At 38.9% G+C, this 60,948-nt stretch overlaps 2 protein-coding genes and 1 long non-coding RNA gene across 3 annotated transcripts; 2 read left to right on the top strand and 1 right to left on the bottom strand.

Annotated features, from left to right (window-relative positions):
- Nucleotides 1–401: 401 nt before the first annotated feature.
- Nucleotides 402–25,529, bottom strand: LOC311085030 (uncharacterized protein). The gene is made up of 4 exons (XM_084117414.1): nucleotides 25,277–25,529; nucleotides 24,298–24,960; nucleotides 9,874–10,027; nucleotides 402–2,674 (listed from the first exon to the last, which is right to left on the bottom strand). Exons 2-4 carry the CDS (start codon nucleotides 24,853–24,855, stop codon nucleotides 2,346–2,348), a joined length of 1,041 nt encoding a protein of 346 aa, XP_083973540.1. The 5' UTR covers nucleotides 24,856–24,960; nucleotides 25,277–25,529; the 3' UTR covers nucleotides 402–2,345.
- Nucleotides 25,530–28,719: 3,190 nt separating this feature from the next.
- On the top strand, nucleotides 28,720–30,199 carry LOC311085879 (uncharacterized protein; the record flags this gene model as incomplete). The annotated part of the gene is made up of 3 exons (XM_084118499.1): nucleotides 28,720–29,021; nucleotides 29,323–29,605; nucleotides 29,993–30,199. The coding sequence occupies exons 1-3, from the start codon at nucleotides 28,936–28,938 to the stop codon at nucleotides 30,197–30,199; spliced, it is 576 nt and encodes a 191-aa protein (XP_083974625.1). The 5' UTR covers nucleotides 28,720–28,935.
- Nucleotides 30,200–33,448: 3,249 nt separating this feature from the next.
- LOC311085530 lies at nucleotides 33,449–37,742 on the top strand. Its single transcript, XR_014606861.1, has 3 exons — nucleotides 33,449–34,417; nucleotides 35,421–35,498; nucleotides 36,157–37,742. It is a non-coding gene; the product is annotated as an uncharacterized lncRNA (long non-coding RNA).
- The last annotated feature ends 23,206 nt before the right edge of the window (nucleotides 37,743–60,948 follow it).

Raw genomic sequence — 60,948 nt, 5'->3', positions numbered from 1 at the left:
AAATTATGCCTTTTTAAATGGAGTGATTGCTATATGGACATTATTTTTTTACCAGATGAGTCTGGTTCCTCATTATTTTTTTTATTTTTTTTATTTTTTTTATTTTTTTTTTAATACCTCACAACCAATGGAGTTTTTTTTTTTTTTTTTGATTTATTGCTAGATATATTCCCTGTTCATTAGGACTCACCTCGTTCTGTCTTCTTTTATAGTATAAATGAAAGGAAACATCGCTGATGATATGCAGATATTATAAGAAACAGGAGCAGCAGCTTTTTACTTTTACAAATGTTTACAATTTTCCCCACACAATGTCTGAGCTCTGTTAAAACAAAAAGTTATGAATCAAACAATATCTGTCGGCTCTTCTGAGAAAGTGAGAAAAGTGAGAACGAACTGTATGTAGTTGAAATAAGGTTTAATGTAAAAAATAAGGTTTAAAAAGGGTACATTATTAAATCTTTAAGAAGATACAGCAAAAAACACAAAAAAATATATTCATACAAAAGAAAAGAAGAGAACTCTGGCTTTCTTCACATATGATTCTTAAAGGGATAGTTAAAAAATGCATAGGTTTATTCACAGCGAAAAAATAAAGTTTATAATGGTTTATAATGACATTACGTGACATGACAGAATGTCTGAACTATCCATTTAAACACTCAGTTGAGATTCAAGGCATTAAGCACAGGTAAAGGAAACAACAATATGAAATAAATCACATTCAGAAAAGGTGTATGAATCTGCATTCACTAGACCAGAACCGCCTTCTTAAGTAGAACTGTCTGTTCATTCTCATAAAATACTCTTTGGCTTTTCACTGTCGTAGTTCATACAACAAGTCATAGTGATAATAATCAGTTGAAGATAAGAAGCACACTGTGATGTATAGTCACAGTTACGTTTTATTGTAAATATTAATAATATAACTTGCATATTATTAGATAACAAAAATTTTACATTTGTGATCTTTAATCAAAAGTCCAAAAGGCACTAACTTGATGTCTGTTTTAGAAGGATGCTTGGGTGGGTTGGAGGACAAATTCAGAGTATGAGTTACTATATTTGGCCTTCACTTCACTTCAAACTAACCGTTTATTTGTATAGCACTTTTTTTTAAAAGCTCAAAACATACTCTATTTGAATTCATCAATTATCTGGTCTCTTGATCTAGTTTACGAGTTCTATGTTTGAATTGGGAAATAGCTTCAAACTATTGAATCTACCACAGAAAACATAGAGACTAGAAAAAAAAAAAATATATATATATATATATATATATATTAAGACATAGAACAGTCTGTTTCAGTGAAACAGAAACTTGAGCAAATTTCACAAAAAGAGTTATTTTACCCTTAAAAGATACATGAATATCTTGGATGACGTTGGGGTGAGCAAATCATCAGGAAATTTTAATTCTGAATTGAACTAATCCTTTAATACAAAAATGATATACTCTGATACAGGCTATGTCGATTAGCTTTGCATTATATATATATATATATATATATATATATATATATATATATATATATATATATATATATATATATATATATACGAAAATATGTGATGGCTTGAAGAACACAGATAAACATAGATCATTACAATCGTGTTTATTGTCTTCATGTTTCATTAGTCAAAACGTCTCTATCATGTAGCTGTAGCCATATCTGATGTCCATATAAAGGATTTGCTATAAGGGCGCCCTCTGGCCTCCAGGATGAATGAACCAGAAATAAAATGAGTGTTTAGCAATTCGTATTGTTAAAGGATTAGTTCACCCCAAAATGAAAATTTCCTAATAATTTACTCACCCCAATGCCATCAAAGATATCCATGTCTTTCTTTCCTCAGTGGAAAAGAAAATTATGTTTTTTGAGGAAAACATTTCTGGATTTTTCTTCTAACAATGGACTTCATTGGTTACCATCGTTTTTAAGTCTTTGAAGTGTTTAAACGGGCTGTATGCGATCACAGCTGAAGAAGAGGTTGTTATCTAGCGAAACGATAGGTCATTTAAAAAAAAATAATAATAATAATTTATAGACTTTTTACCTTCAATAGTTCGGATTGAGCTGATCAACAAACGGACAGGGAACTCGTCATCACGTTGAAAGGTCACGCCGGCGCCGGCAATACTATTTGAACTACTATTCATATTAATCAGAATGTTATTCATATACTATTCATATTCATATTCACTGAATAATATTACTATATATATAATAGCATATTGTAAAAGCAAACAATACTATTTGAACTATCCTCTTATGTACGGTCGCATTGTAAACAGTGGGACGGTACTTCTGCCGGCGCCGGCGCGACCTTTCAACTTAGAATTTTCATTTCGATTGCAACAGAACTCCTTGACTCAGGCTGTCCCATTGTAGCAGAACTCCCTGACTCAGGCTGTCCATGCTGGTCACTGTTGGGTTTGTTTGACAGCTGTCTTTGTGTTGGTGGTGTGGTTTTGGCAGTAGCTCTTTCATTTCAGTATCAGAACTCTCTGACCCTTGCTCTCCCTGTACGGCTGTAGCAGAACCCCTTGGTTCTTCCTGTCCCTCACCCGCCTGAGAACTCCCTGACTCACGCTGTCCCGTTGTAGCAGAACCCCCCGACCCTTGCTGTCCCGTTGTAGCAGAACCCCCCGACCCTTGCTGTCCAGTTGTACCTATTAGACATGCACAGGAAAATCATAAATATTAAAATTGCATTAAATAAAGCATGATCATTTAAAGCCATTTCCAGTTAATTGTATTTAAGTTTTAAAATTTATGTTTAACACTCATAACACATTTGGGTCTTTTTTGACTCGGAAGAGATACATATCTTTTCTAAAAAGAAATGCAAGTTTAAGGTAATTTATTAAGATATAACCATTAAAAAAGTTACATGGTTTTGTTTGTAATCTATAAAGTTATATTAATGTAAAAAAATAAAATAAATAACTGTTGTAAAATATAGCCTTTTCCCCATATCTCACACACTTTTGGGGCTGAATTTTGCTGATAAACATGAATGTGTACGTCTATTGACGAACCATTGCAGCATGAAAAAATTGCCACTTTTTTCATCTGAAGTGAAAGATTATGCAAGTATTTTGTTTGATTTTGTTTATGTTGTTTTGTTAAAAATAAATATGAAGTTCCCTTTCGAAGGGAACTCAACAATACGTCATCACGACGCTATGGGGAACGCCTCAGGCGTGACAGGTGTCTGAAATCAAATATCAACTCACAGCAATCATGTTGACCGGCGACAGCCCGTGCATCATCAGCTTGAATGATGAGCGCGCGACCTGGATGTATAAAAGGGAGCCTTGCACATATGACAACATCTTTTCGTCTTCAGGGACTGTTTGTCTGTTTGGAGAATATCGTTGAAACGCGCAGAGAAGAAGGAGAATTTTCGCAAGTGTGCAGACCCATGGCCAAGATATTTGACATTGGGTGAAACACACACGATCTGTGCGTTTTTTGCTTGGGAGAAGAGCACGCACGGGAGGCTCTCGAGAGAGCCTCTTGTGCAAACTGTGAGCGTTTTTTTTTCATTTGAAGACGCTCCGCTCTCGTCGGACCCTTTTCTCGAGGGAGGAGGGTTCAGCATCTGAGCCCCGTGGTGCACGCGATCTGTGAAACAATACTGTTTGGGTTCGAGGCATTTACAGTCAGCTCCTGAGGGTGCTGGCAGTGTTCATTGAGAAATATCTCGGCGCGCGCGCATCCTTGCGCTGGCGGATGTTTCAACCTCGCACCTGTTGACTTTCTTCTCGAGGGATGAAAGCCAAATATTTTAAACGGCTCGTATCTCGCGTTTGCCGAGGCAGTGTGTAGATTACGAGAACGTATAGATAAATATCAAAACAGTATTGTCTGGTGATTATGGCTGCATTTAATTCTATGGAATTAAAATGATGGAATATTATCTGACTTTGAGAAGTTAGATATTTTTATTCAGCCTACCATCCAGACCGTGTTTCACTTATCCAGTATTTTAAAAGAAAAGACTGCATTTAATTCTGAGAAAAAAAAAAAAAAAAAAAAAAAAAAAAAAAAAAAAACGTATGTGGTGTTCAGGTAATAGGCTTCACCAGGCCTTCCTGAATATGAGCTCCCATATACTGTAGTTTATCAGGTCAGAGGCCTCACTAGGCCTTCCTGAGTATGAGCTCCCATATACAGTGGTTATCGGGTTATAGGCCTCACCAGGCCTTCCTGATTATGAGCTCCCACATACTGTGGTTGAATATGAGCTCCCACATACTGTGGGCCTCCACATGTCAGGTTACAGGCCTCACCGGCCTTCCTGAATGTGAGCTCCCACACACGGTGGTCGCCAGGTTACAGGCCTTGCCAGGCCTTCTTGGTTATGAGCTCCCACATACTGTGGTTGAATATAGGCTCCCACATACTGTGGTCATCAGGTTACAGGCCTTACTAGGCCTTCCTGAATATGAGCTCCCACACACGGTGGTCGCCAGGTTACAGGCCTTGCCAGGCCTTCTTGGTTATGAGCTCCCACATACTGTGGTTGAATATAGGCTCCCACATACGGTGGTTGAGTATGAGCTCCCACATACTGTGGTCGTCAGGTTATAGGCCTCACCAGGCCTCCTGGTTATGAGCCTCCACATGTCAGGTTACAGGCCTCACCGACCTTCCTGAATGTGAGCTCCCACATACTGTGGTCATCAGGTTACAGGCCTCATCCGGCCTTCCTGGTTATGAGCTCCCACATAATGTGGTCGCCAGGTTACAGGCCTCACCGGCCTTCCTGGTGATGGGCTTCTACATGTCAGGTTACAGGCCTCACCCGGCCTTCCTGAGTATGAGCTCCCACACACCGTGGTCGCAGGTCTTCCTAGTTATGAGCTTCCTCATGTCAGGTTACAGGCCTCATCTGGCCTTCCTGAATGTGAGTTCCCACGTACTGTGGTCACCAGGTGTCAGGCCTCTCCGCCTTCCTGAGTGTTAAGCTCCCACATTCAGTGGTCACCAGGCTTCAGGCCTCCTAGGCCTTCCTGGTTATGAGTTCTCACATGTCAGGTTACAGGCCTCACCAGGCCTTCCTGAATGTGAACTCCCACTCACTGTGGTCGCTAGGGTATAGGCCTCACTGGTTGTGAGCTTCCACATGACAGGATGCAGGCCTCATCAGGCCTTCCTGAATGTGAGCTCCCACGCATTGTGACTATCAGGTTACAGGCCTCGTCTGGCCTTCCTGATCATGGGTTCCCACATGCTATGGTTGCCAGGTTACAGGCCTCACCGGCCTACCTGGATACGAGCTCCCACATTCTGTGGTCGTCAGGTCACAGGCCTCAGCGGCCTTCCTGAGGATGAGCTCCCACTTACTGTGGTCGTCAGGTTATAGGCCTCACTAGGCCTTCCTGAATATAGAGTGATGAAGTACATGCACCTTTACTTCATCTATTTTTCTTTTTGGTACGTACGCTCCGTACCTTCTTAAACCCATACTTATGGTAAGTCACACGACTGAACGTCTTGTGTACTTTCTCAAATCCATATTTTATGATAAGGGTCATGCGCTGTACGCTTCGGTCCCTTCCTATGTGGCTCAGACACCGGTCTTTCACCTCGGGTCCCACTTTAGATGCGTCCTGTTGTCGAAGTATGCTATGACAGACGCCTTTCTCAAGCTACTTCCACATTCTGATGGGCTCCCACACACTGTGGTCACCAGGTTACAGGCCTCACCGGCCTTCCCGAGTATGAGCTCCCACATGCTGTGGTTGCCAGGTTAGAGGCCTCACCAGGCCTTCCTGGATTCAGAATGGCTAAGTACACGCACTTTCGTTTGTGTACTTTCTAAAAAACCATATTTATTGTAAGGGTTATGCGCTGTATGCTTCATTCCCTTTTTTACGTGGCTCAGACTCCGGTTCTTCACCTCGAGTCCCACTCTAGATGCGTCTTGTTGTCGCAATGTTTTACGACAGACGCCTCCCTCTCGAGCAATCTCCCACATTTTGTGGTTTTTTAGGCTACAGGCTTCATTAGGCCTTTCTGAAAGTAGCCCCCACATGGTGTGGTTGTCAGGTTACATGCCTTACCAGGCCTTCCTGAAAGTAAGCTCCCACAGGTTGTGGTCACCAAGTTTCAGGCCTCACTGGCCTTCCTGAGTATGAGCTCCCACCTACTGTGGTCGCCAGGTTACAGGCCTCATAGGCCTTCCTGAGTATGAGCTCCCACATGCTGTGGTCGCCAGGTTAGAGGCCTCACCAGGCCTTCCTGGATTCGGAATGGCTAAGTACACGCACTTTTTGTTTCGTGTACTTTCTAAAATCCATATTTATGGTAAGGGTTATGCGCTGTATGCTTCATTCCCTTTTTTACGTGGCTCAGACTCCGGTTCTTCACCTTGGGTCCCACTCTAGATGCGTCTTCTGTCGCAATGTTTTACGACAGGCGCTTCCCTTTCAGGCTATCTCCCACATTCTGTGGTTACAGGCCTCATTAGGCCTTTCTGAAGGTAGCCCCACATTGTGTGGCTGTCAGGTTACAGGCCTCTCCGGCCTTCCTGAATACGAGGTCCCACTTACTGTGGTCGCCAGGTCTCAGGCCTCACAGGCCTTCCTGAGTATGAGCTCCCACACGCTGTGGTCGCCAGGTTAGAGGCCTCACCAGGCCTTCCTGGATTCAGAATGGCTAAATACACGCACTTTCATTTTGTGTACTTTCTAAAATCCATATTTATGGTAAGGGTTATGCGCTGTCCGCTTCATTCCCTTTTTTATGTGGCTCAGACTCCGGTTCTTCACCTTGGGTCCCACTCTAGATGCGTCTTCTGTCGCAATGTTTTTCGACAGGGGCTTCCCTTTCAAGCTATCTCCTACATTCTGTGGTTACAGGCCTCATTAGGCCTTTCTGAAGGTAGCCCCACATTGTGTGGCTGTCAGGTTACAGGCCTCTCCGGCCTTCCTGAATACGAGCTCCCACTTACTGTGGTCGCCAGGTTTCAGGCCTCACAGGCCTTCCTGAGTATGAGCTCCCACATACTGTGGTCGCCAGGTTAGAGGCCTTACCAGGCCTTCCTGGATTTGAACTGGCTAAGTACACGCACTTTCGTTTCGTGTACCTTCTAAAATCCATAATTATGGTAAGGGTTATGCGCTGTCCGCTTCATTCCCTTTTTTACGTGGCTCAGACTCCGATTCTTCACCTTGGGTCCCACTCTAGATGCGTCTTCTGTCGCAATGTTTTACGACAGGCGCTTCCCTTTCAAGCTATCTCCCACATTCTGTGGTTACAGGCCTCATTAGGCCTTTCTGAAGGTAGCCCCACAATGTGTGGCTGTCAGGTTACAGGCCTCTCCGGCCTTCCTGAATACGAGCTCCCACTTACTGTGGTCGTCAGGTTTCAGGCCTCACAGGCCTTCCTGAGTATGAGCTCCCACATACTGTGGTCGCCAGGTTACAGGCCTCACCGGCCTTCCTGATATGAGCCCTCATGTACTGGAGCTCCCCACATGAGGGGGTCATCAGGTCTTAGGTCTCAGTAGACCTTCCTGGTTTTGAACCCTCTCTTACTTCCCCAGTGTTCGGATCGAGCACTGGGTAGACCCGTGGATTGAGTGGACGACTTCCGTTGTTTCTTGAGGTTAAGTCACACTCTCCGGGAGATCCCGTCTCTGTGATCCGGAACTGAATGGTTTCTGCCAGCTTTACAGGCCTTCAGTTTCTGGATGCCTTACCCAAGGCAACTTCCAGAGGTTCTGTCTTGGACAGACAGGCAATGGCCAGACTGTGTGTCTTAGTATAGATCACCAGGCCAGCCTGGTGGCATTTCAGGAGGCATGCTCCCCTGAATAGTGACTGGCTGGGAGTCCCTTGGGTCCCCTAGCCACACTCCCTTGAAGGGACCCCTTCTATTGAAAGTTGTGGTCCTAAGTCTTTGAGCTGGCCCAGATATACCCCCATTAACTATGTTCTGGCGGTTTCTTGGTTCATTAGCTTGGGCTATGACCGGTAGGGAGTGCTGTCACTGACAGCCCGATGTGACCTAAGGGTGAGTGGTTCCAGTGTTTTCTGAATTACTGGTTCTGACAGTTGTCACTGCCTTTGGGCATGCACTCCCCTCAGCATGGTGGAGTTGGTATTTCGTTCCCCATAGCGTCGTGATGACGTATTGTTGAGTTCCCTTCGAAAGGGAACGTCTCAGGTTACGAATGTAACCTATGTTCCCTGAGAACAGGGAACGAGACAATACGTCTCCCTGCCATGCCTCGGGGCCTGCCTGCAACAGTCCCTTCAGACGATAGGATGTTGTCATATGTGCAAGGCTCCCTTTTATACATCCAGGTCGCGCGCACATCATTCAAGCTGATGATGCACAGGCTGTCGCCGGTCAACATGATTGCTGTGAGTTGATATTTGATTTCAGACACCTGTCACGCCTGAGGCGTTCCCCATAGCGTCGTGATGACGTATTGTCTCGTTCCCTGTTCTCAGGGAACATAGGTTACATTCGTAACCTGAGACGATTTCATAAATGTGGACTGTTTAAAACAATCATGAGTTATAAATTTGATCAAGGAATTTAATAAAATTCCATTCATTCCAATAGGGTTAATAAGATTCTCAGATTTCTTATAAATTTCATAAAATGATATATTCAAATAAAATGTCTCAACACTCAATATCATAGTTCGTTATTTTTTATATTCCTAAAAAGGGGTAAATGCAATAATAACATGGTAACATTCAAAACTTTTTCTTCACAATAACTCATTAATGAGGAGTTGCTTATCAGATACAATATGGTTTTAGTTGTTTTACTGTTTTATAAATGAATGATTCTTCAGGTCCAAATGGACCCTAAATGTAGTACACATATTTTGAAAACATTATGACTAGTAAGCAAGTATATGGATAATTTATTTGTAAACCACATCAGTAAAACAAAACAAAAATTGTGCAATCTTTTTTTGACCCCTTCAGACCCTACGTCCAATAAAATGGGCATCACATGGTTTTTGGTTTAAACCCATAAAATGTTGTGTTTATCATGTGTACTGCCTGGTAACTGATTGGTCCCTGATGAACCAATCACAATGAAGACATGACCCATAACTTAATCTGATTGAGCTTCAGGCATCACATAAGATCAGACCGGGGAAGAACTTCTTTTTTACCTTTTATATGCTAATTTATGTTCATGCACTGTAAAACATTTTCAGGTGGTTAAACTTAGAAATGAAAGTTCACCTGCTGCCTTAAAATGTGAGTAAACTCAAATTGACAAAAAACTTGGTTTCAACTCACAAATAGTCAAGCCAGTGATTACGTGATTTAATTAAACTTTAAGCTTATAAACGTGAGATCCAAATCACGACTATTGGAGTTAAAAAGAAGACTTAAGTTCAAATAACTTAATGGGCTGTTCAATAGTAAAAAAAAAAAACAAACAAAAAAAAAACGTTAATTTGATGATCTTGTAGTATACAAGTTTTTTTAAAGTTTAATTGTTTTTTTTTTACCAAAAGTTTAACAAAAATACTTTTGTCCCCATAGCATAGGGTTTAACAGGACCACACACACATATGCCTTGATGCTACAATCATACATTTGTCAAATCAACCAGAGCAAGTACACATAAACACCCACATACATATAGACTACACACTAGTCTTTTTAGACTTAATCCAATAATTCAACAACCTATTTTTCCTACATTCTTATACAGCATGTGGGTTACTTTTTTTCTTCACTGGGAAGAAACAGGTCTGAAGAGATACAATATTTGTTCATTTCTGTTAAACATAATATCTGTGCCTTGCTGGAAGTAACAGGCTAAGATCGAAGTAGCACAGTGTTTGATTCTCTCCACTGTTCTTGAAATTGTCTCCTACCTTGTCCCTCGTTCTGTTTCTCTGCTTTTCGTCCACAGCAGTGTAACAGTTGACATGGGCAGCAGTCACATTTACCAGTTTTGCAGCTGTCATATATATCCACTACGATAATCCACAAAGCACTTAAGATGCCGATCATGACATAACCTGCATACTGAAAGAAAAAATTAAATAAAAATCATACATTAAAGGGATAGTTCACCCAAAGAAAAAAAATATATATACGAAGTAAAGTAAAGTTACGAAGTAAAATTCTACGAACATACGCAGTCTACTTTTTAAAGTGCTGTCTACGTGACTAAAGCGCAACTTGTGACGTCAGAAGTAGAAGTGCGTCATGGATGGTGTACAGTAAATATCAGCAGTACGTAGCATTGCTCGCAGAATTTGCACTTTAGGCTGTGATGGATTTTAATTAATCAACTTTAATTAATCAACTAACATTTGTTTTTCTTGCAGGAATAACATTCATATGCTTTTAATGTTTCCAAACTCTTTGGGGAAAACTTGTGACTTTGAGTGTATGTGTGTATAAATACAGAAAGGGGAAATGAAACTAGACAGTCTGTTAGAATCTTGTGATTAACAAATGAAGTCATCATTAAAACAAAGTTTGCTTTATCTAGTAACAGAGGGGTTTGCATATGAAGAACCAATCAAATAGTGGGGAAATTATGTAATGCAGCCTATACTGCATAAAAACGGTTGTATATGTGTTTTACAGTGGGATTCTAAATGGAATTTGTCTGAGATCCTCCGGCCTTGCTTCTTGGGAGAGATTCCCTGAGAACTGCTCGGGAAGATCTCCTGGCCGTGATTAAAGCATTTAAAGGACATTTGCAGGTCTATTTGTTGATTTATTCCTGCGCAGGAAGCTAGTTTAGTAAGTAAGTTAGTTTAGGGGAACAAGCGTGTGAGAGGAATTACGAGCCGAGCCGAGCATGTTATGAGCACCTCCCCGACCTCCCGATCATTTTTAAACATGTTTAAAAAATTCGGGGAGTCGGCCCGATTTTCACCAGCTGTCCCCTATTGCCAAATCATACACAACCACGTCGATGGGGCTATACCTCAGTGGCAGCAGCCATACAGCGTGCCATACACGTCACACACACACACACACACACACACACACGCACACACCTCTCTCTCTCTCTCTCTCTCTCTCTCTCTCTCTCTCTCTCTCTCTCTCTCTCTCTCTCTCTCTCTCTCTCTCTCAAGTTTTTATGTTGAAAGGAATGGCTCTGCTTTTCAACAAATCATTTGCACACACATTTCTGTCATTTTTCTATCTGAAGCTTTGCCTGCATGCAACATTGATGGTCTCTGTGTTTAGCGCGAAAGCTCACGTGATGGCTGCCGGCTCGGGATAAAATTTGTGCAGGACAGTCGTGCCGTGTACCAGCTGCTTTGACGCGATTAGCAGTTAAACTGACTCGCAACGTGTGCAATATCTCACCGTGTACGCCCGCCTTTACACAAACGCATCGATTCGCTTCAGATGGCATTTATTAACCTCCCGGAGCCGTGTGGAGCACTTTTATGATGGATGGATGCACTTTTATGGATTCAAAACAGAAACAACCATTCACTGCCGTTATAAAGCTTGGAAGAGCCAGGACATTTTATATATATATATATATATATATATATATATATATATATATATATATATATATATATATATATATATATATATATATATATATATATATATATATATATATATAACTCCGATTGTATTCGTCTGAAAGAAGAATGTCATATACACCTTGGAAGACTTGATGGTGAGTAAATCATGGGCTAATTTTCATTTTTGGGTGAACTATCCCTTTAAGCAACAATTAAATATTTATATAATACTGTTAGATGTATATATGAAGAGTTCAGATGCAAAAGCCTCTAAGTGCCATTTGAAATTTTCTTCTAGAATGATCATTTTTATCAAGCTTGTATATTTAAATTCAGTAATTTCACTTAATTGACAATGAAGATTACCTATTAATTGTCATTTAAGTGAAATTACTGAACTTAAATATACGAGCTTGAAAAAATTACCATTATAGAAGAAAATTTAAGATGGCATTAAGAGGCTTTTGCATCTGAACTCTTCATATGCCTATATATATATATATATATATATATATATATATATATATGGGTGGTTGACATATTTGGCTAAAAAAAAGTTTTTAAAAAAAAATCTCAAAGTCATGGAACTCATTGGGTTATATTCTACCAACTCTTATATTTCCAAATATATATGTGGTCTTGTAGATTTTGTCCTAAAATTTACATTTATTCACTAGTTTACTGTCTTAGTGACTAAAAATGTCATATGGTGTGACATGAATGTTATTGTGTATTAAATTAAAAAGGGGTATAATGTGATAATGTAAGTCAATTTATCCGGATTCTTTATCATTACTATATAAAAGTATAGCATGTCTTATGTGCAAATATGTTACATTTTGCATTATTTTACTTTATCATCACACATAGACAGACGTTTAGTTGTAATCTTTCAATATATGGCACTATTTCCCCATCTGTCACATTGATGATTTTATGATTAATAACCAAAAAGCCTTAATATCTTTCAAAATTCTGAATGTCACACCAAATGACATGGTGTCACGCCATATGATGTCACACCACACAACAATCTGTATGCAAAAATCTGTATTAGCTGCATTTAAAAACAACCCAACTTAGTTTGACAAGTGAATCATTGTTTCAGTTACAGCTAAAATCACAAAATTGTTTAAAACAGTGAGTTCTACTCAAAGTAGCAAAGAATCATATGTTTATAACACATTCATTGTCAAGTTGTGACTATTTTTTGTGCAATTCCCCACTTGAAAAGGACAGTCCCTCCACATGAAGATCTTAACTGGATTTCACTCAATAAACAGCCATGGAATCAGTTGTTTGTCTTTTATTTACCCATTCTTTGGTTGGCAGTAAACAGGTGAAAAACCTCAAAAGAGAGATGACAAATACAAGTTATTTGAGTTGAAAGCCAAATTAAATAAACAAAATTATTCACATTCACCTCAGATAAACACATTTCTGCTATTATAAAATGCAAGGTTTCCACTTTTATTCTAATCAGTAGTTTTAAGCAGTATTTTCATAGTAAAGAATTATTCTAAGGTATCATTGTAGCCACACAACTAGATATGCTTTACCAAAACAAATCAGTTGGTATTTTAATTTTCAAATGCATATTTTCTTATCTTTAAACCAAGTATCTTTAGCCAAATAACTTTTTTACCTTCAATTGGTTTAATATTCAGGTTAATTAATAGATCTCATATTTTTAGCCAAAGATTTTTTGACTATACATTATTAACTGAATTAAGAACTTGGTTTATTAAGATTTCTACAAAGTTTAAATTACTTTTAACCATTTCAAACACATTCTTTGTCAATGAATTTGGCTTTTCTTACTTTTCCTTTATACCCCACTTGTTTGATAAAACCAAACAACATTTGAAGTTACAAATATCACTGTAAAAGTCCTATCAAAGTCAACAAGAGTTAAGAGTCTGTGTTTTCCAGAGTATCATTTGCACTGCAACTTAAGTCAGTCTAGCCAAACATGGCCAATATGGCGCTTACCGGCTGTCCTTCACTGTCTTGTGGAGGGCTTGGTTTTGCACAGTCACCTTGATGACAAAGTATGAAGTTTCCTTGGTCTAGTGGTGCTATAAATGCTCCTTTCACTGTGGTCTAAAGACAACAACAGAGCCAAGTACTGGCACGCTCAGATTGCCTCAGATTTGTTCCACCTGGTTCTCCACTGATTGAAGGAGGAGGAGTTTCACCACTGAGGAGCTCCCAGGCAGTTTGTCAGCACACCTCCCACTCGATCTTCCCACGGGAACCGATGGAAAGATCGTAAATCAGCACCTGCTTACTGCCGGTCAGCTCCGAGTTTGATCCTCAGCTGGTAGCAAGACAACCAAGCGTCGAACATCTCTGTGCAGGACCGTGGTTTGGGTAGCGTCTTTCAGGACTTTGGCCGATGGCCGGTTTAGTGCGAGTTTTGTGACAGGAAGGCAGGAGCTTTGGACCACTTTGACGTTCACGTCTCGAACAATGCCCTTAGCATCTGGATTGACGCTCACCACCCGTCCTAGCTTAAATTGGCCCCTCACTGCATTTTGGTCGCACAACCAGACAATATCTTCGACAGCAACGTTGCGATGCAAAGTGTGCCATTTACTTCTCAGAAATAAATTTGGGCCGGCAAGCTGGCTCCAAGACCTCCAGAACTTGTTGACCTGGTTCTGCATCTCTCTGAGTCTCTTGTAAGGGTAGTTCGCAAAGTCAAATGTTCTGATCTCACCGCTTGGAGAGGCTCGGCCCAGGAGAAGTGTGTTGGGTGACACATACTGCACGCTTTCTTCATGGCTCTGCACCCTGGCATCTATTGGGCATTCGTTGGCAAGGTTTGCAGCAAGTTGTAGTGTTGTCTGAAACTCGCTGTAGCTGAGGCCAGTGTTGTTGCCCAGGCTCTGCAGTGCCTTCTTGAGAATGCGGACAGCAGCTTCAGCAGCCCCATTGCGGTGAGGTGAGTCAGCAGGGTGAATTGTCCACTCCCATTTGGTACCTTTTTGAGCCGACATCTCTTCTATTGAAGTTCTATTCTGAGCATCCAGGAACTGATACAGCTCTCTTAGGACAGGTTTGGCGCCGATGAAGTTTGTCCCCGGGTCGGACCAGATCTTTCTTGGGTGCCCTCTAATTGCAGTAAAGCGTTGGTAAGCCATCAAGAAGCTCTCTGTCGACATTGTGTTGACCAGGTCTGCATGAATTGCCCTGCTGGCCATACAGCTGAAGACAACACCCCACACTTTCATTGAGACCCGTTTCTTGATGTCATCTTTGACAAGGTACGGTCCGAAGAGGTCGACTGTAGTGAACTCGAACGGGGCTGCAGGTGTGGCTCTTTCAGGAGGTAGGTCAGCCATTACCTGTTTGCACCTTCTTGCTCTTGACTTTTTGCAGAAAAGGCAGTTCTCCACTACTTTTTGGGCAATTTTCCTCCCTTGGATGACCCAGGCTTTCCTCCTCATTTTCAGCAGGGTTGCAGCCACACCTTCATGACCCTCATCGTGCACCTCCCGTGCCAATAAAGTAGAGACCCATGCATTGAAAGGCAGAAGGGGAACTGCAGCGCCATCCTCCCTGAAGCCATGAATTCTCCCACCGCAGACTAGTAACCCAGATTCTGGCTCTCTGTACACAACCAAGCGGTCCATAGTGGTAACTGGGAACGTCACCCCCTCTTGAGCAGCAAGATAGATGTCTCTTATTGCCTCTTGACGTTCTGTAGCAGTGATAACTCCTTTTGTGGGAATCGCCTCCCACTTTGGGGTCTCGATGGACTTTATTGCAGATGTAAACTTTTTGGCGGCTCTCCAGATAAAAGCAACAGTCTTGATTAGACACTTTAGGCTACTAAAGCGCCTCTCATCCACCAAGTTTAGGACAGCTGCACCAGCAGGGAGTCGTCCCACAAGACTTGGAAGACTTCTTTTCGCTTGGGCTCTGGTGAGTGCTGCCACGAATGACTTCTTTTGCATATTGTTAATGCTTTCTCGAGCTGTCACAGACACATCTTTTGACGACATAATTGGCCACTCGCTCTCTGGAAGATGTAGAAATTCTGGCCCTTGCTGCCACTCTGAATGGGCATCAAGTTCCTTTGGCCCAGCTCCTCGAGTGATAATGTCGGCTATGTTGAGTGGTCCAGGGATCCACCACCAGTCCTGTAGCCGTGTGCTCTCTTGGATCTCTCCAATTCTATTAGCGAAGAAAGTCTGAAATCCATAGCTTTCACGCTGGATAGCTCCAAGAACAGTCTGACTGTCTAACAAATGGTACCACCTTTTTATCTGGATCTGGGTATGCTGTTCAAAGTACTTTTTCAGGCGGCTTGCAAAGACTGCACCGCAAAGTTCTGCTTTGACCGCATCCCCCTTCTGGTCTAGAGGTGTCAGCTTTGCTTTTGACTCCACTAGTCGAATTGTTAATTGTTTGTTGCAGTTCCACCGCAGGTAGAGGACAGCACCATAGGAGCTTTCACTGCCATCTGAAAAAGTGACAGCGACTGGTTCAGTTGTTGCCTTTGGTGGAGTAAGGGCTCTTGGGAACCTTACTTTGCTTAGCTGGACGTACTCCTCAAAAATTCCAATTGCATCTTTGCGGAGCTCATCCGACAGCGGAAGGTCCCATGTGTCCTTGACCATGCTGCATTTTGGTTTTACCTCTTGAAATGCCCTTCGGACCAAGATAGCCCCTTTTTGCTTTGATGGCGTTGTCAGGCCAACTGGGTCGTACAAACCAGCAACTTGACTCAGCAGTTCACGTCTTGTCAGCGGGTCTGGCGTCTGTGCTCGTACTTCTTCTAGCAGCAAGTCTTGCCCAAGTCTCATCTTTTTCTTCCGCCTGGAGAAGTTGACCCTCACCATGACATGCAACATGTCTTCATCCACAATGTAGCCGAGACCGAGCGCCTTGTTGTCTTCCTCCTTAAGCTGGTTCGGCAGGACAACAATATTTGGTGATGCCTTTTCTCTTTCTCCTTTACCTTGGCCTGAGAAGACCCAAGGCTTCAGTTCAAACCCTCCTGCTTTTAGAATCAGCTCCACATTCTTTGTGATGACTTCGAGTCTTTCACGGCAGTTGTGGGATGTCAAGATGTCATCGACGTAGCTGTGCTCATGTAATACTTGGCATTCATCTGTGAGGTGGCTGAATTGAGGCAGGTTAGCCATCTCCCTCATGGCAAGTTGTGCTATGCAACCTGCTGGCTTGTCCCCGATATTCACTCTGGTTATGGCGTATTCTTCTAGCTCATCGCCCTCTGAATCACGCCACAAGAACCGGTGTAGATGGACTTCCCTCTCCTCGAGCCACACAGAATTGTACATTTTCCTGACGTCTCCTAGAGCGGCGAAGGAGCCTTGGCGGAACTTGAGGAGGACAGCTCGGATTGGGTTGAGAACGTCAGGGCCTTTCATCAGAAGGTCATTGAGACTTTGGCCTTTGTACTTCTGACTGCTGTTCCAGACAAGTCTTACCGGAGTTGTAACAGAGTGGGGGTTGGGTGCGATAAGATGACTAATATACCAGACAGGTCCATTCCAGTTGGTTAGATCCTCTTTGGTCAGCTTTTTTGCAGCCCGGCGGTCAACCATTTCGTGGACTTGAGCAGCATAGGCTTTTTTCCACTGCGGTACTTTGGCGAGCTGTCTCTCTGTTCTGAGGAAGGTTGCCTCCACTGCTTTTCTGTTATTCGGCAATGTAGATGGGTCCATGAGCCATGGATATCTTGCATGCCAGTGTGGACTATCACTGTGGTCATCAACATCAACATAAGTCAGGCCACCCTTTACGACTTCCAGCTCCCTTTCTTCAGCCAGAGTCATTTCTTTGCCACCAGGTTGACAACTGCCGCAGCGACATCCTCCACATTTTGGGGTGCAGGGGGCGCCAATGCTATCCCATCTCCACCACTCAATAAAATCCCGAGTGGTTATAGCAGAATAAGAAGACTTGATGGTAGGTTTGGAGCAGATATGTTCTTCATACATCAATGCTGCTGTTCTCATAGACCTGGCGAAGTGTGCTCTGGACTGGTGTGCTGTAACTGTAGCCTCTTCAAACAGACCAGGGTGTGTCCCTGCAATTGTCTTTCCCAATGGCCCATCCCATAGTACAAGGTCCCCAACGGTGCGTATTTTCTGTGGGACCAGTCGCCCTTCCTTATGGCTTATCAAAAGCTGTATCTGTCTTGGTCTCACAAGTTCATTTTTGGGGACATCTGGAAAGAACTTTTGGAGTCTTTTGGCTGTCACATGTTTGTGGATATCAGCAATGCTGTCCAAACCATAGCAGAGGAGTTGGTGGGATCTGAAGTTGCCTTGCTCTGTGCGGACCCGGATCTTTAGGAGGTACCGTTTTGTGGTAACTCGAACTTTCATTCCTCCCACACCGTGGACAACAAGGGTTATGGCTTCACTTCTAAGGTTCAAACGATCAGCTGCATCATGAGTTATGTAGTTTGTATCCGATGCCAGATCGATCAAAGTCCCAACTTTTTGTCCTGCATTGGCTGTGACCTCTAAGAGCATCATGATGACTGGCCACTCCACTATTCCATTCTCTGCTAGAAGGCTGGGTTGGTTGGACACAAGAGAAGTTCTGGCTATAGTGTTGCAAAAGGCATTGCGACACTTCTCTGCAAGTTCAGGTGAGAGGCTTTTAATGAACTCTTCTTGGGCTTGGGTGTAACGCTCTCTTGTGTCACCTCCCACTTTGCTGTTGTTGGACCTCTGGACGACATTCCCTTTGGACGCATCAGCTCTCGGGCAAAGGTAATAGTGGTGTTCTGCAGCACGCTGTTCTATACAGTCTGGCCTCCTGCACAGAAACTCTGATTTACAGTAGTCACCTTCATTGTGAATCTCCAGGCATTTTTTGCAGGCTCCCAGCTTCCTGACAGCATCTCTTTTCTCTGACAGCTTAAGCGTGCGAAACTTTTGGCAGAAGTATAGCCTTTTCTTATGCTTGCCGTCTCCGCAGACTACACATCCTTGAGCCTGGTTGCTTAGTTGGGTGGAGGTTCTGGTTCGAGCTTGCCGAGGTTCAGATTTTGGTTTTGGTTCCTCCTCTCTCAGTTGGTCCAGCTTCTCATAGATGGCTTCTTGACCTTGAAGAAACTTGAGGAGGTAGTCAAATCGCTTCTCTTCTTCAGCTTCATCACCTTTGCCAGCTACATGAAGAAGCCATTCCTTCTTCAGGCCATCAGGAAGTTTACTCTCTATCGTTTTTGTTACAAGAGGGTTCTTTATAGCACCGGTCTTGCCAAGCTCGTTCAGATCGACCAGGGCTTTTTCTACAGATTGGATGAGCTCAACAATCCTCCTGGGCTGGTTACCTTTAACTGCTTGGAGTCTTTGAAGCTCTTCTACTATCTCAAGGGCTATAGTTGTCTTATTTCCAAAGCGGTTCTCCAAGACCCGGAAAACCTCCTCAGCAGTTGTGTAAGTTGTAAGGCGGAGGTCTCGTATTGTCCTCTCATCCACACTGTCGAGAAGTTGGAACTTTTTAACCTCTTTGGATCCAGTAGGTTCTCCCTGCATCTGAAGCGCTTCCCAATCTTTTTTCCACCGGTGAAACTCTCGGCGGATGCCAGAAAACTTTGGGAGGGCAGCTGGCTTTAATTTAATTGCTGGTGTGGTCACACAACTGATTGAAGCAGTACTCAATCAGCTTTTTTCTTCTCTGACGTGTGCCCCTGTAAAGTCGGCTTGTCTTATTGTGAGTTTTGGCAGGATAGTTTCAAGGCCTTTGATACGACTCTGGAACTGTTGTTGCTCTGCTGGGGGGGCCCAGCACTTCCAATGTTTATGCACCTCCTTCGCAGCCTTCACAAGTTTCTCTAGTTGTCCGATCATGAAGAGATATGCATCTGGGTTTTTACTTGGGTCCACAGCTCCCACGTTTTCTGCTTGCGACTCTGCTGTTGTAATTGCTTGTGTCAGTTCATATTCCCCGAAATTGGCCCACAATGTCTTTTGTATGAGGTCCTTTAGCTCTTGCAGTTTCCTCTCACACTCATTGGCTGTTTTGACCAAGTCAGACTTTTGCTGCTCGCTCAACTCCTCTGCATCAGAGTTTTCTTCAATACATTGCCCCTCTACATCATCATTGGCTTCAATGACTTTGCCAGCTTCTGCAGTGAGCTTCTTAAAAATGTCTCTGAGCTCCTCTTCTGACATCATTGTATGCATTCGTAGCACATTATTGGCCAGACGGGAAAACTGACGCTTCGCTGAGGTCCTTGCGGTCTTTAGCTGCTCCAACAGTAATGAATCAGCCATTTCAATCACAGTAGCAGGGCGGGAACAGTCTTTATTTGTCTCTATGGACACGTGTGGTCACTTTTCTGGTCCTTCTCCAGTCTTCAGTGACGGTTTTTCACTGTCAAGTTGTGACTATTTTTTGTGCAATTCCCCACTTGAAAAGGACAGTCCCTCCACATGAAGATCTTAACTGGATTTCACTCAATAAACAGCCATGGAATCAGTTGTTTGTCTTTTATTTACCCATTCTTTGGTTGGCAGTAAACAGGTGAAAAACCTCAAAAGAGAGATGACAAATACAAGTTATTTGAGTTGAAAGCCAAATTAAATAAACAAAATTATTCACATTCACCTCAGATAAACACATTTCTGCTATTATAAAATGCAAGGTTTCCACTTTTATTCTAATCAGTAGTTTTAAGCAGTATTTTCATAGTAAAGAATTATTCTAAGGTATCATTGTAGCCACACAACTAGATATGCTTTACCAAAACAAATCAGTTGGTATTTTAATTTTCAAATGCATATTTTCTTATCTTTAAACCAAGTATCTTTAGCCAAATAACTTTTTTACCTTCAATTGGTTTAATATTCAGGTTAATTAATAGATCTCATATTTTTAGCCAAAGATTTTTTGACTATACATTATTAACTGAATTAAGAACTTGGTTTATTAAGATTTCTACAAAGTTTAAATTACTTTTAACCATTTCAAACACATTCTTTGTCAATGAATTTGGCTTTTCTTACTTTTCCTTTATACCCCACTTGTTTGATAAAACCAAACAACATTTGAAGTTACAAATATCACTGTAAAAGTCCTATCAAAGTCAACAAGAGTTAAGAGTCTGTGTTTTCCAGAGTATCATTTGCACTGCAACTTAAGTCAGTCTAGCCAAACATGGCCAATATGGCGCTTACCGGCTGTCCTTCACTGTCTTGTGGAGGGCTTGGTTTTGCACAGTCACCTTGATGACAAAGTATGAAGTTTCCTTGGTCTAGTGGTGCTATAAATGCTCCTTTCACTGTGGTCTAAAGACAACAACAGAGCCAAGTACTGGCACGCTCAGATTGCCTCAGATTTGTTCCACCTGGTTCTCCACTGATTGAAGGAGGAGGAGTTTCACCACTGAGGAGCTCCCAGGCAGTTTGTCAGCACATTCATTAATCCACTTACTGTATTCATTTGATGTTGCAATTTTTATTTTAATCTGCTGAATATTAACTACATGAATTCTAATAATCTTTATAGTAAATCATTGAACATTTTTTTTATTTAATGCATAAATTCATTTCAAAATGAGGATGAGTAAAACAATGACCGAACAGCAAGCTAATGTATCATTTCCTTGTTCTTTCTTTATTCGCATTATCTCGCCATCTACTGAAATCTACCTCAAACTGAAAAAATAAATAAAGGGAAACATGCTGTAGTTTAACATGGATTCAGCTTGAAAATGGGATAGTAGGGATTCACCAAACTGAGTTGGTGTATAGATATTAAATGTGTACATAATATAGTATCAAAATGTGTTAAAAGGACGAAATATTCAATAAACTTAACTATTAGTTATAAAATATGTATCTAAGAGCATTATTTACGTATTTAAATGCAATTCATATCATATAGTGTGACAAAATAATCATATGTGACAAGAAAACCCTGTCACACCTTATGATTTTGTGTCACACCATATGAGGTTTCATGTACTTAGCATGACATTAAGCAATGTGCTTTTATGCTAACATGCAGGGGCGGCCTTAAGCATCTGGGGGCCCGTTTCAATAACTAATATGGGGCCCTGCCCACATAAAATGTAAACATGAGCAGAAAAAGCAAGGATTCTTGTTGGTTTGCATCATATTATTTTATTACGCGCACTTTCAGCTTCATGAACAGGCACCACTGGCATATGTAGCCTACGTTTCATTTCCTATTCAAATTATTTCCCTGCTCAAAAAAAAACACAACGTTTTAACCTTACGGAAAAAAGGCAAAGTATAAACACATAAACTACCGGTATTTATTTACTTCAGATCACCGTTCGCGGGGGCGGTAAATGTCGCCATGGTAACCGTGGCGCGACTCAAGTTCGACCAATCAGAGACGTCAGTGTTTTGCTTAGAATTATGGGTAGTGTAGTATTTCTCCAGAAGATCGCAAATAACAAGGTTGATTTTTATACTTTGTGGCTTTTATAGGAGCAGAAACTTTCGTTTCACAACCTCGTAGCTCGTGGTCAATCTAACTTGGATGGTTTAGGGGTCTCCAACCTTTTTTAGCTACTTTTTAAAAATGAAAGTGACAAATAAACTTACCATCAATATGCACTTTTTGTTTACATAAACATTAAAATAGTATGCTTAACTACCGATAAACGCTTGCTGTAGCTCTTCTAGAAGATTTATTTACGGAGAATAAAAAAACACCTGTAGTTTGGGTGCACCCCCATCCTTCATATTGACTCGTTGCGCCTGGAAAAAATGAGCGCGTCGCTTCAATTATTTGAAATAACGAACTTGAGCGCGCAAAAGACGCGATATGTGAACGGCCCTTGGCGAGCTACCTCCAATCAGGCCACGAGCTACTCTCGCGAGTGACGTGTTGGAGACCACTTTAGACATTATGTCTGAAAATAAATATCCTAGGGAAAAAATGAATGGGATTTTCCTGTTCTGTTGGGGGCCCCCTTGGAGGGCGGGGCCCGTTTCAATTGAAACGGGTGAAACATAGGTAAGGCCGCCTCTGCTAACATGCTAACTACAATATGACAATATAGTTTTGAAGGTAATTTTGACTGAAAAGTAATTTCATTTGGGCATTTTTGTGTAAAATGAGTCACACCAAAAGACAGCGCAAAAGGGAACTGAAGCAGGAGTGCCGGATATACTTGTTTTTTTTTTTTAAACATGAAGAGAGAAAACTCACATTGTAACTTTCAGTGTCCTTCTGAGGTGCTGTTCTTCCTCCTGAAAGGAGGAGGACCCCCACACCCCAAAGGTCTCCAAACAATTGCCCGTTTAAAAAAAGGAATATGGCGTCACACCTAATGATATCCATTTTAGGGACAAAATGTTTTAGTTAAGGGCTGCTTCAAAATATTATGCCTGAACTTTTAGTCAAGCAGACTCACAAGTAGACATCTGGGATATCAATATATATATATATATATATAACATTGTTAAAGGCTCGGTCTTCTGTCACGGGTGGTTGCATGAAGGCAGAAGACGATGAAGAATACATTTCCAGTACGAAGTTTAATGAGGATAATACAAATAATAATCAGATAGGCAAGGCAACACACACTAAATGTAACTTAGACTGAACATTGAAGGACTGTGAGGGAAGAACCTAAGTAGTGACACAATTAAAGGTAATTAATGACGTGCACCCGAAAGGAATGAACTAATAACAGTAACCATAGAAACAAAGGAGTGGCGGGAAAATCAAACAAAGGAACACATGGGCTGGGTCAGATGTAGGCAGCTGACTTGCTGTCTCGCTGCCCTATCAGGTGATAACTTTGCAGGATTTCGGACAGACTTCTGAGGCAGCGTAATGGTTTAATTATCGATAACAAAAATCTGCCTTCAAAATTCGATCAGATGAATGTATCTCAGGAGACAGGAACATTCATGTTAGTGAAACTAACATTGCATTCAGACATGCCTTGATGCCTTCCGACCTTGGAATGTGTCCTCTGAAGGCAGCATTTATCAGTTTTCAGAAGAAGCCATGATGTGAATGAAAACAAACTAAAAGTCCAGGGATACTAAGACAAACTGAACATAACTGTGACAATAGGTTTGTTGTGGGTTTAAATGGGTGTAAATAGTATCAGCAACAGAGCTAGCGTCTGCCTTTATGCGATAGTTTATCCAAAAATTACAATTCTGTCATTGTATAGGCTGCTCAACCTTCCTGTCATTCTAAAACTGTATGACTTTTTTTCTTTATTAATTCTAATTAGCCTTTTTTAGATATGGATTTTTTTGTCCATACAGTGGAAGCCAATATACTACAGTGGTTCCCAACATTATTCAAAATAATTTTTTGTTCCACAGAAGAACGAAAGTCATGGAGGTTTGAAACAACATGATGGATGAGTCAATGATAATGATTTTTTGGTAACACTTTACAATAAGATTCATTAGTTAACATTAGTTAATGTATTAACTAACATGAACTAGTGACCTATACATTTGTTACAGTATTTATTCATCTTTGTTCATGTTAGTTCACGGTGCATCAACTAATGTTAAAATTAATATTAATAATTAATGCTGTAGAAGTATTGTTCATTCTTAGTGTATGTTAACTAAGGTAGTTAACTGATTTAATGAACCTTATTGTAAAGTGTTACAGAATTTTCATTTTGGGTGAACTATCCCGTTATATTATTTATGAGCACAGGAATACATAAGGGAACTTAACTATCCTTTTCCTTTCTGACATTTTTGGTAAGTAGATAAAAAAAAAAAACGAATTATACATTTTGGCATAACAATATCAAGAACAGCTCATATAAAACATGATATTTACCTGAGATCCATGAACATATTTTTGAGTCAAATCTCGTAGCTCTGTCTCATCCTGGAACCCTTCTGTAGGTTTACACCAATGCCTGTTGAGCTCCTCATCAAAAACATAATCTCCCTTCCATCCTGTCCTGCCACAAGCAACATAATCTCCATCAAGTAACAAGATGAAGATCCACATTACAGGTGGAATCAGACAAGATGCAAAAGCTTTGGGGAAGCTCTGCGGAGCATCAGAGTCCTGCGGAGCATCAGAGTTCTGATGAGCATTGGTCGTGTTCTGCTGAGTATCATCATTTGCTACTGCACACCAACTACTGCCTCCACGTTTAAAAGGCCTTAAAACAAGATTCATTAAAGCAAAAATAAAAAGAGCAGGTCCAATGAACATGGACACTGTTAGATTTATATTCTGCTCATCTTTACATGGGCATTTAAAAACTAGTTGTTCCATCATCTCCTCAAATCCAATTAACGGTAAGCTCAATGGGACAGAGCTGAATACTGGAGATTGTTTCAGAAATGTATATGTTTTCCCTAATAGTTCTTTTGCCAAGCTCATCTTCTGAGGGAAGTTTGATGATGCTTTAAGCTGCTTCTGTCTCTTGTAGTCTGTGAAAATGTCTGTAGTCCAGTTCACAAGATCTTTAACTGGTGGACAGATGCCCTTTAACAAAGAAGAATATAATGATATTTGCATCAGAAATGAAATCACATAGTTCAAATATATGTTTGAAAAAGTACCTATTTGCACCTTAAAAAATTCTTTAAAAAAAAAAAAACCTGTACAAAACAGTTTCTGTAAAAAAGAAACAAACTTTTATCTGACCTAAAGTTGCAAGAAAAAGTTTGTATTCTGCATTTTTCAGACTGCACTGTGAATGAAAACTCAATGGCTTCAATAACAATGTGAAAAGTACAACTGTTTGTGTTATTAGTTTAGTTAGATGGTGTTTGTCTATTTATTATAGTTAATGACTTACTCTTGTTTCGGCTCGTCTGTTGTGATGTGGTGTTAGAGCATCTTGGCTGTGCAGCAACTTTAAACAGGAAAGAAAGCGGCTTTCTGTGTTTTCAGTAAAAAAGCCACAAGAAATGTGATTAAAAAAAAAAAAAAAAAAAAAAAAAAACACAAGTGTGCTTTCTCTCTTCCAGTCCGAAATAAAATTCAAACACACACGTCAGTAAAATGTGCACTTTCTCAGCACTTTCAGCATTTTATTGGCTATTGGTACTCTGATAGAATAACGACAGTGAAGAGGAAAATAGAATCACGGCCCAGAAACTTGCATTTGATGTCTGTCTTGGCTACGTTTCATCATCAACCTGCATTGCTGATCAGGGTTTTGAGTATTGATACTTTTCAGTGAGGACAACATGCAATTATCTGCAGATATACAGCCATAAATGTAAGAAAACACAACAAAATATTCAAGTCTTAAAGGAATATTCCGGGTTCAGAAAAGTTAAACTCATTCGACAGTATTTATGCATTTGTGGGACCCAGGAAAATATTTTTGTCCACTGCAAAGGACATTATATTTTAGTGACAAAAGTCTATTTTAGTATGTCTGGATGTTCTGTAAAGAGCACATTCAGGGCTTTTCAGAGATACCAAATTTTTGGAAGTTTTACCATGAAAACAACTTCTCATTGGTCTTTCATGATGACTGACATTCATTTAGTGATCAAATATGGAAATATGATAATATATTGTAATTATCATTTAAATCGGACTACTTTTCAAATTGTATTTCATGAACCAACATCTCAGGAAAACGTTATGTGGTTTCAAATCAAAATATGACTTTCTGTTACAGAAAAGGTCATTGATTTCATACATGTTCACTGTAGTGGACACCAGGACTTAAATTATGTTTATCGGGCATTTTGGGAGACACAAAAAGTGAATAAGGTAGGGATTTTACTTCAATATTCCTATGAAATATTAGATATTATTATTAAAATTTTGCCAAGTATTACTCCCATTATTACACTTCTTTTTTTTCATAACATGTTGTCCCAAGAACACATGAATATGCAAATGAGATACAGTATATAGATAAATTGTATTGAATTGGAATATTAATGTATGGCCATTTTACCCACATATTGCATAAAGTAAAATGGTGTATCATTATATATTTTGATTAAAAAATCCTGAAACTCAAAGACTGATTGGTAAATTAAAAAAAAAAAAGAAAAAAAAAAGAAGTTATTTCATGCCATTTCTTTTTTTTAAACAACTACACTTGTGTTTTGCACTTGTGTTTTCACAACTGCACTTACTATACTGTACAATTTCCACATTCATGGATTGGCCCCATTCAGTTCTACTGTAAGCATCTCACTGTAACAAATGGCTCAATTAATTATTACAATCACATTAGCAAATTAAATGGACAAGAACACTGTACACAACTCAAAATAATATCACAAAATCATACGTTCATATTCAGTCATAAAGGTGAGAGATGCACTTCATAGACATGTCTGGGCACATCCGTGATCAAATCTCAACATTAGCGTCTTGCTGCAAGTGTGTAACACTGGGTGTTCACGAGAAAAGCTGTACCCACAATGCAATTTACCACACATCCTGTTTTTGCAATTTATCACACATCCTGTTTTTGCCTAGTATCAGCACTTGTTCACACAGAAATGGTCCAAACCTTTATGTCCAGTTGTGAAAGTCTATAACCCAAACAGAGTGGCATACTTGTTCATAACACACTGATATTTGACTGTCTCTGGCTTTTCTAGTTTTGTAGTTCAAGTGGTGTCCTTCGGCCTCATTTATAAAACGTTTTTCATATTTGATCTTAAAATATTGTTTCAGGTTATAAGTAGCCTAATTCCTGGATAATTATTTGATAATTCTTTATTAATTACTAATGGGTTCCCTATCTTTTCACTTTAGAATACTGTTTCAGGTTCTAAGTTATTCCTGCAGAATTATTTTAGATTTTTTTATTAATTACTAATAAGTTCCCTATATTTTCAGTTTCCCTCAGTCGTTGCCTCAAATACATGAATTTACTCAATGGTATTCTATGCTGTGGAAAACAGACACACACAGTACTGTATATAAAATATAAAAACTAATCTGAGGTTAGTTATGGCAAGGCACTTGAGTGGGGTTCCTTTCTGAAGTTGATTTCTTACAGAACACACTCACAAAACCACACAGGCAAAAACCTCTTTAACATTTATATGTATTTGTTAAAATTGTATTTTCATAATACTACTTCTATTAATAACATTAGTAAATAAGGAAGGTCACAACTCATTGTAGTTTTGTATGACAGGTCATTAGTTACTTCTTAGTTCTTTTTCTTGAACCTTAATTAGTAGATAACTAATAGTGGTTCGTCAGGAGGTATGACAGAATTCATTAGTTATTGATTAACTAACTGTTACTTAACACAATCATAACATTCTATTACATAGTACTTAGTTAACACATCTTCCTTAGTAGTTAACAGTAGTGAAGAAGTAGTTAATGAAGAATTACCTATTAGTTATTCAATAATTCCATATGAGTTATGCAGTAAGAAACAGTATTCTAAAGCGTTACCAATAAATGTATGTCAAATACATTTTAGTACATTTATTTATCACTTGGGTTTGATTCTGGCTGCAAATATATGCTCCTAAAAAGTACCACTTAAGATTGTATAAAAGCTTTAGGAACATTCAAGTCAAGTCAAGTCAAGTGTATTTATATAGCGCTTTTCACAATACAGATTGCATCAAAGCAGCTTCACAGCATTAAACCAAAATAACACAACAAGGTTGTTTCTAGTGTAAATTTATTGATTGATAAAATTAAATTACAGTTTTTCCCAATTGCTAAAACACAAAAAGTGAATGCCCAGATCAAAGCGTCAAAACCGTACCGTTTGCATGCATGTCTTACACACAGGCACCAAATGAATAAACACATTGTAGGCATTGCACTGCAAACAATTGTGCAACACACGGTGCAAAACACTACACACACAGTGTTGTATGTTACACACGTTGGAAAATGAGGAAACACTTTGCATACAGCACATCCATTCAATAATAAAAACACATGCGACAATAGCAACACCCCCGCACACACAGTAAAACACTTAACCGGTAATTGAACACCAATCAGTCACAGCTGTAGCACTATAAATAGAACTCAGGTATGCGCACCTGTCGTGATACAATTGCGAATATGGAGGCCGAAGGACCAAGGGGAAGGAGAAGACGAGGAAGAGACGGGGGAAGAGGGAGAGGAGAACGAGGAAGAGATGGAGGAAGAGGGAGAGGAGAACGAGGAAGAGACAGGGGAAGAGGCAGAGGAGAACGAGGAAGAGATGGAGGAAGAGGGAGAGGAGAACGAGATGGGGGAAGAGGGAGAGGAGAACGAGATGGGGGAAGAGGGAGAGGAGAACGAGGAAGAGATGGAGGAAGAGGGAGAGGAGAACGAGATGGGGGAAGAGGGAGAGGAGAACGAGATGGGGGAAGAGGGAGAGGAGAACGAGGAAGAGACGTGGGAAGAGGGAGAGGAGAATGGCACCAACCTGAACGGGAACCAGGCAGACGCACAACTATCACTGACGACATCAGGGCCACTGTGGTGGACCATGTCATCAACCATGGCCTGACTATGAGGGAGGCCGGGCAGAGGGTCCGGCCCAACCTCAGCCGCTTCACGGTAGCCAGCATCATTCGGACATACCGACAAGAAAACAGGTATGTCCTGAATTAACGCCAAAGGACTGCACAGTACCCACACAGCAAATTGTCTAGTGTTAGTGTAGATTTTCCAGTGTTACAGTAATTTAACACTTTTACAGTGGTTTACATATAAACCCTGGGGGAGTGTTACATAATTTGACTGTAACTCTGAGAGTGTTAAATTTGCGTTTTCAAATTTGCTGTGCATCAGCGTTCTGGCTGAATCTGGTTATACAGTATTTCACCACGTACAGTATGACAGTACGGGATGGGGAACAGAACCTAACCATCGACACTAATCATGCATTGTTTGCAGAACTGCCAGGCGACCTGCCGTGGGAGGGAGGCAACGAGTGTTCACCCATGCCCAGGAACTGGCCGTTGTCAACCTTGTGGTGGCAAACAACACCATCACCCTGCGCCAATTGCGTGAGCGCATCCTCGAAGACCAGGCAATTTTCCACAATGTGCACAGTGTCAGTACGACGACACTCGCCCGGGTCCTGCGGGAACACCACGTCAGCATGAAACAACTTTACAAGGTTCCATTTGAGAGGAACAGTGTTGCAGTCAAGAACCTTCGCTATGACTATGTGCAGGTGAGTGCCACAGTACCACTACAATGGCAGTTGTGTGTTTACATGGATATATATCTTGCAGTCGCCCCCCTTCCATTGCACTGCAAAAAAAAAAATATCTTGTTCCATTGGCAAAAAGGTCACATTTATCTTGTTTTTATGTAAAATAAGCTAACCATCTAGATTGTTTTACCTGAAAACAAGATAAATTTGACTTTTTTTTGCCAATAGAACAAGATTTTTAAGACAAGATTTTTTGCAGTGTGGTTGGAGGGACACTGCCAACATTTTGGTGATATCCGAATGTGTCCAACCCAATCCACAGTCATTGTGCGACATTGTAGAGGCAGTACCGCTGTATTCAGGAACACAATAGTGACATTTTGGTATATGCATGTTCTGTTACAGACTGTCCTGGCCTTCGATGCGGCAGCGCAGCAACATGAGTACATCTACATAGATGAAGCTGGGTTCAATCTGGCAAAAACCAGACGTCGGGGCCGGAACATCATCGGCCAAAGGGCCATCGTGAACACCCCGGGCAGCGCGGGGGCAACATCACCATGTGTGCCGCCATTAGTGGTCAAGGGGTCCTCCATCACCATGCCACCCTAGGACCCTACAACACTGCACACCTACTGGCATTTCTCGATGCACTACATGCTGTGGTCACACAGGACAGACCAGGGCAGCCCATGTTTGTTGTCATCTGGGATAATGTCAGTTTCCACCGAGCTGCTCTGGTCCGGGACTGGTTTGCCAACCACGACCATTTCATAGTGTTGCACCTGCCCCCTTATTCCCCGTTCCTAAATCGGATCGAGGAATTCTTTTCGGCATGGCGGTGGAAGGTCTATGACCGCCTACCACATGTACGCGTGCCGCTCCTGCGAGCGATGGAGGAGGCATGTGGGGACATCGAGGTGGGGTCGATCCATGGGTGGATACGCCACACACGGAGATATTTTCCCCGTTGCCTGGCAAGGGAAGACATTGCCTGTGATGTGGACGAGGTGCTGTGGCCCGACCCCAATCGACGACGAGATCCCTGACATGGACCTGCAATAGAAACACCTACACCAGATGTTCAATACTTATAGTAGTTCTGCACCTGTACACTGAGTTTTGGTTGTGGAAATAAACACGGTTTACAGACTACAAATGTAGGCAGTGTCTTGAGTACAGTTGACCTGTGTGTTGTGTTTGCTTTGACTGTTTATATTGCATGTGCATGTGTGTTTCCTATCGATCCGAAGAGGGCCTTTTCAAGTTAGAGTGTTACGTTTTGATTGCAGAATGTTATTTTGCATTGGCAGTTAGATGTTGATCTCCAAGTGCTGTGTCAAGAAATCTTGTGTGTTGAGTTTTGACACAATGAGCCAAATTTTTAATTTTGTGTGTAAGCAATTGAAAAAAACTGTAATATCCCCAAAATATCCCCAACTGAGCAAGCCAAAGGCAACAGTGGCAAGGAACCGAAAACTCCTACATTAGACATGACTATCACAGAAATCACCCAAAATCAAAAACTGTGTCTATAATGACCTGTTTTGCAATGTCAAAATAGCTTATTCTCTCAAAATAACAGAACAAACTTATTGCACTTACCTGTAACATAACAATAATCTTGTGAGCTTGAGCTTGCTTTGTTTGGCAGTGCTAGGAGTTCAAACTGAAAGTTGTTCAGAGAAAGCACTTTGTGTACTTATTTGTAGGCTACATCATGTAACGACTAAGACAGACTCATATTTGTTACATTTATCCTAAATAAAGAGTCATAAATCCTACCAACAGAGGAATATCCTGCTTGGAAATTTCCCCTTTCTTGTTGGTTGAGCCAACCTTGAAAGGTGGGACCTTTCTCAGGCTTTAAATGGTCGCTACACAAGCTCTTCCCTATCTTCTTCTGGCCTCTACTGCTGCTTCTTCAGGTTGATGTCTGTGGGGACCCCCACCAAGGCCGTGACCACAGCTTGCTATGCCTTCACTCTCCCAAAGGAGTCAGACTGTATTTTCTTCAACCCAACTCAGAAGAAAACTTCAACTTTACCATCACTGAATAGGCAACCATCAACTCTTTCGACTTGGTTGCCTGCGTGGCCTCTCCGGCCCAGGGCCGGCAGGTTACAATCTGCATGTGCTCAGCCATGGAGAGAGAGAAAACCTTCAACCAGAACAAAGTCAAACCAACCACTCAAGTTCACCAACTTTTCTTCATTCAATGACGAAGAAATCGATTCAGACTCATGGATCCATTAAATGTTTCCGCTGCAAAGGCCATGCAAGTATACATTTAATGAGGTGCTCTGAAAATGATAAGCTGATGTTTTTTTTCATAGTTAAATTGATCTTTCCCATAGTTCCATGTCCTGCTACCGGTTCCATTATGCCACTCACCATTTTACCTATGCATGTATGTATGTGTTTAGTTTGCTTATGTTTGTGATTTAGTTAATAAAACTTGTGCACAATACATATTTGGTTCTGATTCTCTGCTTGCAACAAAGTTTATTTTACGATCTTGATCTTGTTACATGCTCTAAGTGCTGTACATGTAAGGAAAGAATTATTTTTCTGTGGCCATGAAAGATATGCTTTTCTTAGAATAAATGAATAATCAAATGAGTTCGTTCGACGAACTGATTAATTGATTGTAATATTAAATTAGCTACATCAAGTTAATCCAATTAACTGACCCAAATATTCTTAATTAATCATAACAAGTTATGAGTTATTATTACATTTCCCCCTTGAGCTAACATTGAGCTACATTCAACTCTAATGTGTAATGGAAAAGTAGTTTAGAATAGTTTTCAGTAAAGTTCTACCAGAAAGACTCCGGAGAATTAATACTGTGACAATGAACATTTATTTAAGAGCTCAGCAAACAATCAAATTATTTGGTGTAGGCCCCGTCCGTAACTCGCATTCCGAGGGTACGGAATCTGCATATCCTGCCTGAAGACGAAGGCAGGGGCGCAGCTCACCCCCTGCGAAGTAAGGAAGGGGGCCGTCTGGTGGTGGTGGGGTGGAAGGAGGAGAGGACATCATGGCATCTTCAGGGTAGAGGGGAGAGCCCGTCTGGAGGTGATGGGGAGGATGGAGGGGAGGACCCAGCATAGAATGTTAGGGAGATGAAGGAAAAGTCCAGTCTTGGTGGTGGATGGGGAGGATGGAGGTGGTTGAAGCGACAGCATCTGCGAACTCAGACATGTGTAAGTACCACCCATTTGGCTATTAGGATATGATTGGATAGATGCGAAGGTAATACATGACGTGAATGATTGAGTCTTCCTGGCAGAACTTACACTAGCTTCATATCACTAATATACACGAAACAAGTGGCAAATGTTTGATGCTGCTCCTGTTTGTTATAATATCTGCATATGATGAGCATTAACTGACGTTTCCCTTATGCTGGGTACACACCAAAAGATTTTTTACATCTTATAAGATTTTCAAAATGTGATAGACCACAAACATGAGGACAAAAAATCCTAGATTTAAGCATTTTGCTCCTATAGTGTGTGGTGTGCCATGATAAGACAAAGACAGCACACCACACACGAACAGATTTTCAACCAGAGTCTCAACTGTGAACACAGGAATTCTCGCAAAATGACGCGAGACTTCAGAATAAGCATGGCGGACGATATGCAGGAAGAAATTGCGTTAGTGTTTGGAATGATTTTCACATAAAATTCAAGTGAAAAAAACCCCATTGTACCCACCATTAGCCCATATATAACCTTTTATACAGAAATATATTCATTCTTTATTGTCTTTATTTACTCCTTATTGGATTTATTGTCTCTTTAGAAAAAGTTATAATCCCTCTTTTTTTAATCTTTTTTTTAATTGATTTTAAGAATTACAATTACAGTCAGGGGGGTACAAAGAGTAAAGCCGATAAACAAACATAAAAAGACATATACATAAACAGTGACAAACTTAAAAGTTAAACAAAAAATTTAAAATGTTTACAGATTGAAATGCACTTTGCAGCTTTCTTATTTTTCAAACCCAATATTGTGTTTAGGTATTGTAAAATGTCTGCTCTTAAAATGAAAAACAAAGGCTTGTTTCCTCCAAATTTACACTTATGAATATTAAATCTTAACACTCAGCTTCCTGCAAGTGTGTGTGTGTGTGTGTGTGTGAGAATGACCGTGTCTGTCTTCCATCAGCTCGCTTTCTGATTGGATATTGTTTTGTTTCACGTGATAATCTCCAGAACGTGTGCGCGTTTGTCCTCGGGGTTCCCCTCACACATCAGGATTTCTGATCGTAAATATTAAACATGTTGAATATTTACGATTCGCGATCGGAGCGGCTCCGACGTTCTTCCGAGCAGGTTAGGACACTCTTAACACACCTCACACCAAGGGAAAATCTGATAAGATAATCTGTTGAACCATCAAGATAATCGGGACATAACTAGGATTGTCGGAAGGGGGGAAATCGGCCCAAAATCAGCCCGATTATCTTTTGGTGTGTACCCAGCATTAGGGAAGTGTCATTCATATCTGGCATTTCAGATGAGCACATCCCCTGACTTCAGTCAAGTCAAGTCATGTTTATTTGTGTAATATAATGCTTTTCAAAACCTACATATCATTTCAAAGCAGAAATGCATGTTTCAGTGTTACAGTGGGCCCCTAATGAACAGGGAATCTAGCAATAAATCAATAGACCTAAATATCAGGCAGAGATGACTGTCAAAAAGAAGAAAAAAACTCCATTGGTGGTGAGGTACTGAAAAAAAAAAAAAAAAACTAACAGGAACCAGACGCGTCTGGCAACAAAAGAATATCCATATGACAATCACTCCATGTAAGTAATTTTAAAACCTAACCATTTATTTAAAAAAATATATACATTTTAACTATATTGTTTGGCACACATTTTAAAAATAAAAACTGAATTTGTCAAGAAAAAATTTAAATGTCTCATACATCTACTTCTACATTTACAGTTAAGTAATTGTTTATTCAATCTTTTCGATTTCTGTGGTTAAGTAAGGTCTAACAATTGTGCAAAAAGGCTAACCAAATTAAGTAATTAATAATACAAATACTTATGTTGGCTTAGTAAATAGACTATTTAGGCTAATCATTATTAGTGGTGCTTGCGAAGCGTAACTCGTCCCGAAACGTTTGTCATACACCCATGAATACGGTGTCAAATTAACCATATTTCAGCACCAGAACATTACTATGGTTTGGTTATCTTACAGTCACATGCATCACTGTAGAGAGACTGCCCTTTTGCCACGGCAAGGGCAGTGGAGCTCAAGCCGAGCCTCGGGTTTGAGCATCCTCCAAGGACAGCAAGTTAAGTTAGTTTACTATTTACCTTTAAGGCTGAATGGGCAGGTGAACTAGTGAAATATAAAAGAAATAAAACCAGCAGTGATTATTGCACTCTCAGAAAACATGTATGAATCTCAATGACTAGAACGGAATGTGGACAGATCCGTGTCCTTTAAACTTAAATAATAATAATAAAAATCCCTGTATAATGAGACTTTCCTTTTTCTGCAGCAATGGATGTGTCATTATACTGTTGAAGGATCCTCTCCTCTTCCTTAGACCATCATTGCCCCAGTGCCCCACTTTGGCTTTTTACTATTGTTGTAGAACATATAATAAGCCACAAAGATTATAATCACAATACTAAAGTGAAGAAGCAAAGCAAAACCGTAAACCTGAAAAAAAGAAGAAGCACGCGTTGAATATAAGTTATATGACAAATGGATGACAGGAATAATTTCCCTCATTCTTTATCCAGTTGAATCGAATTATTTTTTATCAATAATCTTCCTTTATTTTTACAGTTGTGACTTACCTGTGATTTACCAATGAAAAAGAGAGTCAGTGTTTGCAGTTTCTAATTTCTTCCAGGGATCAATATGGTAGGTTCACACCATTTTATTTTTAGCTTGTCATTAAAAACATACTGTCCTTTCCAGTCTGCACTAAAAAAAAAATTTTGTGGTGAAGAAAATACTACAGAAAAAAAACAACAATGTAATTTACATGAAAAAGTTAGTTCAGGCAAGAATTTAAAAAAATAAATTCTATATTGGTACTCAATTCAAGCGTGTAGAAATGAAAGCGTAAATATCAATGTTACAAAATGAAGTAAAATTACTCAACTTTTCTGATACTGGTGTTCCCATCATGCACTGGGCCTTGAACAATTAAAGAGGTTGATTTTTCACTGTTTTTCAGCTATATTTACACCGTTTTATCATTGCTTTTGTTTTTTGGGATTAGTAAATTGCCATTCTGTGACATTTGGAGTTCATTTTCTACTCAAAATGACACATTCAAAAATTTACTTAAAAATATTCGTGCAAAAACTTGCCAAAGAAAAATTAAGTAAATTTTGCTTATTGTTTTTTCAGTGTTTGACTACAGGCGACGTAATCCACATCAAAGAGCAGCCCAATGATCCATACAATAGATGGAATCAGACTTATTGGAATATAATTGTATTTAAATTAGTTTTTTCTTTTTATTGCATATTCTTGTTTTTTGTCATTTTGTTCTTTGTCTTTCTTTCTTTAGATTCAACATCTAGATCCAGTGTCGAACTGACCTCCGAATCACATGTGCATGAAAACTTGTAATCGGCCAAAACCTCCAACAGAATTGACAAAAGACTTGTTGGAAAGGACCTGAAAAGAGCAATTTTAGTCACTCCGCACTTAAATGTGAATATCAATTTTGGTGCTGAAGACGTCATCATATTGCCTAGAAATCTAAAAGATTAATGGTCTGGCATCGACTAATGAAAATCGGCAAGCTCGAAGGGCGGTACCAAGCATGTATTCGAAAATCTCACTGCACGCAATTGGATAACATTATGACCAATCACAACAAGTTATCGCTTAGCTACCAGCAGAGCTAACTGGTAGATTAGACTCATACTGTATCTGGTCGGCAAAAATGCCCTTCTTGCAAAGGAACGATTCGAGCGCCATCTTCTGTTACTCTTTTAGAGAAAAAGTCTAAATCTTTCATTGTAGCGGCCAAAGCCGTTTCAAACAACTGGTGTTCATCCATAGCCATCTTGCAATGTTTACTAATGACTTTGACGTCGCAGCGCTGTCGTCATCTCGCCTCTTGTATCAGATAACCCGATGTGATTGGTGCAGCTCAGATAGAGGGACATATTTAATGAGCATCATTAGTCGACTCCAGAGTAACTCGCTGAGCAAATTCAACTCTGGATTTCCAGGGTAATCATCATAGGTTCAGGTATCAAATATCAGCTTGTCATATGCTTAGTCTCCTGTGCTTAAAATATGTGTAGTTTGGTTCACAAGACCCTGAAAAAGAGTTTACATGGACAGAAGACCTGCAATGAACAAAATGATACACATTATTCATTATTCCTTGTCTGGCTCTGTGTCGTTCTTCTTCAACATTTTGTGCTGCATGTCTCAACAGGAAAGAGACAGGAAGTGGTCATCTAATCAAGAAACCAAGTTCTCAACAAACAAATTAGAAAATGTGCGAAAAACACATCACGTCTACGACTGTACAACTGCCATGTTCTCCCTCCTGCAGTCCAAAAGAGATTACAAACACGCATGCTGCATAAAAATGTGAACTTCTGTACTTTCATCACTTTCTGGGTTTTTCCACATTTGTATTGAATAGAGACAGAGAAGATGGACATGATTACACTCAAAACATTTGATTTGATGTAGAAAAATATATAAATTGCAAGTACATTTCACAATTAATTACAAAGAAACAGCATCTCATTACAAAAAGCTTGATGAGAAAAGCTTCCACATCCTGTTGTTATACAGTGATGACCATCACACTGACAAAAAGAAGAAATGCCCACATGACCATTTATAAAACTCTAAATATTTTTCAGATGTTCAGTGGGGTTTAATGTTTGAGCTGCTAAGAGCTGCTTCATCAGTTGTCTGACTATAATTATTAGACAATTAAAAAACAACCACAAGAAAAGTTATAAAACAGTAGCAACACTCTGCAATATCTAAGCCTCTAAACAATAAGAGAATGTTTTTAGGTTCTAAGCTAATCACTGCTGACATATCTTAGGGATATTATGAATTCAATTATATATCCTAAGAGAAAAGTGTTTAAGCAGCAAACTGTTGCTGGTTACTTACTAAGGCTAATATGACTTCTGTTTGTGAGCATCTATTTGGCTCAATGTAAATTTATGTTTTATTGATTTACTTAAAATCAAAATTTTGTGGCTACTCAAATGTTGAAATGTTTCTCATGGAATATGAAGGCCACCCACTGAACATCTGACATCAGTTTTAAAATAGCTGAAATCTTATGTTTGCAATTTAGTTGAGTGAATATTTTTACTTGTTTAAAATGTTTCTGATTAACTATATTTATGATGCATGATGACTGTTGACAACACTGAAGACCACACCATGATCTAATTCTGGTACAGATAAAACACATTTTCACACATTTGACAAACATGATATAAACATGTAAATTAGACAGAGTGTCCCTATACTGGTCAACAGGGGAAGTTCAAAAAATACATGATATGTTCTTTGTGTGTTTATGTTCATTTTAAATGCAAAACTTTTACTTTTACAATTACTAATTACATCTCTCTCTCTCTCTCTCTCTCTCTCTCTCTCTCTCTGTGTGTGTGTGTGTGTGTGTCTGTCTGTCTGTACTGTACATTTTCATTCAAGTTTCACTTTTAGTTTCAGTCTCTTTCATATTTTCTTCTCACTGCAGGGAAACATTGTTTGTCAATATAGTCCATCACTGTCAATAGACTGAAGAGAACAATATTTTTTACTTTTTTATCTTACAATCACAATAACTTTGTTGAGATACTAAACTAGACACAGTTGAGATACTAAAACTCAGAAGCAACATAACATTTGAATCTCAATGTACTGATAAGGATTAAATATCTGTAAACATTTTATTGCTTAAAACAAAGCCCTCGTGACTTAACATTGGTTTCACATTTGATTTCATCATTACACTGCAATTAAACATGCAATAAAACAACACATAATAGCATAACATTAGTTTAAGACAAACCTTGATCCTTGGTTTTACAAAACCTTGACTGCAAGACTAAATTGTCTTTAGTGATTATGATTTTGTCTTCATATATATATATATATATATATATATATATATACACATATATACATATACAGGTGCTGGTCATAAAATTAGAATATCATCAAAAAGTTGATTTATTTCAAGAATTCAACTTAACAGGTGAAACTAATATATTTTATAGACATGCAAAGTGAGATATTTCAAGCCTTTGTTTGTTATAATTTTGATGATAATGGCTTACAGCTTATGAAACCCACGAAATCAAAATCCCAGAAAATTAGAATATTACATGAAATCACACAGTAATTACACAGTGATACCATGGTCATTGAACCAGGTTTTGGTTCTTTTGGCAGTGTGGGCAGATGCAAATCCTGCTGGAAAATGAAGTCAGCATCTCCATAAAGCTTGTCTGCTGAAGGAAGCATGAAGTGCTCTGAAATGTCCTGGTAGACGGCTGCGTTGAGTGGACAGCACAGTGGACCAACACCAGCCGATGACATGGCTCCCCAAACCAACACAGACTGTGGAAACTTCACACTGGACTTCAAGCATCTTGGATTGTGTGTCTCTCCATTCTTCCTCCAGACTCTGGGACCTTGGTTTCCAAATGAGATGCAAAATTTGCTCTCATCAGAAAAGAGGACTTTGGTCCACTGTGCTTTATTAAATCCAGAGTCAACGCAGCCGTCTACCAGGACATTTCCAGAGCACTTCATGCTTCCTTCATTTTCCAGCAGGATTTGCACCTGCCCACACTGCCAAAAGAACCAAAACCTGGTTCAATGACCATGGTATCACTGTGTAATTACTGTGTGATTTCATGTAATATTCTAATTTTCTGGGATTTTGATTTCGTGGGTTTCATAAGCTGTAAGCCATAATCATCAAAATTATAACAAATAAAGGCTTGAAATATCTCACTTTGCATGTAATGAGTCTATATAATATATTAGTTTCACCTGTTAAGTTGAATTCTTGAAATAAATCAACTTTTTGATGATATTCTAATTTTATGACCAGCACCTGTACATATATATATACATATACATATATATACATATATATATATATATATATATATATACATATATATGCATATACATATATATATATATATATATATATACATATACATATGTCATATATACTGTATGTCTATGGAAATGTACAAAGTATGTTTTTTTAACATGTTCATGTTGCAATTCACAAGCAAACAAATGAATAATAAATCGATTCATATAAAAGTTGCATTTACTTATTTATTATTGTTTGTCTTATAATATAAAATTGTATTTATTTATTCTTACAATAATACAGATAAACAAATGAAAACAATACTGTGTACTAAAAGTTACATGACAAGCATTTTGATAAACTGTAGTAGACTGTTATTCTATTTTATATGATTAAATGATTAGTTAAAAAACAAAACAATCAACACATTAAAAGAAAAGTGAAAATTATAACTCACAAATCAGAAATTAATCTCAGATGGCAGAAGAGAACATTAATATAACATATGAACACGAGGTGATCATTTTATTCGCTTTATGATGTTGGCTGTATAAAGCTCTCGGATGGGCCGTTATACACACGATCTTCAAGTATTGACTCCACTGAAGTTCCACTTCTGTCTGTTTTTGTCATACACATTGTGAAGCAGAGGATGCCGCAGAAGAACAGGGCCAGGGCATAACCTGTTACCTTAATAAGAAAAAATACATTGAATAAGTCAATAGCCTATATTAAAAACAAAATGAAACAATAAAAAGCCATAAGTTATATGTATGTTAGTGGCTTATGAGCACAATTGTGTTTGTCAGTGAGCAAAAATGTCCTGTCCGAGTTGATTTAGCAGCCGAGAAGTGACAAAACACCCAACATGGCAAATCAGTGATTTGTGCTGATTTCACTTGACATATTACAGGATTTTATCTGTCTAATACTTGGGTTGAAATTTTGTTCACTGTCCAGAAATTTACCTACCTAACTCTACCTTCACTTTACTAAAACATAAAAAAATAAAATAAAAAAACACCACATTCTCGTCATTAGGCCGTTCTGTTGGATTATGATTATCTTTAATGATATTTAAAACAGGATTATTCATTATGAAATAATAATGTTGTCACGGTGTGGCGCAGGGAGAAGACGACGAAGAAGAGTCAAAAGTTCCAATGCAAACTTTTACTCACAATATAATTCAAACAGGTACATAGAAGACGGGTAGAAGATACACACACACTTAATACAACGGAGATTGGACCAAGACTAACCCCTAATTTCCACCAACTGCGGAACGGCTGCGGATCCGCTCCGGAAAGGCGGCGGAGTCAATAGGTTTCCATTAAAATCAATGTGTGTATTTTCACTGACTGCGGAACGGCTGTGTTACGACTCTGGCGAGCCACAGCCCTCTGGAGCAGATACGCAGAGTTTCTATTTTTGCCGGATGCCGGAGAGCTCCACACCAATTCAGCACTTATATTGCGTGATCATATGTGAATTCGCTGTCAGTCATGACCGCAGCCGTTCCACAACAAATCCGGACCTGGTGGGTATTGAAGGACGGCGGAGCACGGAGCCAATCCGCAGCCGTTCTGCAGCTGGTGGAAATCCGAGGTGACTGAACAGAATGGAACTAATTACAAACACTGATGACCACTGATTAACAGAACAGAGGTGACATAAACGATGATGATGATGATGATGATGATGATTAACACAGGTGATACAGATTAACTAAATAACTATGGATACGAAGGAGTGGCGGGAAAAGAACAAAGGAAGACATGACTACTGAAAATATAAACAAACACTGACACGTGACAATTGTATCATTTATCTCTATTATTTATTTGCATATATTTTAATGTTTCTCATCTTTGTGAAATGGTAACTTATTCAAATTTCCCCAACATGGAGTTCTATGTTCCATTTATTCTTCCCTGAAAAAAAATTGTAGCCTATAGAGTGGGGTAAAAATACTTGATACTTACCTTTGATATATTAATCATGCGTCGTGTGTTGTTATATGCACTCCCATTTGTTTCTTGTGTGAGGTTGTTTCTGTCAGGTTCACACCAACTCACACAATTTGGATGTTTTCTATCACAGGTGTAGTTTCCATTATTGACTGTGACTAAACATGCAAAATAATCGCCATCAATAAAAAATACACAGACCCATATTAGAGGTGGAATACATCGAATCATCCAATAAAGTTTTTTTTCAGACTTAGATCTTCCACTTTTTTCTTGTATTTCAGTTTTTCCTGAATCCTTATCCTTGTCAAATTTTAAAAATACTGACATCATTATCCAAGCAAAGGAAGCAGGGACAATCAAGATGAGTAATGCTATACCTTGGTTCCACCCATAGGCACATGGGCATGAAAATTTTACACCCACAAATGCCTGATAACCCAGTAACATAAAGCTGACTGGAGCAGTGCTCAGGATAATATTTTTGTTTTGTGTTTCTCTTCTATCTGGAGAAGACATTTTCTGATGTTTATACACCGCACAATAAGTATCTCTGATGATCCTTTTGCGGCTGCTCCTGTTTCTTCTACAGAATGTGATCCGGTCCAGGATCCCTGTAATGAACAGAAAATGTATCTGCATTATTATGATATTACTGATGATATTTCTTTAATATGTTGAACAGTATAAGCAATGCATTAGCTGAATATTATCATTAAAATAATTATTCTGTTTTAATAACAAATTAACTTTCTAATTTGTCAGTGAACAAATACAATGAACGTTAATATTAAAGGTGCATTGCGCAACATTTCATGTTAAAAATACCCGTTTTTCTAACCCATACATGCTTAAACAATTGCCTGATGGGCTGAATGAGCCCTTCTCTGATCACTGCGATTGCCTCTATAATCCTGTACAGTACAATAAAAAAGAGGGATTCGGGACGGAATTTAATACTGGGCGTGACGTCATGCGCGTTCACGCTCACCTGGTAATGTCTGTCAGGTTTGTGTATTCGTCGCCATTCTCCGTATCAGCGAAGACAACTCGAGCGACAAAACTTTAGTCAACTTTCGACAAAAGTAGAAGATGGATTCAAAGAGACCGGCTTGTAGTTCATTCCAAACCCCAACGCAAACTCCACGTAAGACAAAGAAAAGAAAACTTTTGTCTAGTGCCACAGGCGTCGGAATAAGACGAGAGTCAACATCGGGAAGGCTTTCAACAAATGGAGAGATCTCCGGTCTGCACACACTAGGAGGCGCCCGTGCCCTCAGATCACTTGGACGTGGCTGTGTACAAAAGGTAAAAACGATATAAATACTGTTCGTTGGAATCTCCGGTCTGCTCTAGGGCTCAAACGGGATCCTCAGTTGGCTTTTTTCTTGATAAAACGGTAAGATAACGGTAAGTCTCTAATGTCTGATACGGCAAATCTATGACAACAAATGATGTAATAATCTATGAATATTACCTTGAGACATTTGAGTGAACTTTGTTGACCAACTGTGTATGGTATGATTATTATTTTGAGCTTTTACAAAGTAATAACTTATATTGTTCATGAACGTGTTTCCATAATAATACAATCATAAGTGGATACAGTAAACATATAAAACAGTTCAACATGGAGATAGATGGAAACAAAAAACGAAGTTTTCTACTACCCCCGTTTTCCCCTCACACATAAGTGTGTAGCCTAATTTACTCAAATGCCTTTCCTTTCACATATTTAAAATGACTTGCAGATTTATAACTTTATTACCTCTGAAGACATTATGACTGTAAACAAAATATTTGTGCGGCTGATGCTCCTTTTGTTATGAACAGCTCGTGCAAGCGTGCGTGTGGTCCATGAGCGTGCACACCTCTGGTTGCAGTTTTGCTTGTCGCCAGAGGGGGCATAGTTCTGCAAAAACTCAGAGACTTGCGCAATGCACCTTTAACACCAGTGAACATGAGAGCCAGATATTCCTCAATATTGTAAAGTATTCATTGTACATTTTCATAGAGGCTGAAATGTACAATATGGACATGATACCATTTAAAATGTAAACATGACATATTTACAGCTGTAGAAACGTAAATTATGTTTATAACAATATTTTTTGTTACAATATACCATTATAGATATTTTTGAGCATATATACTCATTTCTTAACCCAACCCTATATAACAGAGCGACAAGAGTAATTTTTTAATTTGATCATTTTTAAAAATGGCTTTTGTCTTAAAACCTTGGTCATAACACATCTTGAGGTGAAAAATTTGAATTTTTAATGAGAATGGGATTTCAGAGTTACATTCATGACGCAGGGGCGGCGCTAGGGCTGGGCTAAGGGGGCTTAAGCCCGGTGTTTGGTGTTTTATGCCCCCAACGGCGCCTTCCAGGCAGCGAGGGGCTGGGTAGGTTTAAGGTTGAGGGTAGGGTTAGCTGCCTCTAAGGAGCCATTGGGGGCTTAAAACACCATCGAGCCTTAAGCCCCGAATGTTTGTAGTAAAGCCCCGAATAATTTGTTACCTTGTCTTTCTCATAGAGCAAAACAATTAATCAGAAAAACAAATGTGAATAAGATTAGCCTACAGCAGCCGCGGTTACCTAATCATGAAAAGTGCATATTACAGTTACATTTATTTTCCCCTTTGCATTAAAGGTACTTACGACGTGCGTTTGCAACATTGAGCATTGTAGCCAATCACAGACATGTCTGTTGAACGCATCGGCCAATCAGAGGCGTTTAAATGAGTCGCTGTGCTGAAGATGTATTTTGCGCGAGCTCACAGAGTTCTACACTTTCGCAAACCTGTCATTATTATTGGCAATAAACTTAAAATGCAAATAAGAGATTCACTGCAATGTATTTTATAATCTTGATGCTGCTCTGATGCACTACATTACGCAACGCTCTGTTTGTTAGGATGACTAAAAGTTCAGCGGTCTAGCTCATCAATGTCAAAATGATTAATGCCTGGTAAAATGTAAGTAGATAAACATTTAATATTTGACTGTTTTACAATAAAAATGTTCAACTACCGACAGTATCCGGGGACGCAAATTAGTCAACTTTTTTATTTATTTATTAAATTTAGCCTTTTTGAATTTACAATATGCTATTATTTCCTTGATTCATTTAGAGAGAATGCATGCCTAATTAAAAATAAAATATGATTCGCAAATAGTTACAATTATTTAACTAATGTTTTTTCCTAAATAGAGAATTATGAGAGACGTAACAAAGTTGCACTGTTGAGGCTCGTGCTGTTATTTATAACATATTATAGTTAAGAAACAATATATAGCCTAGGCTACACACGACCACTTAAGTCACTTACATTTGAGATGCAATAACTGTTTTTGTTCTGTTTCAGCAGCGAAAATAGTCCCAAACAAAGATCACAGCAGAACCATAGCGCATCTCATAGCAACACTCAGCCGTGTTTCATTAATGAATGATTCAGCGTTTTGAACGAATCTATTGAGTCTAAGATTCAATTACCCATTTATAAACTGCCTCATTCTGAATAAATCAGCCGTTTGAACAAATCGTTTGAATGAATGACTCAATGACTCGCTCATTAAGACGGTCGCCTGCCGCCTCCTACTGGCGGTTTAGTTTCATAAAGTATCATTCTTTTCAACATTCCTTATTTGTATATTCAAAAATATTTAAAATAATCTAATTTAATACAGTTATAATTTTTCAATGTAAATTATTTAAATTGATTGGTAACAGCCTAATGTCTTATTATTTTAATTGAATATATTGATAAAATTTAAGAATTTGAAATGAAAGATGGAACAAACATTTAATAAAATAAAACCTCATAAAGGTACAAAAAATTATTCTGAGTGTTTTCAAACAGTGATGTAATGAAACATTGACAATTTAAGTTTGAATGGAGTAAAGCCTCTGTTAAGGCTATTAAGGAAATGTAATTTTGCCAAAAGAAGAACTTTTATTTTAAACAAATGTTCATTTTTAATTAGCCAACTTCAGTGTGATATGTTACCATATTATCATGCTTAACACTGAGAATTTGAATAATTGTAATGTGATCAGATGCAGATATCTAAATCAAAGAATATGGGCGGGTTGCGGGTGGATTATTTATTTTTAACAGTGGATTTGGGTGACTCAAAGTGCACCAGATTAATGAATTTATCTTTAAAATGTACCAAAAGGGGGGGGGGGGGGATTCCAAGCTCCACCCACAAAAATAATGTCGAAAACACATTAGGCTATATGATGATCTATGAAAAATAACATTTAATTACCTTATTATTAAAATACATTATTAGGATTTTACCACCTCCGCCTCATTTTGAGCAAGGAAAAACCCTGAATACAATAAGCCTTTATTTGTCTTTATTCCCATAAATATTAATTTGTGAATGTGTGAACTGCATTAAGGGGTGAATAAACATTTTGATATTGAAACATTATGTTAATTATGTCATGATAATTGTCATTTGATAATCAATGATAATTAATTTAATTGATTATACATGCAACAAAATCAATTGATTAATTCCCTTATTTAAATAATCATAGGTCCATGAGGATTCGTAAACATTTGTACACCTTAAAGTTATTCGTAAGTTAATGATTTACTTTTTAGATGCTAGTACGTCAATATACGTTTTAATATCCAATTTAAGTGTGATAACCACACTTCCTCACCCACTTTAGAATCACACATGATGAACTCAGTGCTGTGCTGTCTGAGTTTTGGATTTTTGATTTTGCAATCGAGATAGTGGTATTAAAAGACCAAACTCAGGAAACACCATAGCCAACTAATAAAGCGTACAGAAAAGCAAATGAGAACAGAATATGAACGGAACGCGTTTAATAGTAGCCTACGTTAAGCATTTTCCTCTAAAAAGCTTTTTTGAACAATTGCAAACAAATTTTTTTCAGGAATACACTCACTTGTCTATCAGACAATATGGAGGAAAAGGATACAATCATAGACAGTATATAAACTGGACACAGCGACCCCACTGGATTCAACGGAGACAAGTGAAGTCAATTAGAAGCTCTCACTTTCTGGTGGTCGAACGTACTGCGCAGACTCAAACTGAGCTTGACGACGTATGTGACGTGAGTAACCCGTCTGTCTTCTAGTAGCTGTGCCAAGAGAAATCTGAATCATTCCCTTACGAAACTTGCAGAGACGGAGAGCATGAGTACGAGGTGTCCATGAGCTAGGAGCAGGAGTAACTTTTAGTAGGTATTCTGATTAATTATTTTGTCATTTTGCCTCCACGTTCCCCCCGATTGCCCACGAGCTTCTCCTCCTGTCCATACGGTAATCTCTCTACTGTGCGACAGAGAGTTGTGTGGTTATGACGCAATCGTTAGCCTATTTTTACAAAAATTGCTTCTACGGGGCCATAACGTAAGCTACAAGGTAATGGAGCCTTTTATACATTTTCGTGTTTCTTTAGAAATAAATAATAAAGCATAAACTTTATTTGTCCCCAAGGGGAAATTTGTCCTGGGCAAGGTGCTACAGTACAACACACAACACAATACACAACAATGTATACACAACACACCAATGTATAAAAAATAAATAAAATAAAAGATAAGTAAAATACTTAACACATTTAATTGCTACTGCTAATGTGTAAAGGTGCATTGCTCCGGGTCATATTCAGCAGTTTTACTGAGGCAGGAACAAATGAAAGCTTCAGTCTATTATTCTTACATATTGGCATTCTCAGTCTCTTTCCCGATGGCAGCGGCTGGTATTCACTAAAAAGAGGATGTTCAGAGTCAGTACTAATACTCGTTGCTTTCCTCATCATTGCCTCTTCGTATAGAGTCTGTATGGGTTCATATTGTTTTAATCCTATGACTTTCATGGCTGTTTTGTGGATATGGATCAATTTGCTTTTCAATTGAACAGACAAATTTCCGAACCAGACTATAATTCCATAACGAATAAGACTTTCAAGTGTGGCTCGGTAAAAAACAAGTAAAATGGACAAATGGAGTCTTTAAACGCCTCAGATGTAAAGTTATCCGCTGTCAAAGTGACGCTAAAATGAATGGGAGTCAATGGAATGCTCAAGTCATGAGGTTACTTTAGAAATCGATTACAAAGTGCATTTAGTTATTTAGTCATAACAGTATAATAGTTTTATGTTTTCGTTATTTTGGTACCATTTCATTGCTAATATCAGCTATCCCAAACGAATGCAAGCTAATGTTAGTAAAGTATCAGTGCTATCGTTATTCTGTATGTTGAACGAGATTAATAGTGTAAGGCACTGTTTACAGCGTAGGCTACATAATTTTCTCCGTAAACAATACTTTTTCACCATTGACACGAGGAAAAGTAATGCAAGTTATACTAGAGGTCATTCTGGCGTTATGCACAACCATGCTATGGTTAGACAAGCAACTATAAAACTTCGAATTTACACAAATAGGCTGAATTACCTGTCGAGAAGAAAGCAGACAACGTCGTTGAAATGGTTTTATGTGGGTGATTATCATCGAGTATTATACATGTTTGGTATCATTTGAAATGTCTCACTGCGACTGGTACAAATGTCTCATTTCCAAATAAGTAAAACCAAAGGTAATAAGGTTTTAAGAGTTTAGAGATAACTAGGGTTGGGTATCGTTTGAATTTGAACGATTCCGATTCCGATTCCAATTCCTTGTTTCGATTCCGGTTCCTAACGATTCTCGATTCCGATTCTTTTAAGAGGCAGGGTCAAAAAAGTTTAAATCAATTTTAATTCTATGAACTTTTTACTTTTTATGAACTTTACTATTCAGGGCTGTTTTCAACTACAATATAAATATCAAATCTATTTTAAACAAAATTTTTTAGGACATTTTAAATGAGCTAGCTAACCAACGGTCTTTCTGAAGGAAATAGTCTGACCTTCTCCATCAATTGAAATATAAAAAAATTTGCATAACAATAAGTGTATTGTGATTGTCACTAACATTTTAGTAACTAAACTGAATGTTATTAGGTTTAGTGACAACATGTTACAATGTTTACATGGTACAATTTCTGGTAAACTACGCTTTTTTTATCATTTCAATTCAATTCAATTTTTGTGATTTGATTTAATATTGACTAATTTGGATAAATATTAGGTAGGCTACTCAAGATGGGCGTTCATTTTTCTCAAGAAAAAAACAACAACTCACCTAATGCTGTAAACATACAGAGAGCCCTATCAGCTGGCAGTATTATTTAAGGTTAAAAATAACTCATATTAAATGTAATGCGTTTTTTATTATAATAACAACTTTATTTAATGATACAAGTAAAAATATAATAAATATGTAATACAGTACAGGTTTAGCAAAATACTCTCTATAGCTCTTTTTTTCTTGCCAACTACGTGCTATAGCCTATATGTTCATTAAATGACTTTTCTGAGGTAAATATGACATAATTGTTCTCCAGCTATGTTATTGACCTCTTCACGCTGATAAAAAACACTGATTGATCGATATTATGTATGAGGAATATACATTTCGGTAAGTTGTACTGTATCTTTCACGTGCTTTTTTACTATTAGCTAGTAGAGATGATCGGTTCATGTGCGCTAGGGATCTGTCACGTCACATTTACAAGTGCCAAAACGGCATTTATTGTTTTAATCTAGTAATAAAATTGACAGAATCTGAGAGCTGAGATTTTTTTGTATATCATAAAGTAACTGCTCTGTCTAGTCTGTCGGTCTCCGTGTCCTCTTTGCTTCGCGATTTTATTGTGCGTGAGAAAATGGATGTGTGGCGTGAGAGCGAAAAGTGTCAATTGCGTGTGTCCCACAGTGAATGCGTGAGAGTTGGCAGCTCTGCATGTGTAAATGTGTTTTCATGATTTTTTTTTTTTTACGTTCGCATCGCGCGCAGTTTTCAAACGGACGAGCAGAGGACGATAGAATATGGTTGCAACTTGCAAGATACCGAAGAAAAAGAAAACATCATATAAGTACGTTTTTAAGGTTTAACGTAAGGGTTGTTTGATCTGAATAAATTTTATGAGACGCTGTGTGAGTTAAGGCAACTCACACAGCGTCTCATAAAATGTATCGGTTCGCAGTTTAGCATAACTATCCATATACGCTTACACCTGTGCTAGTAATACACGCATTTACCATCCCGTGTAACGTACAGTTTACAAATGTTTAACTAATGTGGGGAAGGCTATAGCAGCCTGTCAGTGTTCAGCGAGTTAACTTGGCAGTTTGAAATCGATTAGGTAGTTACTTCAGTTCAGAATAGGGCCAGAAATGATCAAATTGGTAACTTAGACAGCGGTTTCTTCTTCCATTCGGCGGACTGTGAATCGAAACTAGGAATCGAAATTTAAACTTTTGAACGATTCCGGGAAAATCGAAAAGCTAGTCCCGGTTCCAATCGATACTCGATACTCGATACCCAAGCCTAGAGATAACTGGCACACAAAGGAGGGTTGGTCTCCAGGCAAATGGTCTCATACCCCCAAAAGGTGTAACCACTGAATGCAAATTTCCATTGTTAGCACATGTTTCCATGTAAAAGAGGTTCTGTCTATATAATGGAGCAATGCAGCAAAGGGCTCTGGGCCTTTTGGTAACTCAAGTTGGCCCATGATGCTAAGAGTGACCAAAATTCTTAACATTGTGTATTTTAATGTCGGGTTTGCATCTCTTCGCTTTAATCCAGAGCTTTTGATGTTTTGTATTGATTATCTTTGAACTGATTATGTAATTGGCATGATACATTTACCTGACATAATAAATTGTTAGCCTACATTTGATTATTCTAACTGACTTTAACATTATTTTCATTAAAAAGTTAAAAAGAATAGTCAAACATTCACTCACATTTAATGATGCACAGATATCATTAAAACCTTTGTATTTTACAAACTTATATGTCTGAAACCTAAAATAAACATTATGCGGTTGAAAACACTGAAAAGTTGAGATATTAGACAGCTCTGAGCGCGCCTGTCTCTGGCTCAGCGCCAGCCAACGCGCAAAAGCACATTTGAATTTAGCAGTTGATCACGTCATGCACTGACCGTTCTAATCACACCGGTGTGATCGTACGCTCCAGGGACCAGCCTAGACTGATCACGCTGGTGTGATCATATGTGCGAAAGGGTTAAAACCTGTTCATTTATGGAGTCAGATGAAATAACGAGAAAATACATATTCAAATGTATAGCATTTAATCCAAAAATACTTTGCCTCGAGAAAAGACAGTAACACGTAGAGACCTTCCGTGCTGGTTGGATGCTGGACTTTGGGCCGATCGAGCGCGAGCTTTCATATATATATATATATATAATATGTCTGTGAGGCAAGTAGCTTATATGCTGAGTTTCGGTTCATTTATGAGACGAGCTCCAGTTCTATGGAATTACTCGTGCCAATAATAATGAACGTAACTTTTCAAGAAACTGATGAAAATATAAATTGAAACTAAATAAAATATCTTTGAAACTGAAAAAGAATAAATCGCAGGCAAATTTTTTGACTAATGCTGGGTACACACCAAAAGATAATCGGGCTGATTTTGGGCCGATTTCCCCCCTTCCGACAATCCTAGTTATGTCCCGATTATCTTGATGGTTCAACAGATTATCTTATCAGATTTTCCCTTGGTGTGAGGTGTGTTAAGAGTGTCCTAACCTGCTCGGAAGAACGTCGGAGCCGCTCCGATCGCGAATCGTAAATATTCAACATGTTTAATATTTACGATCAGAAATCCTGATGTGTGAGGGGAACCCCGAGGACAAACGCGCACACGTTCTGGAGATTATCACGTGAAACAAAACAATATCCAATCAGAAAGCGAGCTGATGGAAGACAGACACGGTCATTCTCACACACACACACACACACACACTTGCAGGAAGCTGAGTGTTAAGATTTAATATTCATAAGTGTAAATTTGGAGGAAACAAGCCTTTGTTTTTCATTTTAAGAGCAGACATTTTACAATACCTAAACACAATATTGGGTTTGAAAAATAAGAAAGCTGCAAAGTGCATTTCAATCTGTAAACATTTTAAATTTTTTGTTTAACTTTTAAGTTTGTCACTGTTTATGTATATGTCTTTTTATGTTTGTTTATCGGCTTTACTCTTTGTACCCCCCTGACTGTAATTGTAATTCTTAAAATCAATTAAAAAAAAGATTAAAAAAAGAGGGATTATAACTTTTTCTAAAGAGACAATAAATCCAATAAAGAATAAATAAAGACAATAAAGAATGAATATATTTCTGTATAAAAGGTTATATATGGGCTAATGGTGGGTACAATGGGGTTTTTTTCACTTGAATTTTATGTGAAAATCATTCCAAACACTAACGCAATTTCTTCCTGCATATCGTCCGCCATGCTTATTCTGAAGTCTCGCGTCATTTTGCGATAATTCCTGTGTTCACAGTTGAGACTCTGGTTGAAAATCTGTTCGTGTGTGGTGTGCTGTCTTTGTCTTATCATGGCACACCACACACTATAGGAGCAAAATGCTTAAATCTAGGATTTTTTGTCCTCATGTTTGTGGTCTATCACATTTTGAAAATCTTATAAGATGTAAAAAATCTTTTGGTGTGTACCCAGCATTAGTTTTTAATACACTGCATGTTTTGCTGACTATTTCTCATATTTCAATCGCTGATCTGAACTTACAAGAGTTCCAGAGTTTTAATTTACACTTCTGAAGGTTTCGTTTACACTCCCTGAGTTTTCGTTTGCTCTCGTGGGGGCGGGGCTAGTGGCAGTGTGTTCTCATTGGCTACTGAGTTTTTGATTGACAGCTTCTTCATCTGGAAGTGAAGACGTCAGTGGTGTGTTTATGTGTGGATGTGAGCGTTTGTAATCACAGCTTTCTATTTCATTTTAGTGATATTAAGTTTATATCTGTATTTATTTGCTGCTACACTATATTGTTGAGATGATTTCTTATAGAAGGAATAGTACAGATGAATGATATCATTATCATTAGTCATCGTCGCTATTAGGATACTGGATAACATTAGCCAACTCATGGTAAGTCTGATTTTTATTTTTTATTTTTTTATTAATACTATACTATTTATAATACAGTACTGGCTTTTTTCAGGTGGAGAGGCATTTTAGAGCTCAGTGAGAGCCAATAACATTATACAGCTGTGTTGTCTTGATTTAACTTAGCCCAATCATTACATGACTTGTTGATCTACATTCGGTTACAGTCTTTGATTATCATATTTCCCCCCAGCCACCCCAAACAACATTGGGCTAGAGTACTGAACAGTATCTGTACTGTAGCCTACAGTACAAAAATTACTGTATCAGTCAATGACCGATGCCATAGGACCAGAGCGCTGTCAATCACTGCCTGATTCAACTTTGGCAATGTAAAGCCTTTTTTACCATGCCGATAAAGCTGTTTAAACCTGAATTTCTCAATTGCTGATTAATTTGCGATGCAGAGTTTTTGAAAGAGGAGAGACACGACTTGACCACAGAACACGTCTCTGTTCGTAATATGTAAACACTCAATTATTTTGAAGTATCGCCCTGGTCGCAATATTTTTTCTGATTATTTTTGTGTGATAAAGATGACTGATAAAGCTATTATATGTAGCTAGTATGAATAACTTGGTTACTAACGTAACCTCGGTTCTCTCTAGAAGAGGAACGAGTACTGCGTAATATCTTACGCTAGGGGAAAATCTCTTTTCCGCGAGATATTGAAGCCAAAAAATTATCCTTAATTTTGTAATAATGCAAAACGCGTTGCGGCAGAATGCAGACATAGGCGAGACAGCAAGCATTGGCTGTCCTGCGGCAACTGCGTATATATATATATATATATATAGGGCTATACAGCCATCTACAACAGTATTACAGATGATAAATGCTGCATGACTCCGAGGTAAATATTTAGTACTGTAAAATCCCTTAAAACATTTATATAATTTGTTTGGAATAAATATTTTAAGTCTGCAACTTGTTAATGTATGTGGGAGCTCAAAGCAGTTTGTATTGTTAGATTATAATACATTTCCTCTCTCATTTTCCAGGGAGTGGAGCAACTTTTCCATAAACAAAATTATGATGCTGTCATAGAGGATGGAGTGATAGTACCAGAGATCCATTGTCCCTATCAGACAATAATCTTACTTTGTTCAGACACATCATCTTTGAATGACTGGGACCTTGATCTTCAGACACCTGATTTATTTTATTTTAACCCCTTAACGCCCACTGTCGCGAATTCGCAACAAACCCCTTCCATTCAGACTGCAGGCGAGATAGCGTGTGTTTTCCCCCAATGCCTGTTTGTGCACATTCGATACATACCTAGGAACCTTTTGCACGCACTGGTTTCTCGTAGGAGCAGTCGGAGTGGGAACTACATCCGGTTCACGGAAGCTAATATTTTGGTTTGCAAAATCCGCATATCAAGGGCGCAAATGTGGAGAAATTGCCCAAAATGAGTTAAGTTGTGCTAAGATAAAAATATGTACCAGCTTATTGATTGCTTCTATAGCTATGTTAATCATATAGACTTCATGTGACGAATATTTTTTACGTACTTTGTAGATTTCTGTTTGTAGCGAATTTGCGACATTCGTCCATAACGGCTGGATTGGGCTAATGGCTACATATAATAATGCTGTATTTAGATGGTTTCAGCCAAAATTATTTTTTATTTTTTTTCACAAAAAAATAGCATGTTAGGATATAACCAGAGCCCGTCTACGGAGAGCCTTGGCACTTCCTATTAGCCCCATTGTATCGATCTTGGTTGCAGTTCCATTAGAATTCCACTGGAGGTGATCGCGGGCGAGTGCAGACTGAATGGGTGTCTATGGGGCTAGACGGCTAAATGTGTCTCTTTCACCCGATTGCCGTTGAGAAGTCTCAGATTTTATTGTAGGTTTTGCAAGTTCAACATGGGTTATAGGTCGAAAGTTGAATGAACGAGTACTTATTTCTTTTCGATTTCTTACAGGTTGAGTTGTTGTTGCCCATAACACGCTAGCATTCTGCTAATGACGTCAGCATTCTGACGTCATTGACATTTTAAAAGACTTTTTAAACCAAAAAAATGACTCTAAAAAACACCCAGCAATGTGTAATTTCTTTGCATCTCCTTTCGAATACAACATTCAAATTACTAGACAAAAAATTATATCCTGAGAAAAGTGGATTTTGAGGGTTTTTCGCCATAGACCTCCATTCATTCTGCACTCGCCTGCGAGCGCCCCCGCATGGACAGAGACGTGTTACTGCAGCCAGTCCAGAAACCGGAAGTAAGCAGAGAGTGCCAATTCTCTTCCTATTAGACATTCTCTGATATAACACTATAAGAATATATAATGTATGGAGAAACAAGGAAAGAGTTAAACAGAGTGTAACATGGAATGTATAAAAACTACTGCCAATGTTAGGGAGTAGGAGAGTGTTTTGTTTCTTGCTGTTGTCAAGATTCATTAATTTGTCAATTAAAGTTTATAAGTTCTAACAACTTTGTGCCATGAATAAAATCTACATAGAGGGTTTTCACGACACGTCATTAATCCGGAAGTCGGCAATTTTGGAGGCACTGAACGACCGTAAACAGTGCCATTGAACTGAACGGACTCGCAAATTTGGCTGATTATTGCTTCTGAAAAATGGTCGAGTTTTGGTCTGTACTAATCGGTCGCACCAAGAAAGAACATTTCTAGTTCTATAGACTTCCGAAAGTTAAAGAGAAGAGTGCAAAAAACTGATGAAAGATGGCGTTTGTGGTAGAGAGAGGCACAGCATCAGCCCAGGCGGGAAGGAAGTCGACCGGAAGTTGAAGTCAGCCGGGTGCCGACATCTTGTAGCAGAACTTCACTTGCGTTAGCATCCCATTGACTCCCATTCATTTTGGCATCACTTTGACAGCGAATAACTTTACATCTGAGGCGTTTAAAGACTCCATTTGTCCATTATTTATTTCTAAAGATACACGACAATGTATAAAATGCTCCATTACCTTGTAGCTTATGTTATGGACCCGTAGAAGCAGTTTTTGTAAAAGTAGGCTAACGATTGCGTCATAACCACGCGACTCTCTGTCGCACACTAGAGAGATTACCGTATAGACGGGAGGAGAAGCTCGCGGGCTATCGGGGGGACGTGGAGGCAAAATGATAATATAATTAATCAGAATACCTAGCAAAAGTTGCTCCTGCTCCAAGCTTATGGACAGCTCCTACTCACACTCTCCGTCTCTGCAAGATTCGGAAGGGAATGATTCAGATTTCTCTTGGCACAGCTACTAGAAGACAGACGGGTTACTCACGTGGTCCGTGTAACGCTTTGCTCGGTTTGAGTCTGCGCGTCAGGAAAGGAAGTGCTAAGAAATCGCTGAAAATGGGCTTCACTTGTCTCAATTGAGTTCCAATGGGGTCGCTGTGTCCATTTCTTTTACTGTCTATGCATCAGCCACGTGTAAATGAAGCGTTGACTATGGCTAAAATGTTGACGTAAAATAGTTAACTATGGGTTACATTCATAACCCAATCGGTCATACCAATCGGTCAGTCCAAATCCGATTATCTTTGTATCCGATTGGAATATGATCTAAAATGATGTCCACACTGTATTGCAACTGTTCAGATCCGATTTGTGTGTCCACGCAGCTTTTTGACAATACGGTGTTACGGATCAACTGGGGATCATGTTAACTGGGGACGCGCGCGTGCACGCAGATAGTTTTACCTGGATTTCCAGCAGATGTTGAACGGTGACAGATTCGTCACAGCGAATCTTTCACTGAGCAGATTTAAAAGCTTTCCACGTTATTGGTAAATGTTTGTATCATATTAGGACACTGTTGTTTACTCTGTCGCTGCTCTGCTGAATGTTTCAGACGCATTTAAGGGAAGTTTTAATGTGTTTTAATTTCACGACACAGACCACGGCCACATTATTTTGTTACTCGTTTCAATGAAATTGAATATCTGATGACAACTGTTAGTACATTAAAAAAATTATGCTATTGACATTGTGTCTTTGCAGTGCATGTGTATTCGCAGATTATTGTCATGATGCCAATTTGTGGCTTAATTTAAATTGAGCAGCAGTACTGCTGTGGTAAAAGGGATGTCAAGCATTTATTTATTATTTATTTTAATGTTACTGAGGAATGAGTTAAAGCATAAAGCATACAGTAGGCTACACTCCATAAATGTTCCTAAAGAGTGTTGAAAATTGAGAAGCCATAGTTTATGGATCCAGTGAATTACCCACAGCATTTATTCAGGGGAATGTTCAACAAACATATTCATTAGCTTACAGGTATGAAAGTAACAATAAAAAAAGGAAGGAAAAAAAAGGAAAAAAATAGGCAAATGTGCATGCATGCAGGACAGCTGTATTTGCCAACAGTGGAAGATCTGACCACACAGTCCCACCTTCCACATTCTGAACATTCAATCTAAAGAAGGGAGAACAAACTATAGACTTAAGTTACATGTTAATGAAGAACAGTTACTTGTTTTGCAATGTATATGTATACATTTGTCTTACCCATTGGCCAGTTTGGCCTTCATACCTATGCTGCTCTCCATCTAATGTAATCATGTTATATTGGTAAATAAATGTCACAGTTGTATTATCTTTTTAAGAACAATTTAACACACCATCACCCTTCATTGTGAAATTTTCACATCTCCTCTTTATATAATCACGCTCCTTTCTTGAGCAGCAATCAGGATATTGGTTATCCTGCAAAGTTTTTGATTTGTCTAACTTTAATTGCATCCATTTGCTGTGGCAGTATATGGCCTAACAACAATGACACTTAATTTATAGACCTTTTAATCTGTTCCTAATGGTTAGCAGACAACAATAATGAAAGCACATGATGTGATGAATAACAAGTACATAGAATATGTTAATGAGATTCATGGTACCAGTCAAATGAAGAATTTATATTACATAAAAAGATTGTGTCATATTTCTTTTGTTAAAGAGGTCAGCAAAAAAGTAAACAATAAAGCATGTCCTATTGTTTTAGAGAGGGTCAAGCTATGCATGTGAGGTGAAAAATGATTAAGAGGTTGGTGACAGTAGGCCTATAAGAATATTAGCCATAGAGAATATCAGTATATATTTGTAATAATTCATTATCACTATATCATATATTTTGCTTATTTCAGTAATACAATTTGTGGTTGCCTTTAAGGTGGACTTTAATCACTAAAGACAAAGTGTTTTCTACATGTCCAATACAAGACATATACACAACATTCAAGTTCATGCTCCTACTGAGCATTAATAATGTACATTTACACATTTGGCAGACACTTCTATCCAAAGTGACTTACATCGCGTTTCAAAGTACACCTTTACATTTATCAGTTCTTGCTTTTCCTGGGAACCGAACCCATGACTTTGGCATTGTAAGCACCAACGCTCTACTGTTTGAGCTACAGGAAAGCTCAACACAATGTGTAATTTAGATAGAATAGAATTGTTCTGAAAGAAGAGTCAAAATTCGTTTTTATTTTTTATTTTATAAATCTGTTGAAAATGTTACAAGTTCCTGAGATAATTAACTTCATGACCCTACATGTATAAGCATTGCTGCTTTATGTCCAGGGAAAAGGATCCAGAGGCGTCAGAGCTGGTTGTACAGAAAAGAGATCTTAATATAATCAGCAGAGTAAAATAAGCTGATAAGTGTTTTTAAATAAAAAATAATAGATCCATTATAAAATTAGGCTATATGCAGATCAATAAATGCAACTTGAAAAAAATGTAAATGACTTTGAAATTTATGTTTCTTTTAGGTAGCCTAGCTACTTTAATTTATCTACTGTCTGTTGTTATTTGTGATTAGAACTCATGACAACACACTACAGAAAATATGATACACTAATGTTGAGAAGAAGATTCTTACACGAGTTCTTCACAAGTGCACTGACAAGTCTGTTCATCCAATGAAACCGAATGCCCCATGTTAACATAGGCGTGGTTTCTGAGCTTGACACTTAAGTATGTTAAACTTATTTGAAATTGCGTCAAATACGCAGGAATATACACTTCAAAAACAAATCGCTTTATTATGCATACCAGTGTGTATACAACTGGTGAAACATACGTTTTTAATCATGGATCCGTGAAAAATGGCTGCGACGAATCTGTAGCCGTCTAACATCTGCTGGAAATCCAGGTAAAACTATCTGCGTGCACGCGCGTTCCCCAGTTAACATGATCCCCAGTTGATCAGTAACACCGGCAATGATGTTGCGTTGATGGAGGGGTTTGCATTTGCAATATAAATGTTTTCTTATTTAAATTATGATATGGTACTTACTTGATACTTATTTACAATATGGAAATGTGTAGCCGCCGCGCTGGACTAGCTGCGTCTTGAGGCGGCTGCAGAATTGTAGGAGGCTGGTATGCACAACTCTTTTTCCGCGCCGGTTTCAAAATACTTTTTAAAAATAATAATTTTCTGCTCGTCCGGCACTTTGCAATAACACAGCCTTGTTTCGGCTGCAATTTTCAGCATGTTCCTTATAACAACGTCTGATGTTTACATTTTATGTGGCGTGAGAAAGTCACATAAACCATGCGAAAGAGCGTTCAGACTGGTGGATTTCCTGATATGTGATTTTAAACCACATATGGATGTAGCTTGAAACGGATTTCATGTGCTTTTTTTTTTTTTTTTTTGGACTGACAATCTGAACGTAGCCAATGTCGGGATACGAAATAGAAGGAATAATTGCAGTAAGTAGGCTACTAGAGAAGCTAGCTCGTTAACATCTTTACCACATATAACCTTAAGTTTGTCAAAATTTTGAGCTCTTTCCTGCTTACCAAGTCCTTCTCTATATGATTTCGCAGCTTCCATGTGTTTTTCCCGAGGTTTAGACATCAGAAATTAGCGTAACAAATGTGTTCAGTAGTACATAAACAGTGCAATCCATGCGGTTGTTTACATCCGAGTACCTCCAATATGGCCGCGCATCCGGGTAACTGACCAAATCGTGACGTAGGTGAAAACCATCACCTTATTTTCGAACGCGGAAGTAAACATGGGTCCAATTTCCGGTTTTTGTGCGGCACTTCCGTTTCCTCGCTTCCCATGGGCTAACTAATGATATCGATCGCGAAGGATTATGCAGAGTTGACAGAAAAATGTTACACATGCCGTATCAGATGAATACAACAAAGAGCTAAAGCCCCGCCTCACCCAGTTCGGGTACCGGACCTGGTTGAAACACCCATGCATCTAGCTGGCAGACTGCCAAAACTTCGCCGGCGCCTTCAGCCCCGCCCTAAACACGGTTGCCAACGCTGGACTAATATATATGGAGGTATTTTGTCACGTCAAATGTATTAATAATGCCATCAGAATGCAACCAAAGCACAGGATAGCAGTAAGTAGATGGCTGGTTATAAATAATTGTAAATCATACAAAATAAATGCCATGATGACTAGATTTTATACAGGGGTTAATGATTTTGTTTCTCATTGGAGTTTTTATTGAGACTTCGTAGCCCAGCCACTTTTCTGGTATCGGGTGGTCTTCTGTAGGTCTTGTGCGAAATGAAAAGAACAAACATACGGTCTTTTCGGTGGTTTCTTCAAATGTAAAGCTTTTAACCACAGGCGAAGATTCCAGGCCGGCGACACACTGGCTGCGTGCGTGTCTGTTTTTATTTCGGCTCCCATGTTATTAATGTTAACAGGCTAGAGCTTGTTGCACACTGCCTGTGTGACACGCGCGTCTAAAACGTGTGCATGCTAGAAATAGAATCAACGCCTATTTTTCACGCGACACGCAAGCGTTTTGGAAGCGTTTCCAGGCAAAATAGAATAGGAAAATATGTTTGTATGTAATTTTGACATGAATACATTAAATGACATTTTGATGTTTGAAAGTTTAGGTTTTGACATAAATGCAGATATAAATGTAATTACAAAATATATATTATCGATTTTCAAATATTACACCTGTCAATACAGAACGAAATATTCTGTAGCCTATTTTGCCGTCAACACTGCCGACGTTGTCTTTGCTGCTATATGTTTATATATTTATGTTTAACATGTAGTATAGGCCTTCCACAACTCTCTCCCCATATGTCGAATATATCACCAATGAGGCTTATCATATGTCACCTAGCAGCAGCACCGGGTCAGACACGTTTCTGTTGTGCAAAGACATGGAAAACGCCACGCAACAGAAACGCCACGCTCACGCCACGCAGCCAGTGTGTCGCCGGTCGTAGGGCGCCTGATGATT

Source organism: Abramis brama (genome assembly GCF_963993115.1).
Source record: "Abramis brama genome assembly, chromosome: 6".
NCBI lineage: Eukaryota > Metazoa > Chordata > Actinopteri > Cypriniformes > Leuciscidae > Abramis > Abramis brama.
Note: the sequence above shows the minus strand (reverse complement) of the source record. Positions and strands in the feature narration are given on the sequence as shown.

Bases quoted from the DNA above. Each gene is read 5' to 3' on its own strand.
- LOC311085030 (XM_084117414.1), bottom strand. From the start codon at position 24,855: ATGAGCTTGGCAAAAGAACTATTAGGGAAAACATATACATTTCTGAAA. The intron at 10,028-24,297 runs GTAAATATCATG...TTTTTCTTTCAG, and splicing joins AATATGTTCATGGATCTCAG to TATGCAGGTTATGTCATGAT. The intron at 2,675-9,873 runs GTAGGAGACAAT...CATGTCTAATAG, and splicing joins GAAACAGAACGAGGGACAAG to GTACAACTGGACAGCAAGGG.